The following is a 71,303-nucleotide window of genomic DNA, read 5'->3' on the forward strand; positions in this document are numbered from 1 at the left end:
TAGATTCTGTGTCTCCCTCTCTCACTACCTCCCCCCACCAAAAAATAAAAATAAAAACATTAAAAACAAAAAAAGAAATTGGTCTTTGTATTGAGCCCAAATCAGCCCGTCCTCAAAGCAAGTGGCTTATCCAATTCGGCAAACCACCTCACCCATCCCAGGCCTCAGTTTCCCTGGTCTGATTACAGTTCAGTCCCACAATCAAGGGAGTGGGTTGAGAGAAAAACACAGAAGGGACTGGTGGGATAATTTGCATGCCCTCTGCACCCTTCCCTCGTTCTTGGCCTAGCTTGTCTTTCCTCCTCAGACTCCTCAGTATTCTAGAGAGTCGGCCAGTAGAGATCCTTTATAAGAGTCGTGGGCTGGGGCGCCTGGGTGGCTCAGTCGGTTAAGCATTCAACTCTTGATTTCAGCTCAGGCCATGATCTCATGGTTTCACGAGTTGGAGCCCCACACTGAGCTCTGGGCTGACAGCGTGGAACCTGCCTGGGATTCTCTGTCTCCCTCTCTCTCTCTGCCTCCCCCATTCACTCTCTGTCTCTCTCAAAATAAACTTTAAACTTTTTTTTTTTTTAACGTTTATTTATTTTTGGGACAGAGAGAGACAGAGCATGAACGGGGGAGGGGCAGAGAGAGAGGGAGACACAGAATCAGAAACAGGCTCCAGGCTCTGAGCCATCAGCCCAGAGCCCGACGCGGGGCTCGAACCCACGGACCGCGAGATCGTGACCTGGCTGAAGTCGGACGCTTAACCGACTGCACCACCCAGGCGCCCCTCTCAAAATAAACTTAAAAAAAAAAGATTAGTGGGCTCTGAAGAGGGGTTAACCCTTGGCAAGCTACAGGGGTAGTCTTCTTGTACTGTTTGCAACAGAGCTGGCATAATGCAGGGGAGGGAGGTAACCAAACAGGGTCGGGAGTCAGACTGCATGTCACTTCCTGTGTGACCTTGGCCCAAGTAACTTGGGCCTCGCTTACCCAACTGAAAATTAGAGTAAATAATGAACGCAAAGGATTGTTGCTATCCGTGACAAATAATCAATGCTCGGTATGTATCAGCTATTTCCGAGTGCTAGGTACTTGACACGGTGCTAAGTGTCATTTTTACTACCCTGTCATTTAAACCTTTACACGCCTTGTGACTGGATACATCACACACCCCCACTTTTGGAGGTGAAGAAACTGAAAGTCAAGGGGCCACGCAGACAAAAAAAGGCAGTGCCAGGGTTTTTGAACCGAAGGCCAACTCCAGAATCTGGGCTCAGGGTGGTTCTGCCCCGCACAGGGCACTTGGGAAATCTGTGGGAACATTGTTGATTGTTGCCACGATTGGAGGCTCCACTGGCTTTTAGTGCGTGGAAGAGAGGGGTGCCTAGCATCTTGCAACATTCAAGTCAGTTTTATACGTGGAAGAAATGTCCGCATCCCAAGTGATTCCTGAATGTTTTCCAAATATTCATATAGGTGAAAACAAACGTTCCAGAATTAACTATGTATACAACAATCACATGAAGGATTTTTTGCAGATTTTTACAATTCTTAACGTTTATTTACCTTTGAGAGACAGAATGTGAGCAGGCAAGGGGCAGAGAGAGAGAGGGAGACGCAGAATCCAAAGCAGGCTCCAGGCTCCGAGGTGTGAGCACAGAGCCAGATGCGGGGCTCGAACTCAGGAACCGCGAGATCATGACCTGAGCCCAAGTCGGACGCTTAACCAATCAAGTCACCCAGGTGCACTGATACCTGAGCCATCATCGCACTGGCCTAAATCCGTGTGGATTTGTAACTTGCTTTCACAAAGTTTCTGCAGGACTGAGCATCTCACTTAGTCCTTTGCGCCTTCCAGCTTATCTGAACTTGAGCATGAATCTATCGAAACACGGTATCTTATTGCAAGTTGTTTTTCTTTAACTCTCCTTCAGATTTACAATTACCACAGAACGTGTTGGTTACCTGTGAATAGTAGATATGAATCTATGTATCTATGAATACTATCCATGATGGTAAAGAGGATATTACAAAATCTTTCTTGTAAAAACAGAGGTGCGAGCTCTAATAGGGTTGGGAACCCCGCTGCATTGTGAATACACTTTCTAAAGATGGGTAGGATTTAATTAACCAAGTTTCCATTCAAATCAGGGATCATGCAAGATTGTGCCTTTGTTCATCTCTAGGCCACACCTCTGTTCTAAAACAAAACTGTGTCCCTTCATTCAACAAATAGGCACTGCCAGAAAAAAAGCAGGTAGCAACTACCTCTAAGAGCAGTGTTATTATTATTCTCTTTTTATTTTAAAGACTATTTATATATTTAAAAGTATTTTGAGAGGGAAACTTGTTTGAGGCTTTCACAGCTGGGGAAATATGGTATGCAAACCCCAGAGCTCCAATTCTGCCCCATGATTTCAAGAGAGGCAGGGTCGATAGGAGTGGCATATATGAAAATAAAGAAGCCACCATTCTGACCTCAGAGGCTCTCCCTATCCAGGGGGAAGCCAGCCAGGCTTGCAAAACATCTCCCAAATGTGTGAAAAAGGCTATACTAAAGGTGCAAAGCATACAGGGAATTCTGGGTGGGGAAGTCACCAGCCTCGCCTAGAATTCCAGAAAGAGAATATCTCATCTGGCTTTTGAAAAGTGAATAGATCACCAGGTAGAGAAGAAGAAAGAAGCCATTCTAAGCCCCCAAGTCCTGCTCGGAGGATGTGATTCTCTCTTGGCTCTACCAGTCTCCATTCTTTCTGGGAAGCCACATCTTACAACACTCCTTGCTACTTCCAGTCATTTCCTTTAAATGGGGAGATCGATGTTTACTTACGTTAGCCCTCTTCCTCCATCGTGTCCCTGCAGATGGTTTTGTCATGGATAGACTGCCATGCTCAACAAATTTACCCTTAATATAAGCATAATGCCCAAACCCACTCTGTTAAATCCAAAGTTGACATCACACTTAATGGTGGAATATTAAATGCTTTGTCCTAAGATCAGAAACAAAGCAAGGATGTCTTCTGTCAATGTCATTCTACTCAACATTTTACTGGAGTCCTAATCAAAGCAATAAGGAAAGAAATAGAAGTAAAAGGCATACAGACTGGAAAGGAAGAAATAAACCATCTTTCCTCACAGATAACATGATTGCTTCTGGAAAAAATAATAAAGAACTCCACAAAACCATTACTAGAATTAATAAGTGAATTTAGCAAGTCACACAATACATGGTTAATATTTTAGTTCAATCACATTCCTACAAAGTAGGAGTGACTAACTGGAAAATGAAATTTAAAAACAGTTCTGTTTTGGAGTACCTGGGTGGCTCAGTCGGTTAATCGTCCGACTTCAGCTCAGGTCATGATCTCGTAGTTCGTGGGTTTGAACCCCGCATCGGACTCTGTGCTGACAGCTCAGAGTCTGGAGTCTGCTTCGGATTCGGTGTCTTCTTCTCTCTCTACCTCTCCCCCTGCTCGTGCTCTGTCTCTCAAAAATAAATAAATGTTAAAAAAAAAAAAAAAACCAGTTCTGTTTACAGAATTTAAAAATGTAATAAGGAAAATCTAACAAAAGATGGAAACGTTCTTCATTCTAAAATTATAAAACACTGCTGACAGAAACTTAAAAAGACTTAAATAAATATCACACTTTGGGATTGGTGCTCAATGTTGTTAAGAGGTCAACTTTACCCAACGTAATCCGTAGTGTCATTAAAATCCCAATTATAATTCAAGCTACATTTATGGTAGAAAATGAGTTTGTTCTTAAAAATTTACATGAAAAAGCAAAAGATCTAGAAGGGTCAAAACAAAGTTGGGGGACTCATACATCCTACCTGATTTTAAGACTAACCATAAAGCTATAGTAATCAGACTTAATCAGATACAAACTTAATCAAACTTCACTGTTCCAATTATCTATCACTGTGTCACAAAGCATCCCGAGACAGTGGCTTAAGACAGTAACAATCATTTACTTTGGTCATGAACCTGGGGATTGACTGGGCTCTGAGTAAAGATGGAGTCAGTTGATGGCCGGGGCTGGATCATATTCAAGCCTTTGTCACTCACGTGCTTGGGATGCAGACCAGGACCGCTCAACAGTGGGGGCTCATCTTCCTATGGGTCTTTCTACTCATGGGCCTCACGGGGGCGGGACTTCCTGAGGAGTAACTGAAGATTCCTACAGTGAGGGGTGACAGCGGCATGGATTTAACAATCTAGACTCGGAAGTTACCCTGAGTTACTTTCTCCGCTTTCTATCTGTTGGAAGCCAGTCCCCAAAGCCAGCCCATATCCACAGGAAGAGGAATTAGATTCCATACCCTCGTGGCAAGGAATGTCAAAAAAAAGTTGCAAGAAAAAAAAAAATGCAGACATGTTTTAAAGCCACCACATGGGGGCGCCTGGGTGGCTCAGTCGGTTGAGCCTCTGACTTCGGCTCAGGTCATGATCTCTCAGTCTGAGAGTTCGAGCCCCGCGTCGGGCTGTGTGCTGACAGCTCAGAGCCCGGAGCCTGTTTCAGATTCTGTGTCTCCCTCTCTCTGACCCTCCCCCGTTCATGCTCTGTCTCTCTCTGTCTCAAAAATAAATAAACGTTAAAAAAAATTAAAATAAATAAATAAATAAATAAATAAATAAATAAATAAAGCCACCGCATGAACCAAACAAGTGAAGAACCTGAAATAAAACTCACTTTGGGCCTAAAGAAAAGCATGGTAGAAACAAGAAAGCTTCTGATTAAATGGGAAATGCCACCTAAGACTCAGAGCTTTCCTGAGACTTCTATGGGATTAATCAGCAATGGCAAGTGGGTAAAGACAAGAAAGCAGACTGGGGGTGGGGGGGACTTTTCCCCACCTCATACAAAGTGCCGACCTTACTCACCTAGGGGAGAGTCCCCAAAATTTCACGTGCCTTCTCTCTTTCACATCCAATCCTTTTATTTATTTATTAAGTTTATTTGTTTATTTTTAGAGAGGTGGGTAGGGGCAGAGAAAGGCGGGGGGAGACAGAGAGAATCCCAAGCAGGCTCCACACAGTCAGTGCAGAGCCCAACGCGTAGCTCGAACCCACAAACCATGAGATCATGACCTGAGCCGAAATCAAGAGTCAGAGGCTTCACTGACTGAGCCACCCAGGCAACCCATTTCCGGGCTTTTTAAACATGCTGTTCCCACTGATTGGTATGCCCTTCCTCCTTCCTCGATCTCCTAGTCCTTCTTAGGTTTAGTGTAGCACTTGCCCCTCCGGGAAGCCCTCGTTAACCCCCAAGCCTGGGTCAAGGCCCCTTCTGTGGGGTCCCATAATTCCCTGTACTTCGCCCTTTCTCAAGGCCCATTAGTGTCTTGCTGCCTGTTTGGTTATTGATCCCTTTACTGCAGTTGAAGCTCCCTGAGGGCACAAGGCACGATTTTGTACACCTTTGTATTCACAGCACCCCTGATAAGGTAGACTGCCGACTTTCAGGGAGGGTGTGGCAGATTTCTGAGCTACAACAGGACTCGAAGCCACACAAGGAGGCGGCTGCGGGATCTCTCGCTTTATCCCAAGGTACGGTTCATCACCTCCCTGCACAGGCAAACTAGAAGTGGGCAGAGCAGATCTAGCAGCACGATTAGCCAGTCCCTTGGTGTGAACAGCCAACACTACGATCTGCTCAACCGTGGCCTCCCCTCCAGCCTCCCCAAATCAGCCAACTCCCCTTCGCAGCTCCTCTCCGAGAGCAGATCGACCTGCTTCCCACTAAAACCACAGACGCGATAATAGGAGGGAAAAAAAAAGGGTCGAGGTGGCGAGGGGGGGGCCCAATTGGTGGCAAGGACACGAGCATAGATTAATGATGCAGACCTCGCCCTGGCCGCCCCAGCCTGGGCTGGGGAAAGTTCATAGTTGATACCCATTAAAGGGCTTAATGAAATAATTATAATTCGCACCCCAGAGCATCAAAGAAATCAATACGGGGGAACTCTGGAGCACTCTGGGGGTGGCACCTCCCTGGCTTCGCAGTTCAGCGCAGCAGGCAGAGCTGGTGGAAGTAAATGCAGTCCACATGGAAGCTGCATTAAAAGAGGGCAGTAATAGATTAAAAGCTGCCGGGATCCTGGCGACAGTCGTCGATATCCTTTATTCCCTACCTCGCTCCAATTCTGCCCCCTCCAGGCACTATTAGCCCAAATCAATGGGCTGTCAATTGACATCACCAGCTCCAGCATTAATGCGAGCTCACAAAAGCAGCCCGGCCCTATATTATCACTTCTCTCGCTTCCAAATTACCACATAATGCAGGCCACCGGCAGCCTGTGACATGTTAACACTACACACGATTTGTGCGGATTGGACTAAACGTTTCACGGCTAAAGATTTCATCAGAGACTTGATGACAGAAATAAACTGCTGCCCACGGGGGAAATCACTGGCAAGAATAGAATTAGGCATTGTTTGGGAATCCGCAGGGATGATGGGCTGGTAAAGGGATTCGAACCCACGACCTGTGAGATCATGACCTGAGCTGAAGTTCGGAGGCTTAACCGATGAACCATCCGGGCACCCCTAAATATATTTTAAACATCTTCTGGATACCAGTCCTTTATTAGATATATGGTTTGCAAATACGGTCTCCAATTCTGTGGGCTTTTTTCACTTCCTTGATGGTATCCTTTATGGAAGTTAATTTTCAGGAAGTCTTTTTGTGGCTTGCGCTTTTGGGGTCGTGTCTAAGAAAACCTTGCCTAACCCAAGTCAAGATTTGGAGCTCTGGGGCTGGCTGCATCCTCTGAATGCCCTGATCTGTGGCCCAGCTCCTTAGAATAGGCCCTATTCCCTCCAAGTTGTGCTGTCTGTCCTCTCGTGGCAAAGACTAGTTGTGCCTCCTCTGCTCACCCAGCCCACCCATACTGCCCCAACTGCAGGGCAACCTAAAGACATCAGGGGGTCCATTAGGCCAAAGGTTCCGACAGTCCTGTTGCCGCCAACTCTCATTTGGCTAGACCTATTCCAGGCTTGACTGATCATTTCCTCCTCTCACCAGCTCTAATCCTGGCTCCCAAATTCTGCAAGGAGCCGATCTGTCAGGGGCCTGAGCTCAGCCAGCCAGCCACTCACCACTCCAAGACCTATGACGGTGACCACACCCTCAGAAAGCTCAAAGGGAGTATATTCTACCACCAACCCGTTGGGTGCCTGTTCTACTCCTTTTTCTTTCACTTGTGCCAAACACTAGAAATATAGGAGTGTGTGAATACTCTTGCATTCTTGGGTTTGAGTCTGGGGGTAGGTGGGAATTCAAGCCTTTCATACAAATAGGATTCTCAGAAGTTCAAAATAACACAGGGCCTTAAACTGGGGACAGTGTATCCACTAAGACTATTCTAACCACAGAGATTTAACCCTTTTTCTCCTCTATGGCTTTTTTTTTTTTTTTTGAGAGAAAGTGGGGGAAGGGCAGGGAAGCAGAGAATCCCAAGCAGGTTCTGCCAGCACTGAGCCTGATGCAGGGCCCGATCTCAAAAACTTGAGATCCTGACCTGAGCAGAAATCAAAGAGTCAAACACTTTCCCGATGGAGCCACCCAGGCGCCCCTCCCTCCCAAGTTTCAAAGTTCTAGATCTAACCACCACCTCCAAACCCCAAGCACTTGGAGACCTCTACTCAAAGCTATAACCCCAACCAGGAAATGCTTTACCTAGAACACAAATGTGAATACACGGGGCTTTCTTCCTCAGCACTTGCTATGCTTCAGGTTAGGCAAAACCTGTACTTTCCTCACCTACCCTTTGCGGTTGCTTTCTAAATAGCTACTGCCATCTAGTGGGAAAAGAGGCCCTTACACCCATATGCAGACCCCACCCCGCCAATGGAAATTCTGAACTTATTTTTCCTATTTATGTTCCACCATCACTCCACGCTACCTTACCAGAATCCAAAAGGCTGTTTTTCCTATGAAAGTAGAGGACCTGAAAAATTATATGTACTCCATAAATATTGTTTGAGCAAAGGACTGTTTGCAAGTATTACCATGCTATTTTGTACTACGTTTTAAGTATATAAATATTAATGCTGTTGAAAGTAAACGTCTTGCTGTGGCTTTACAGATAAAAACTACGCCCTCGGTAGTTTAACAATTACTGTTGACTAAAAACTTAAGCTATGGCCAAACACATTTAGCTGAAAGCAACACTAACTCTTAAAAAGGTGGAGATGGGAGGAACAGTGCATTTTTTGCTCCCTCTCCCCAGTCCAGTGGGATCCTGTGCAAAATTTAGGAACCAGCCATCAAGCACCATGATGTTACCGCTTATAACCACAACCCCAAATCACCGTTAGTAAAATTGCCTTTGCCACTCTCTATAGATTTACGAGTGCACAGCTGACCATCCACCCATCCTTCTCCTCGAAGGTTGTTTAAAAAAAGTAGGAAAAGTGGAAGCTACCTGTTAACTCTAAACTGAATGTAAGTGGTAAACACTACTGTTCCTTCCTTAGGGCCACCTTCTCTCCATCTTCTAAGCATTCTTCTTACCAGAGTTTTCCTGCAAGCATGCCATTTTATACTTTACTTCGGAGTTACCAATTTATCTTCAGTCACTCTCTCCTGCTATCCTAGACACATAAGGCTGAAACACATTTTTACCAGGTTTTCTATCTATACCCACAAACCAGGTTTCTCGCACAGCAGGAACCTAATTAATCACAAAAACAAAAGTTGATTTGAATCACTGTGCTTCTCAAATGCCCAGACTGCTGACTGCCGCTTGCGAAAGACGAATCTCCAACTGAATACCCAAAGCATTGGGGGGGAAAAAAAAAGGCTGACCATGAACTCAAATAAATGCTCAGATGAGGGCGCCTGGGTGCTCAGTCGGTTGATTGTCTGACTTCAGCTCAGGTCACGATCTCACAGTCTGTGGGTTCAGGCCCTGTGTCAGGCTCTGTGCTGACAGTTCAGAGCTTGGAGCCTGGAGTCTGCTTCAGATTCTGTCACCCTCTCTCTGCCCCTAAACCGCTCATGCTCGGTCTCTGTCAAAAATAAAAAGAATTTTTTCAAAAAATGTTCAGATGAATATTGGGACCAAGTTACTAAGTACACAATTGCATGTGTTTTGAGGACCAAGATTATGAAACTCCTTTAAGAAAATATTCTTTCCAGTATGAATCCCAGATGCTCTCTGTTGAAAGGAGCCAGAGTTTCAGAATTCACCATGGTAATGAAGGAGCAAAAAATACAGGTTTGGGAATAAAGCCGATCATTACTTGAATATTCCGATCTCCTCTCCTACCGTGCAATTTGAAATCAATGCAACTCCATCTGTGTCAACTGTAAACACCACCTTATGCAGATTAATTTTAATTCTAGCAGAGTTAACTTCCACCTTCTCTACAAAGCCCCGTTATTTGCCCTAGCACAGGTATGGCTTCTCCCATTTGCATAAAGGGATTGCCACCACTTTTCAATCTGTTCCACTGATTATACTACTGTTCCTTTTTGAGATCTCAAATCAGAGTTTTGTTCCAGTTCATAAAGAATGCAGTGACAAAAAGGGATGAAAACAAGTCAGATTAAGAAAACAAATTATATAAATACTCCACCCTGGGCCTTTCCCAAGGATCATGCATTGCTTTCAAATTTTGGATAAGCTAAGGGAAAATAAATATAAATCACATATGGTACCCCAAGTATCCTGTAGACTCCAAGCACTACATGGGCATGGCCATGGCCATAAATCACTATGTAGTAAAGTCCATATAGTAATAACCTCATTTAGAGAAAAACTGATGACTTCTAAACATCTTCACTATACTCACTGAACTAAACAAAGATCATTCTGCAACTACCACTGAAATCCTAATATTAACTGTTGTAACAGGGGTCACCCAGGAACCAACAATTCTATAAAAGCAGGAAAAGATTCCAAGCAGATCTTAAAGTTGGACTGTTCCACTGGGAGCATTAAGACCTCGCCAACACACAGCAGGTTTCTCCTAAACTGACCACCAGATGGCAGGTATGTCACCAGGCGCTGTGGTAACAATCCCTTAACCGGTTTCCTTACTTGAGGGTTCTCAGGACAGAGCTATACACTGCACACAAGGACATTTTGGGACTGAAATTTCGTGGCAGCACTTTTTGTGTAGCCCAACACCTCGGCTAACATTCCTCAAGAACCAAGGCCACGAATGTACAGCTTTGCTCCAAAACCAGGATCAAAGGCAATCTAGTTAAGTGGATTTAAGTGGAAATGTAGCAATGTTTGTTCAACAAAGTCCCTGAAGGTTAATCGGTGTTTAGATATTAAAGTCACAATTAGATGCTCATGGTTTGATTCTATGGGTAAATAAACCCTACCTTCCTCAAACTCCATTGCCACCCCCTTCAAGTTCCCACCCAGCCAAGTTGAGAAAAAGGAACAGAACTGTTATCAAACGTGCTGGCGCAGGGCTTTACAGTTCCACACGTGGGTCAGTTTCACATGCTTAATGCTACTTCCATGGACTGGCTATTTCACTGTTCAAACTGACCATCCAAGCACAAAAACCCCTTCTGATATTTTTAATACTTCTTTCCCATCAACAGTTCTCACAACACTGAAAAATCTGCAAATTCAAAGTTCACTTTACTATTAATCTCAAACCCCAAATACAACATTAACATGAATTCATTAACCCGAGGCCTCTTTTGAAAGATATAACTACCCAAATACTATTTTGTGTGATTTGCAGTTAGCCAAATAAATATCCATCCAGTTCCAAACCAAAAATGCCTGCTGCCCTTGTATAGACTCAAGACAATCATATGGTGCCAATTTTAAATACAGTTTTATTTAAGACATTGCATTTTCCACTTAACAATACAGTGCTTATAAAGTGCAATGTTGTATTTCCTTTCCTTGTGCACATATTCCATATTCAAGTATCAAGAATGCCCAGTTTATTAACTATAGCAGCTCAACTTCACTGCCATGGAATTTGCTACAAATTTGGGTCCTTCAAATGTTTTGTGTGGAACAATGCTAGACCTATTCTCAGGTTGGCTTAATCAACCTCTTCAATGGTGGGCCCAGAGGAGGCACCACCAGAGGGGGGAGCTCCACCACCAGGGAAGCCTCCAGGCATTCCTCCAGGCATGCCTCCTGCACTCTGGTACAGCTTCGTAATGATGGGATTGCAGACCTTCTCCAGCTCTTTCTGCTGATGTTCGAATTCTTCTTTCTCTGCAGTCTGAAGAAAAAAAAGAATTCTTTACTGCAGGTTCCTCAAAGAAGGAAACTTCCTACACCAAGTCAACCTGATGTTCCTAAAATGCGAAGACCTACCACCACATAGGAGTCTTAATTACGAACGAACTCTTGGGTCACTCAGACATCCAAGGAAGGAATCTAAGTTGCCAACATCTGAAGTTCTGGTGGAAACCGCGAATGTATGGACCATTCATCATTGTGACCGATTTGTATCGTAAAATCCCATCTAATCTTGCTGAAACCCCATACCCTCCCCCTCTCCGCTCTCAATTTATTAGAAATTACAAACCTGGTTCTTATCCAGCCAGTTGATGATCTCATTACACTTGTCTAGAATCTTCTGTTTGTCCTCATCGTTGATTTTACCCTGAAGCTTTTCATCTTCAACAGTTGCTTTCATGTTGAACGCATAAGATTCAAGGGAATTCTTGGAGGACACCTTGTCTCGCTGCTTCTCATCTTCAGCTTTGTACTTCTCAGCTTCCTGGACCATGCGCTCAATGTCTTCCTTGCTCAAGCGACCTGTGGAAGTTAACTGGTCTTTTAGACAGGACTTTTGACATTGAACCTTCAGATATCCTGCCAACCTTAACCGTTAATGCTCCAAAGCCCCTTAGAAGCGAGCCCTTGGGTTCAAATGCCCTTAGATTTTAGAAGATCTATGGTCCCTATGACCCCAGACCAGATCTTTTAAGACAAAGGAAAAAGTGCCAAAGTTGTGCCTACCTTTGTCGTTTGTGATGGTGATCTTATTCTCTTTTCCTGTGCTCTTATCCACAGCAGAGACATTGAGAATGCCATTAGCATCAATATCAAAGGTGACCTCAATCTGAGGAACGCCACGGGGGGCAGGAGGTATGCCTGTGAGTTCAAACTTGCCCAGTAGGTTGTTATCCTTGGTCATGGCACGCTCACCTTCATAAACCTTGGTAGGAAATGAGAATTACTAAGGAGTTGCAAGCATCACAGCATACCAGTTTACAGACGTTCAGGTCAACCAGGAAAGACCTCGCTCAGACATCCAAGGAAGGAATTGGCCAACACAAGACTTCTGGTGGAAACTACGAATGGTTTTGGAATCGATCATCATAGCAGGACAAGTCTTCCCAAAATCTCATAGGACCTGAAGCATAACTGAATCAGTACCAATACAGTAAAACATACCTGAATGAGTACACCAGGCTGGTTGTCAGAGTAGGTAGTGAAGGTTTGGGTCTGTTTGGTAGGAATGGTAGTATTGCGCTTAATGAGAACAGTCATGACTCCACCAGCAGTTTCAATGCCGAGAGAAAGGGGAGTGACATCCAACAGCAACAAATCTTGAACGTTTTCAGATTTGTCTCCAGAAAGGATGGCTGCCTGCACGGCTAAAACAAAAACATTTAGTTAAAAAAAAATAAAATAAAAACAACCTCGTTACCTAACAAACGTCTATCGCTCAGACATCCAAGGAAGTTAGACCATCATCAGCTTAAGCTTTTGGTGGAAACTACGAATGTTTAAGAACCACTCATCATAGCGAGTCAGCGTGGGGCTTTCAAGACCACCTGTTAGAACCATTTAATTCGAATAGTGGGATTATTACCTGCACCGTAAGCGACAGCCTCATCAGGGTTGATGCTCTTATTCAGCTCCTTCCCATTGAAAAAGTCTTGTAGAAGTTTCTGAATCTTGGGGATACGCGTAGAGCCACCCACCAAGACAATATCGTGGATCTGAGACTTGTCTAGCTTGGCATCCCGAAGGGCTTTCTCTACAGGGTCCAGCGTGCCACGGAACAGGTCAGCGTTTAATTCTTCAAACCGGGCACGAGTAATAGAGGTATAGAAGTCGATTCCTTCATATAGAGAATCAATCTCAATACTGGCCTGGGTGCTGGAAGAAAGCGTACGCTTGGCGCGCTCGCAAGCGGTACGGAGGCGACGGACCGCCCTCTTGTTCTCGCTGATGTCCTTCTTGTGTTTGCGCTTGAACTCCGCAATAAAATGGTTTACCATTCGGTTGTCAAAGTCTTCTCCACCTAAGTGGGTGTCTCCAGCAGTAGATTTGACCTCAAAGATCCCGTCTTCAATAGTGAGGATTGACACATCAAAAGTGCCACCTCCCAAGTCAAAGATCAGCACATTCCTCTCGGCTCCAACCTGCAATTAGAATACAGGTGATTACTCATCCAAATCTCCAATGGTTCAAGTCAGTCGTTAAATGAATCCCAGCTCCACAAAGGATACATACCTTTTTGTCTAAGCCGTAAGCGATAGCAGCAGCTGTTGGCTCATTGATGATTCTAAGTACATTAAGACCAGCAATAGTTCCAGCATCTTTGGTAGCCTGACGCTGAGAATCGTTAAAATAGGCAGGTACTGTGACTACAGCATTAGTAACAGTCTAGAAGTATAGAAAAAACAAAACCGTTGTTAGAGATCGGTTCATAAATCTGGCAATATTCCCATCTCCGTCTACTTCTGCATGTACTGAAGATAGCAATCACATGCCTTCTAAAGATAAGGTAGTCAGATTACTAATGTGTATCCTTCAATCAAAACCCCATGCATGAATTCATCAGGGAGTCTAGTTCATAATGCTGCAACTTCCAGCCCAGCCACGTGGCCTCTAGGATTAGCAGGCTACTCACCTTCCCAAGGTAAGCCTCTGCAATTTCCTTCATCTTTGTCAAAACCATAGAAGATACCTCCTCTGGATAGAAACTTTTGGTCTCTCCCTTGTATTCTACTTGGACCTTGGGCCTGCCAGCATCATTCACCACCATGAAGGGCCAATGCTTCATATCAGATTGGACAACAGCGTCGTCGAATCTACGTCCAATCAGGCGTTTGGCATCTACAGAAGATTATCAGGTCAAGTGTTAGATTGCATCTACCAAGTAAGAACCCTAGTACACCATTACTGAAATGTGAAGATCAGAGACCTAGCAACCAAACTCCAGATTAGTCAAATGGACTCAAGTTCTCTCTGGCAGAATTGCTCAGATTTCCTAATCGGATACCCTATTTTTAGCATTTAAGAGTACAAAATTACCAGGTAAATTTTTAAAAAGGCTTTTCCTATTTTCAAAACTTTCATGGCTACCTTACATTGATAAACTTTGAACTTTCTCATTCAGCCTACACCACTTAAAACTCAAGGCATGTTGGTCAAAATTAACAGCTTACCAAAAACTGTGTTGGTGGGGTTCATTGCAACTTGATTCTTTGCAGCATCACCGATCAATCGTTCGGTGTCAGTAAAGGCGACATAACTTGGGGTGGTTCGGTTTCCCTGATCATTGGCAATTATTTCCACTTTCCCGTGCTGGAAAACACCCACACAGGAGTAGGTGGTGCCAAGATCAATGCCAACTGCAGGTCCCTTAGACATAGTTGCTGGAAGAAAAAAAGCCCAGGGTTTGGAAAAAAACAAAAAAACACCAGCACTTGGAAACGCTTCCTGCTCCTCAAGCTATCAGGTATGGACACTTTGGTAAGAAGATTACACTCAGCACCTCCCCCCAGAAACACTGCCCTTGTCGGAGGAAACCACGCGGGAGGGCCAGAGCGAAAAATGCTGCATTCGGGGTGTTACCGTGCCAACCGCGGGCGAGTCCGGCCCTGAATCAAGCACCTGCCCGGAGGGTCTGCGACAGGAGCACGTGGCCCCGACTCAGCGCAACCTTCTCCAACCCCACCCCCCACCCCGTGCTCCGGAGCCAACACAATACGGCCTGCGTGGCGTGCTCAGAAGCCCCCTCCCCCCACGTTGGGCCCGTGCCAAAAGCGGCTTCCTCTTTCTGAGAGCCTAGGGAAGGGTCCGCTCCAGGGGGCCGGCTGGACTTCCCGTGCCCCGCAAACGGATGCGGCCCACGCCCAGCCCTCCCCGCGGGCACCGCCCTGACCCCGCGGCGACCATCACGGCCTGCAGCCCACGTCCCGCTTGCCCCCAAGGCCGGGTTCGCCGCCTCCCCGTAAGGAGCGCGCCCCAGGCGAGCAGGGGCCTGGGGGGCCCCCCACCTACAAGAAAATGATCAGAAGCCTCTGGGCCTCTGCAATCCCCACCAGCCCGGTGCTGGGTTGCACGTTTCTTAGAAACTCCCAAAAGCTCAGAAGACAGGCCTTACCTTCAGTATGGGCCCGGCCCCGCTTGCCAAAGAAACAGCTACCTGGGGAGCTAACGCCGCGTTGAATGAGGCCGGTTTCCGCCCGCCACCCTGTCTCTTATACCCTGCCTCAGAACCTTCCAGAAGGGGCCCACCCCTGCCGGCTGCCCATCATGACTTCCTCGACCAATGGGCACGCGACCATCTCTGTGCGCCCCAATGACTAAGCCGGCTCTACCCTCGGGCCTCGCCCACTCCCGCCCCCATCCCACCCCACCTCGCGATGACGCACTCACCGCAGCGTTCTGGAACTTTCATTCTCGCCCCCGCTCTCCGAACGGCCCCGGGGAAAGGGAGGGTGGAGCCGTGAGAGCCCGCGCGCGGGAGTCCTCAGTCACCCCAGGCGCGGGGGGCCGGGCCGGGCGAGATGGGGGGGGGGGGGGGGAATACATCCGCTTCTGCGCATGCGCTCCCCGTCAGCGCGGTCGGGAGCGGACGGAAGGAGATGGAGGAAGAGGGGCGGGCAATTTTGGAACCAGCCAATGACAGCAGCACTAGCCGCAATCTGGATCGACGTGCAACCGGGGTTAGAAGAGCGCAGGGCCTGAAGGGAGGGGTCCGGACCCGGCAGCCCGGGAGCGAAGACGGAAGTGGAGCGAGGACAAAATGGCCGCGAAGGTTGTTGCTCCCCTCCCCCCCCTCCGTCCTCGTTCTGTTTTCCCCACCCCCCACTTCGGCGTTGTAGAGGCTCATTTAGGCCCTCCCGGATTCCACGTTCCTATGTTTCGTATCTAGGGTGCCTTTGGGCTAAGTCGGCCTTCTAGGAACCGGGAGGAATGTTCCCACCCCTGAGCGCTACTAGGGTGTCTTGCCCAGGGACACACAGATCTGTGGCTGGAGGGAGCCGCCTGGCCCCACTTGGGTGTAGGAAGTGACAGGTTAGCCAGGCCAAGCCTCCAGAACCCTCAGTCACCGTGGCTCCTGGAGGCCGGCAGCCCTCGAGGCCGAGGTTGGAGGGGCTCCGGCTTTTCAGAGCCTTTAAGGCCGGATGCTGTGCCTGGACCCTCGACAAAATAAGTGGCCAAAGCCGCTTCCCTGACCCCAGACAGCTCCGCCACTCCCCACCTCCCTCCAAGAACAGGTTTGGCGTCTCGGCTCTGCCTCTGCATTTGCCCAAGTCCCGCACCTCGCAGTTATTTGTGAAAAAGAAAAGCTTAGCCAGATTTTTCCGTGGAGGAGAATCAGGCATTAGGAACCTGGGTTCCGGTAGCCCCGTGTCCTTGATTTAGACTCTCGGAGCTGCTTTTATTTTCAGTAACATGATGTAATGTCTTTCCTGCCTTGACTTATAAAAAACTAAGCGACAGATCGTTCAGAGGCATCTTGAAAACATTACTAATCGAGTCCACGAAACAGTACTACTTAGAATTAAATTGTGGTGCGTGGTGGCAGGTATTTAGGCCTTGTCATTCTAAGAGCCTTTCTCAGTACCTGGAAATGTTTTCCAGTGTGTTCTTTCAAACAGGCAGGGCAGCTGATACTCTTATTTGATAGATAAAGGGGCAGATAGATGAAAAGATTTTTTTTAACACTATCTGACACAGTGGTGTGGCCGGAATTAGAAAGACCTTCCAGACAGTGCCTCCAGAAAGGGTGTCACAAGAGTGAGGACACCTTGTCCTTGTCAAAGCCAGTAAAGCCTACAGACGGATTCAAACATACGAAGGAGACATTTTCTTTTCACATTTGCTTTTTCCGGGGCAATGTTGGCTTGAGTACGTGGAGGTATATACTTAATTTCTATCCACCTCCCAAAATATTAACTTTATATGGTGTTTTCGCAGCATATAAAGTGCTTTCATTTGTTATATCGTTCAGTCATCAAAACAGTTTTCTGAGATATACATCCGGTGTGAGGAGAAAAATGAGGTTCAGAGATGTTACTTGTGGAAGGATTAACAGCTAGCTGAGCTCAAATGGAACTTAGCTCTTTTGATTCCAGAATCTTTGGTCTGTGTTTGTTTTTTTATTTTTTTAATGTTTATTTATTATTCAGAGACGGAGCGTGAGTGGGGAGGGGCAGAGAGAGAGAGAGGGAGACAGAATCTGAAACAGGCTCCAGGCTCTGAGCTGTCAGCACAGAGCCTGATGAGGGGCTCGAACTCACAAACCACAAGATGGTGAGCTGAGCCGAAGTCGGAGGCTTAATGGACTGAGCCACCCAGGTGCCCCTGGTCTGTTTTTTAGTTACACTACAGTGTAATTTTCTTTCTAGAAACACCTATAACTTCAACTCCAGAAAGTGGAAGATGTGTGCTGTGGGAGGCTCCTTTCAATTTTCTTTGGTATCTACAGTCTTCTCCCACTCAACCTATCAAGGACAGTCTCTGAACTATGCCCTACATATCACAGTTTTTAACTAGCCTCTGAACTACCCACATTTTAACTACTGAACCATTGGAAAATGGAACAAGGGCCAAACCACCTAACAGCAGTGATTAAAGTAGAGTAGATAACCAGTTTCCAGTCATTCAAAAGTACATTGTAGGACTTGAACTATGCTCTTATTACATAGAATGATTCAGAGTTTGTGGATTTAAAGGTCAGTAAGATGACTGTCCTGTCTCCACCTCTTTAAATGCACAAGGTCTCAAACACATTCAGGATGGAAAATTAAAGTTTGGGGGCATAGGAACTGCAGTGAAGAAGTCTGAGGGCTTGGGTTTCTGACTGGGGAATGGAGTCCTTAACATATCTGAGCCTGTCACATGTTCTAAGTGCTCTGTGTATATCACCTCCTCTAATTCTGTGAACTTTGTTTCAGATTCATTTGAATCTCTTGTATTTACTTCTTTTGAGATTTATTTGAACCCCCAAGTGTGGAGTTCTTTTGGCACTTGACCTTGGCATAAAATATTTGCTTAAGAAATACTATTTATTTTGGTAAAGTCTTTTAGAGCAGGAACTCTGCCATAATTTGGTATGTCCAGTACTGCTTAGCATCTTGCCTTGTGAGAAAATAGTACTTGGTATATTTGGGACTGAAATCAATAAATAATAGATCCTATGTAGGCTGAGTTCTTCCATTCCTCTTTTGTCAGCAAGCTAATGAACAAATTTCCAGTGCAGGTTATACGAGCTTCACCTTCTACAGTATCACCTTTACTTATTTATTTTTTAATTGCTGATACAGATGCATCTGTAATAAATATTTGGTTTTTGTGATCAAATACAGTCTCAATTACAAGGCAACTTAGAAGTTAAAATATGAACAGTTTAACACCAGAAATGAAGCAAAATTCTCCATCTTTTTGCATGAGCCATTCGGAAAATATTTTTACACAGTGTAACAGCAAGGGCATCAACTTCATTATTTTCCAAATTTCAGTTTGGTTTATATGTTTTATTGAAATGGTTATTCTCTAAACATTCACACCATTCCATCGTTATCTTCTTCCACAAACATTTTTTCCTTCTACCTTTTAGTTATTTTACCATTTTGTTTGTTTCCCATAAAGGATCAAATGTATTTGACTTGCAGTGTTAATGGAATATGGCTTGAAACCTGTAGTGTCTCAAAACTGTATCTTAAGCCCAGAATTTGCCATGTCTGAACCCAAAAGCCAGACTCCAAGAGAAGTGCACTATCATTGCTAAGACTTGAACATCTTATCTCAGAATTTTCAATTCCTTAGAATTTCTCAGATTTTAGGTAGTTATCTGTGATTTTTTTTTTTTTTGTAGATTTCCACTATGAATAGATTTCCAAAATAATCTGGATATCCAACTGGTATTTGTCTTTTAATAACTAACAGGCTTAAATAATCTAAATCTCCATATCATGCAAAGGGGACTGATTCCTGCTTTCAAAGGCATTGGCAGGAAACCTTAGGTTCAAAGGTAGAAATAATGATAAGAACAAATTGCTTGTGATGGTACAGCCACAGCCTCCGTAGTGTACTTGTTTGGCTCAGGTACTGTAGGAATAAGAATTCTCAGAATCACATAGCAGAAGTGATATGTTATCACACTACCAGAAGAATAAAAAAGTAGAGTAAGGAAGGGAGTTAATATCTTACAATGAGGCAGTGTTAGTATAAGAAGCATTCCAAATATGCCAGCCTTCTTAAATTAATAGACATTCTTTACATTACTTCCTCAATGTCTCCTATTTCCCACCTTTTTTTAAAGAGGAAGATAAAACTCAGATTACAATTTTCACCCAGGGATCAACCCCAGTTTCTTAAAGAACCTTAGAAGGAAATGCATTTGCAATATCTGAGGGCTCTATTGTGAGAAACACAGACGTGAAAAAACAGAGAAATGGGGCAAAATCTCAGATCCACCATTTCTCTTTAAGCATCTGATTCCCATTTTAGAAACCATGCTGTCATCTCCAAATTCCGCATGATTTTTTTCTTCCCTGCAACCTGCTGCCCTTTTAATAATAAATATTTTGCAATACCAACGGTGATCTGGTGACATCTGCACTGGGGTCCTTGCAGGGTGGTTTCAGGTCTCCCATTCTTGCCACATGATCAGACTAACAGAATAGTTGGTCCGTTTTGATTAACAGAACAGTCAAAAGGATTAAAAAGGCAAGTTCTTGTACTGGAGGCTGCTGCTTCCTTTTTATTTTTCACACACCTTTTTTTTTCCCCCATGAATCAACTCTTCTGATGGTTATCCTGGTGAATCATTTCTGTTGTTTCCAGGAGGGTAACAGTTCAAATGTTAGCAGTCACTAATCCAGCCCTGTCCTGCCACCCACTAGTTATCCTCACCAGCTCTTCCTTAAATATAATTCCCTTTCCTTCCAGCCCACACCTGGACTTCCTCAGAGGCTAGGCTGGGAAATTACCGAAATTCTGTGTCACCCTCTCAGGAGAGAATGGTAATGATGTACTTGCAATGCCATTAGGAAACGGTAATCCTTGATCTTTTTGATAATTTAAGGTTTAGAATTATCAAAAGTCCCAGGTTCACGTCCTTGTCCTAAAATGAAAAGAAATGGAGGAAGCTCCAAGTTTGGTATAATAGTAAACTTCTTTATACCGCTCCTTGACATGTTACGGAATACGAAGAGAAAACCGATCTAAGCTCCCTTTCTAGTCATAGTCAATCTTGAAATTCTGATTTCATATGTTCTCAGAAGAGAATGCAAGGATATGTCACATGATCTTTCAGCATCTCTGAACGAGCTCTTTTTCTCTAGAAGACTTCTGAGAACATTGTCAAATGACACATAGTGAATGTTTTCTTGCTCCAGAGATATCCAGCAGGAAAGTCCTTAGAGACGTCAGATTTGAGGGAAAGTCCACAATTGTTCCAGTATAGATTTCTGATATCTGTCAGTGACCCTCTGAACATGATTAAGGTGGAAAGTTTTCTGCAGTCCCTGGTCACACGTTTTGGATTCCTCTCTTAGTTCTCTTACTGTTCACTAGAAGTAGGGAGATTAGTAGTGGATAGAGTGGGAAAACTGGCACCGCCCACTAGTTCGGCGCCTTGTGAAATTAACATCCAAACCTTATGGTAAATGAAGTCAGGTCAGAAGAAATGTTACTTCCTTCTTTGAAATTTCTCAGAAGTGATATGCCCAGTACCTGGTGCAGCTAGGTGTAATATAAGGCTGTGGGTTCCCCTTGACTCTGAATAATCACAATAATCCAGTAGATTTGCAGAAATGCATAGAAAATTTATGAACACCACCTCATTTCCCCTTGACTATGGTGAATCAAAGTATTGATACAAAACATTTCCGGTGAGAAGTTTTAAGTGTGTTCAGTTCCCCTTTCCCCAACTTTTTCCACCACAGGTCCTGGCCAACAAACACACAGAGTTGGACCCCCGCTTTTCCCCACTCTGGTCTCAAGGCACCACGAGATGCCTTTTTGGAGATGAGCAGTTTACATCCTTTTTCTTGTTCGGTGTCCTAGAAAGAAAGCACTCATTTCGATCCATTCCACGCAATGCTCACCGCTACTTAAATGACCGGTCATCTGGTTCCAGGGGGTTGTGTGGCTGGTGACTGAGCTTCAATGACTAGAAGAGTCCTAAGATCCTGACTCCTAGGAAAGCACGGGAGTCAAGTCCACTCTAATTCAGACGGTTTGCAAGGCTCTGCTCTGGCTGGGGATCATGCCGGGTGTGGTTCTGCTTTGGTCAGGGTAGCATGGTGGACTTTCTTTGGTTCAGAACCTCTCCCCGCTGGCCCCACCAGGCTGTATGCATGGGTGGCCAGCCCCGGCTGGGGTGCTGCTTCCGTCGACAGCGTCCGCTGGCTGCGTGAGGCACTATTTGCTGTGGAGCGAGTGGAGGAAGAACCAGAGCGTGAGCTTCGAGAGCCTGAGGAAGAGGAGCTAGGTTTCACCAGGCGGGCTTTCGGGGCTTCCGCATCTTCTCTGAGGAGGAAAAAAACCAGCAAAGGTAAACTTTAACACCGGCAAGACTATGATACACCTTCCACTACGGTTGCTTCCTTCTGAGGCTTCCCAATAAATTCCTCAAGCCGTAAACTTCACATTATATCACTGGAAGGCAGCCATTTAGGGGAAGAGGGACTTCCCCAGTGGCTGAGACTTAGCGGTTGACTTAGGCAAATGGATGTTTTGTTAGCCCTGAAGTCAACTCTATTACTCTGGGAGAGTACACGCTTACCATTGAGATTGATCTGGGGCTTGTCTACGCAAACCCTTTCACGGACCATCGGTTATGCCCGTTCCTTATTGTAGGCCCTTCGTAAGTGGACACGAATCAGAAGTAATGTAAAGTTGATCTTTTAATTACCAGTTGAGGATAGGCAGTTTCACGATAAAGGCAAGGGAAACCAGACTTTCTGTCCCTAGGCTGGAACTCCTTGCCTACCAGAATAACCCTTTTAACAGATTCACAGTTAAGAGCAAATGGGACATTTATGTTCGCTGGTCACTACGGAGCTGGAAAGGAAGCCTAGGACAAGGGATTTCGGAGGGAGGTTTACCGAATTTCATTAGGTCTCTCTTCTTCCTCATATCTCTCTTTGTCTTTCCTTCGGATTAGCAGCCATACCAGGAGGAATGTCAGCAGGGCTCCAGCCACCATGCCTGTCACCGCTCCTGCAATCATGCCGATGCTTTGTACATCTATTTTCTCAGAAACAAAAGCAGAAGTAAAACCAAACATAAGCTAGGGAACGCATGAACTTAAAAACATAAGCCCCATATAGGGGGTAGAGTTTACTTAAATAAACAAACAAACAAAAAAAAAAACCCGTAAGTCCTGGACAGGATGGGTATTTCCAGATCTATCTTTCAGAGTTTTCCATTTACCCTTGATGTATGACTGTCCTTCTTGGTATTGAAAGGTGGCAGAATATGCCACCCCAAAATATGCCTCTTTGCCATTAGGACTGTTTTAACCTAATTTTTTTTCTTAATGTTTATTTTTGAGAGAGTACAAGTGGGGGAGGGGCAGAGGCAGAGGGAGACACAGAATCCGAAGCAGGCTCCAGGCTCAGCACAGAGCCTGTCGCGGGGCTCAGACTCACCAACCACAAGACCATGACCTGAGCCAAAGTCAGACACTTAACCGACTGAGCCACCCAGGTGCCCCTAAGCTGATTTTTTTAAAGTAGGCTCCACACCCAGCGTGGTGCTTGAACTCACAACCCTGAGATCAAGAGTCAAGTCCTATGCTCTACTAACTGAGCCAGCCAGATGCCCCCTTAATCTGATTATTTTTGAGAAACAGCAGACACAGGAGAAGTTCTAAAAACAAAGCACAAGTTCCCCTTTTATAAGGGAAATTTACATTTATAAAGGAAATCTGGGGTGCCTGGGTGGCTCAGTCGGTTAAGCATCCAAGTTCGGCTCAGATCATGATCTCACGGTCCGTGAGTTCGAGCCCCGCGTCGGGCTCTGTGCTGACAGCTCAGAGCCTGGAGCCTGTTTCAGATTCTGTGTCTCCCTCTCTCTCTGACCCTCCCCTGTTCATGTGCTGTCTCTCTCTGTCTCAAAAATAAATAATAAAAAAATGTTAAAAAAAAAAAAAAAGGAAATCTCCCTCCGGTCCCCTCCTGGACCTAACACATTTCTTTAGGGAGCTGACAGATTCACACGTTTGTAAATACAGTTAGCTACACCAGTTGAATGTTCACTGCAACTACCGAATTTATTTTCACGGTCACCACGTCCTCCCGGAAAGAAAGATTTTGGCCTTGACCTTACTCTTACTTGCGATGAAAGGTGCTGTACGCCAAACCACGACGCGACCACAGGAATAAACCGTTTGGATACTTACGCTGTACAGTCACTCGCACCACACAGCTTTCCTTCCCGGCCTCGTTGCCTGCTGTGCACTGGTAGAGCCCAGAGGAGGACATGGTGAGATTCTGCAGCAGAACGCGTCCAGGGTTATTGTAGTCTACATAAGCAGAAGGAACGACTGTAATCCCCTGAGTGACAGGGCCTCTGTATTGTTTGCTTCAGTGCATCATTGACCTAAGATTCTCTAACACAATTTGGTGAGGAGGAGATAGTAGATTTCTTGGAAGACGGAAAAGGCAAACATTCTTTTAACGTGTGCGTCCGCCAAGAGTTACAAAAGACTGAACGTGTAAGGGACACCAAACACGATCATTTAGATACAATGGCTACGCAGTATATTTCTTCCTCATTTCTTCTGCCACTTTTAGGTGCCATTTGAGGAGGGAAAGGATGGATTTTTCTCTTTTCCTGTCCCGGTTGACGGATGAAAAGTAGGAGCTCAGGGAGATTTGGCCGTGCACTCAAGGTCACGTGGTGAGTTGCTGACAAACGGGATTTAGGATTCATGGCTAGAGTACCATTCTGTGGTCTCAGCAGACTGATGGGAAGGTGACTTACCAATCCTGGACCTGGGAGGGAGATGCTCATCCTCTCCCTCCTTCTCCCGAACTCGCTGCCAGTCATACACGATGGGCTTTGTGCCAGAGGCTGACTCACACTGCAGAGTCAGGTCACTTCCTTCCGTCAGCTCTCCTTCCAACTCACACTTGGGCTTTGATGGTCTCACTGGCAAAAAGAAAGAAGCTTCAAAGATGGCCACACACCAGACTCCATGGAAGAACTATGTCCTGTTGAGTTGTTTCTCTAGCTGGCCATCGTCTGGTCAACTTTTGGGTGGGGATTCAGTAGCCTTTTGCTACCTAACTATGCTTTACACCACCCCCAGAAATACACGCCCCCTCCATCCCCTGTGTGTGCGTGTGTGCACGCGTGTGCGCACGCACACACACAAACACACACACACAAAATTCTGGCTGCTTCCAGTGGTGCTGTTGTAATTTCCAGAGGCTCCCTCAGAAACCTCCTCATCACTTCTCAAAGAGGACACTGTTCTTTAATTAGAAATTTTAGGGGTGGTGTCTGGGTGGCTCAGTCAGTTGAGCGTCTGGCTTCAGCTCAGGTCATGATCTCACGGTTTTTGACTTCGAGCTCCGCGTCGGGCTCTGTGCTGACAGCTCAGAGCCTGGAGCCTGTTTTGGATTCTGTGTTTCCCTCTCTCTCTGTTCCTCCCCCGCTCATGGTCTGTCTGTCTCTCTCAAATAAACATTAAAAAAAATTTTTAATAAAAAAAAATAAGAAATTTTAGGAAAGTTGAGTGTGATTTTACTAATACTGAAACCGGGACAGAAGTCTGTTAACTCGGAAGCAATTAAATGGAACTCAGCAGCTCTCGCTGTCAGAAACCAGAAAGGGAGTTGAATCGTACCTGCGAGATTTAAGTTAAATACAAGAACACCACTTAAACGTCAAAGGAGATTTAAATTTTGTAATGCACTACCAGGGAAAATTGTGATTCTTCTTTCTCCTTTTATTACGTCTAAAATATAGAACATAAACTATAGAACATACACACTTCTTTCCGGAAACTGGACTAGCTGATCTCTGCATGTATGATGCAGGGTATTGAAAACTTTCATATCCCCACGATGCATTTGGCTATTCCTCACAGAGACCTTATTACTAAGATACAGGCGTGTACCTTGGTGCTGTCTTACCTAAGACTTTTAAGGTGACGTGGCTCCACACATAGCGCCCTGAATTCTTCACCTTGCAGGTGTACCGGCCCTCATCACTGGGCTTCAGAGGCTCAATCTGTAGGGAAGCATCTCCTGCCAGGAAATTGGAAGCAAAGGCCACTCGGCCCTTCTGTTCCTCAGTCAAGTTACTGTAGACATGATGACTGGAGTAAGTGATCACCTGTGGGACAGACCAAGGCAGGGTCAAGCAATGTGGCCCTCAGCCTTCCTCTCTTGCTGATGTCAAGATGAGGGATGAGAACGCTCCTAATGGAACAATGCAGCCAAGACTGGGGCTGATTCTAAGGGTCCAAAAGACCTCTGTTCTAAATGAAGTTAAAAGCACAATATGTTTCTCTAGGCCTTTCTCCTCCTTCCCAAAATAGCAACACTTCATATTTGTGCACGTTTTAATTACAGAGTAGCAACTGTTTCACTAAATTCTCAGAACCATTTCATTTCATTTTTTTTTTTAAGGTTTCTTTCTTTCTGAGACAGAGGGAGGGAGACAGAGCAGGAGTGGGGGAGGGGCAGCGAGAGAGGGAGACCCAGAATCGGAAGCAGGCTCCAGGCTCCGAGCCGTCAGCCCAGAGCCTGACTCGGGGCTGGAACTCACGAACTGTGAGATATGACCTGAGCCGAAGCTGGCCGCTCAAGCGACTGAGCCACCCAGGTGCCCCAGAACCATTTCATTCCATAGGTAAGGAATTTTAAACTTGAGTTACTTGTGTAATCATGACCACACAGCTAAGGCAAGGAAGGAAGCTGACGCACAATAAATGTATCGAGAACTGGCTGTGAGGAGAACTGGCAGAACGGCATGGGAAGGAGACTTTCCAACGTTTGCATTTCCTACGAACTGCATGTGAGCTGTTCAAAATACACCACACTCAGGGCAGCTGGGTGGCTCAGTCAGTTAAGGTCTGACCTCGGCTCAGGTCATGATCTCACAGTTGGTGGGTTTGAGCCCCGTGTCGGGCTCTGTGCTGACGGCTCAGAGCCTGGAGCCTGCTCCGGATTCTGCGTGTCTCTCTCTCTCTGCTCCTCTCCCACTCACACGCACACACACACACACACACACACACTCTCTCTCTCTCTCTCTCTCTCTCTGCCCCTCCCTCACTTGTGCTGTGTCTCTCTGACTCTCTCAAAAATAAACAAACATTAAAACATTTTTTTAAAAAATACACAACACTCCTTGTTCTGGGTGCTTTTACATCTAGCTTATTTCTCACATGATTTTTGCAAGTTAAGTAGCCCTCCTCCTGCCTTATCTGTGGTTTCACTTTCCGTGGTGTCAGTTACCCAAGGTCTGGAAGCAGATGATTGTCCTTCTGACATATTGTCAGAAGGTCAATAGTAGCCTAACACTGTATCACAACGCCTGTGTCGTTCTCCTTGTCCGTCTCATCACAGAGGCACTCTATCATCTCACATCATCACAAGAAGAAGGGTGACTATGGTACCATAAGATTTTGAGAGGGGGAGAGAAAAACTATGGTCATATAGCTTTAGGGTCATTTTATTATTAGTTATTTTATTAATGATTGTTAATTTCTTACTCTGCCTTACTTATCAATTAAATGTTATCACAGGTATGTATGTATAGGAAGAAACACAGTGCAGATAGGATTTGGCGTTATTCACAATTTCAGGCATCCAGTGGGGGTTTCGGAACACATCCCACGTGGGTAAGAGGCGGACAGTGTATTCATGATCTCCATTTCACAGACAAGTAGCAGAACTCGGATTTGAACATCACCGTCTAAGGCCATTCAGTTCGTTGTCCCGGTATACCACTTATCTCAGCCACTTCCTGTGGCCATCTCCACTCATTTCACAGCTCATTAACTGCTTTTCTAGAAAGTTTGGAAATGAAGGAGGAAAAGCGACACTATCAAATCAATCTGTTTTGTTCTTACAAAAGTTTAGAGTCCAGGGGGTTCCTGGTTGGCTCAGTCGGTTAAGTAAAGTGTACAACTCTTGATTTCGGCTCAGATCATGATCTCACGGTTTGTGAGTTCGAGTCCCACATTGGGCTCTCTGCTGTCAGCATGGAGCCTGCTTGGGATCCTCTGTCCCCCCCCCCCCCCGCCCCGCTCCTCTCTGTCCTACCCCTGGTCACTCTCTCTCTCAAAAATAAACGTTAAAAAAAAAAAATCAAAAGTTTAGAGGCCAGCCAAAGGGTTTGGAGGAGTTAAAGAGTAGGAGTCAATGCTTAAAATTCAAGTCTAATACTGAGGACTTCATTGTTTGGCTTTCCTTTGTGGGGGGTGTCACTGACAATTAGTAAAGGGAAGTCGGGTGGAAAAAAAATGACATCCCTTCCTTCCATAAAATACATGTGAGCCATCATGCCTTTGTTTTTCAAGGCAGGGAAACCAAAGTTTAGATCTCCCTAGCAAAAAAAAAAAAGAGTTTTTGTGAAGTTTCATCTGCCTGCATCACAGCCCATAGTTCTCGAATCCTTCCTGGGTTCTGTTCCTCCTTTGTCTCACCCCTATTAGTCACAAAAACCATACTGATCCAGTCCACCAAGACTTCAAGCTATATAACTTCAGCTTTGCCCTTCCTACCACTCATCAATCATATTCTTAAATTCATTTGATTTTAAATGCCAGCAAACATTTTTTTGGAATGACTGCTTCCCATCAGGTCTGGGGGAGGCTATTCAGATGACTAAAACCCTCTTCCTGTGTTCAAGTGATTTAAAATCTAATGGGATTAACAAGGAGAGAAGTATAAACATAGAAAAAGGATTAATTAACTTGAAATAGTATCAGAGAGAATGTCCCAGAAAAGTTGGAAGCATTCGAGTTAGGCTTTGAAAGATAAGTAGATGAAATAAGAGATAACAGAGGCAGGGCGAAGCGGGCTGCAGGGAGCATTCCAGATACACAGAAGGCACTAAAAACAGGCTTGCAGGCATAGGGGAGTCTCCCAGGCACATTTCTGGCTGCAGCTGTTCAAATTGTTTCGCTCCGCTCAAGCCCTGAACCCCGTCCTCCATCACAGGATGCTCTACAATGCATCAAATGCTTTCCTGAAAAGATTTGAAGCCATCCAAGAAAACGTCCATCCGTTCTCTCTCCATTATGTCAAAACCCTTCGGTGGCATCCATGTTACCTTCTCCATCTTTCTGAGAAACGAGTTTTCTCCTTTCTCTGCGTACTCTTTTTCATCAGCAAACATGTATTGCATTCGCATGGCAGGGTACAGGGCCGGGTGCCGGACAACAAGCAGGAATAAGACACCAGAGCCTACCCTGAGGACCTCACACTCTTGTGGGCGACACGTTGGGGAGAAGAAAGTAAGAGAAAAGTAAAGGTAGACCCTGCAACCGATACTAAACTTAAGACATTTTCAGGGTGCCTGGGTGGCTTGGTTGGTTGAGCGTCCGACTCTTTTTTTTTTTTTTTTTTTTAAATTTTTTTTTTCAAACGTTTATTTATTTTTGGGACAGAGAGAGACAGAGCACGAACGGGGGAGGGGCAGAGAGAGAGGGAGACACAGAATCGGAAACAGGCTCCAGGCTCTGAGCCATCAGCCCAGAGCCCGACGCGGGGCTCGAACTCACGGACCGCGAGATCGCGACCCGGCCGAAGTCGGACGCTTAACCGACTGCGCCACCCAGGCGCCCCGAGCGTCCGACTCTTGATTTCAGCTCAGGTCATGATCCCAGGGTCATGGGATGGAGCCCTGTGTTGGGCTCCACGCTGAGCGTGGAACGTGCTTAGGATTCTCTCTCTCTCTCTCTCTCTCTCTCTCTCTCCTCTACGCCTCCCCCACTCACACGCGCTGTCTCTCTCTCTCTCTAAAATAAAAATAAAAAATAAATAGACTTAAGACATGTTTAGTATTCAATTCTGCCCACTCGTTTCAACCAGCACTACTGTTGTGATCATTCTCATCTCTCTGTGCCAACACAGTTTGGGGCCCCAGTTTCATATTTCCAGCTGCGTGGCTGCGTCTGTATTTCTGCCCTCTGCAGCCTGTAACATTGTAAATTGGATGCCAAGTTAATACCAATGTAAAACTCACAGGGGCTCTTTTCCAGCTCAGAAGCCTTCAGTGGCTCCTGGCCACCTCTGAATGATGACCAGATTCAGTCTAGAGTCCTCACAGTGACCTCTGCTTTACCTTCCCAATCTCAGCTCCTATTGGCCACCTCCCCTACCTGCATACTATCAGGTAACATCATCTCCCTTCCATTAATACAGGTTATGTTTTCTTTGTACTCCATGCCTTTGCCTGCTGCATTTTCCCACACAGAAACTCCCTTTTCTCCATCTCTCCACATAAAGAATTCCCAATCATTCTCTTAAATCCAAAATCAATGTTAACTTCGCGTGACACATTCCCTGTTAATGACACTCAGATTAATGGTCTCTTCTCTTTGCTTTCACCCATAGCGCTTTTTTGTGTTTTGTTTTGCAGCATTTTTATGTGAGGAGAAATCGTGAAAGACTTTGGTCTCATAGGTTGCTGGATCCCCTTCCTGTAAGGCTGGGTGTCGTCCAGGAGAGCGTTGAGGGCATTCGGGTTTTATGTGTCTGTTGCCCTGAATGGTCTTTGGCTAGGCTGTTTTGCAACTCGGCAGTCCTTTCGTGAATACACAGTCCCTGAAAACAGACTCTGTACTTGGCACTGTGCTAGAGAGGATACCAATTCAGAGAAAATTGTTTTATGAACGTGTTGAGGACCAGGACGTGCCAAAATACGCCACTTTGCACGTGCCTAAGAATTCATTTCAAATGCTGAAGGCGTTTGAGTTCCTGAAGTTCCTTATCAGACCTAAAAGCAGAGCCTCTCAAAAGAATTTGTCCTAAATCCCCTCCTGAGAGCAACTCTAATCTCTTCGAGGAGACCAGAAATCTGGCACCACACCCCCCACCCGGACAGACAAGGTCACACACTAGCAGATCTCCCATCTGTTCTTCTGAGGGCCCATTTCTTTTCCTCAGAAGTCATTTGCTTTTCCCTAACTGCCCTCTCTCCTCTTCCCTTTCCCCCACTAAGTTAGGCAGACAGCCGAATTCTAGCCACCACTTGAGGTTACTCATCTGTGGGTATTCGCTGCATGCTACATAAATGGTACACAGAAGTTACAAACTTGTTTGTCAGTTTCCTGTTAATCTGTCCCTTGAAATATAAGGGTTGTACATCTGAAATATAAGGGTATGTGTCAATTGCATCTCAGTAAAAAACTTTACACTTTTTAAAGAGAGACAACAAACCAACAAAAATCTTTTGTCAGTCCAATTTATAGTGCCCCAGCTGGAGATCCTAGGAAGAGAAAGGGGAAAAGACATTCTTTTCCCTCTCCTGCGGTTTTAAAAGACAACTTAGAAAAGAAAAGGGTAAAGGGCACCTGGGTGGCTCAGTTGGTTAAGCGTCTGGCCTTTGGCTCAGGTCATGATTCGTGAGTTCGAACTCCGCGTCGGGCTGGAGCCCGCTTCCAGCTCTGTGTCTCCCTCTCTCTGCCCCTCCACCACCCCTGCTCACATTCTGTCTCTCTCTCTCTCTCCCCAAAATAAATATTAAAAACAAGGGGGAAATTATGACCCTCATATGCATAGAAATAGGCCCATGTCGAAGATTTTATTGCACTCACTAATAAATGATGGAACCAGAAAGATTTTGCAACAGGTTCAAATGAGAATTGGACTAAGATTCATAGTCTCCTTCGGACAAATTTAATTTGCATTTCTACAAACAGGAACCACAGCTATGCGATTGGTAGGAAACAGGGAAATCGCTATGGGCATTCCACGAGTTAATTTCTACTTCTGCAGAAATGAATACGTGAGGAAAATTAGACCCTAATTCATCTCCGGAAAATATGGAGTCTGAGCATGAAGCTGATGTCTGGGAGGGACCTTGTATGTGGGAGGTGGAAGCAAGTGTTCCTATTGGGGTAGGGGGGGAGCCTCGAAGGGTTAGATTCCTTGAAGACCGCTCCCCTCTGCCCTGCCCCTACTCCCCGACAGCCTCCTCTGTCAGCAGGTGGCTTCACGGTTCAACTCTGCAAATTGAATAAGGTGGTCAAAGTAGACCTTATTGGAAGGAGACAGGACAGTCAATACTTGAGATGTGGAACTAACCTTGGAGCTTTCTAGGAGAAAGAGAGTTCTAAGTGGAGGAAAAAGCCAGTGCAGAGACCCTAAGGCAGAAGAGTGCCTTGACATACTTGCGGACCAGCAGAGAGGTCAGGTAACTGGAGTAAGCCAGGGGAATTGTAAACGACGAAGTCAGGCAGTGGGACCAGATCCTGCGGGGGCGGGGCTCTGGTCCATTATAAAGATGATGATGGCTTTCATTTTGTGGAAGTGGGGGGCTATTATAGGATCTTGAGCAGAATAGCATCATGATATGATTTATTTTGAGAATAGGCTGTAGGAGGCCAAGAGTGGAAATGGGAAAACCAGTCAAGAGGCTATTCTAGTAAAGATCCAGGCAATAGATGCACAGCCTCTACGGTGGTAACAGTGGAAGAGACAAGAAGTGATCAGATTCAAAGTGTACTTTGAAGATGAAACCAACCGGATCTCCCAATAAACCAACACCCTTCTTTAAGCATTTTTTTAATGTTTATTTTATTTTTGAGACAGAGAGAGACAGAGCATGAGCGGGGGAGGGGCAGAGAGAGAGACACACACACAGAATCCGAAGCAGGCTCCAGGCTCCGAGCTGTCAGCACAGAGCCCGACGCGGGGCTCGAACTCACGAACCGTGAGATCATAACCTGAGCAGAAGTCGGATGCTTAACCGGCTTAGCCACCCAGGCATCCCGTGACCACCTTATTTAAATGTATATTTGTGGTATGAGAAAAAGAGAGGAGTCCAGGACCACGCTCAGGTGTTTGGCATGAGCCTCTGAAAAGAGAGAACAGCTACTAACCAAGAGAAGAAAGCCAGGGAGAGGAGGTTTGGGTGCACAGTGTGGGGAATTGGGAGTGTGCACAGTGAGGGGAATTGGGAGTTTGGTTTTCAGATACTTGTTAGACTCCCAGAGGAGGCATAGAGTAAGTAAGCAGTTGCATAAAAATGAGTCAGATATTCGGGGGGGGGGGTAGTCCTGGAGATATACATTTGGGAATTCTAAGCTTGTGGATAGTATTTAAGGCCGTGAGACTGGATAAGATCCTGGAGGGCACGAATCTACAGATTAAGAAAAGAAGGCATAAGGAGGCTATCCAAATGGTGGATATCTAAACACAAAGGTTAAAACTCATTAAAATACCACGGGGTGGGGGGGGCGCCTGGGTGGCTCAGTTGGTTAAGCGTCCGACTCTTGATTTTGGCTCCGGTCATGATCTTGAGGTTTGTGGGATGGAACCCCATTGTCGGGCTCTGTGCTGACAGCGCGGAGCCCGCTTGGGATTCCTTCTGTCTTCCTCTCTGCCCCTCCCTCATTCACGCTTTCTCTCTCTCAAAAATAAACATTTAAAAATAAATAAATAAATAACCAAACTTAAAATACCAACCTCAGAGTAAAATTGATAATGCCATCTCGGATCTCTTTCGCTGACTATTCAAGTCCAGCCTTTGCTCACCATTTCCGGCCTCACCCCTGGATGAGACCGCCTCTGCCTCCTACCCTCTCTTTCCTAGAGACTCAGTGAGTTGAATCCTGAAACCACCTGCTGAGGCAGGAGGCAGTAGGGGAGTAGGGGCAGGGGGAGCAGCCTCCAAGGGCTTCATTACACTCATTATCATACAAATAGAAGACCTCTCCCTACCCCACCCTGAACACCTGCCCATAGCCTCCCACAGACACCACAGGGAGGTCACTCCTGAACTTCATCTTCACGCAGGGGAATATTCTGGAAAGTACAGGAAATGCATGACTTCAATCAAATGTGCAGTGTTTACTTCCGGACAAAAGTTTTACCTTGAAGTTCTGCATTCTTTTCAACAGGGAGCTGTAAATTACGGGGGCGGCGACAGAGGGAGAGAAAGGGATTTAGCTTCAGGAATTTGGGGTTTAGATCCTAGCTCTGAAATCTGTCTTGGGCAAGGGGCTTCACCTTTTAAAGTCTAAAAGGTATGAAGCCCCGCACGGTCCATGAGTTCGAGCCCCGTGTCGGGTTCTGTGCTGACCGCTCAGAGCCTGGCGCCTGCTTCAGATTCTGTGTCTCCCTCTCTCTCTGCCCCTCCCATGCCACCCTCTGTTTCTCTCTCTCTGAATAAACCTTAAAAATAAATGAATGAGTGAATGAATGAATGAATAAATAAATAAATAAAAAGAAGGTTTGAAGCCCAAGTTTTCTGGAGAAGAATTAAGGTCTAATTTTCTTCACATATTAAAAGAAAATTACAAAAACAATTCTTAGCTCCACAAGCTTATAGTACTAATTTTAAGAGCAGATATCTGTGGAAGGACCTCGTTCCTTTGCTCACTGACCATTCAGTGACTACACTGTGACAAATTCAGCACTCGGCCCCGGAGTTAGGAAAATATGCATCAGGCCTAGAAACGAAAATCCATCAACACGACGCAATACGTTCGGCCAGGGGGTTGTGTTTTTATTTAACAAACACGTATGTGGTATTTATTTTGTGCTAGGCACTGTCCTAAATACTTTACAAGTATTAACTCCTCTCATTAAAGAGAAAACCTTGGCAGTGAAACGTTCACGAGATTAAGGAGATTAAGGAAGTGAGTCTCTGAGACAAACTGCTTAGACTTAAGGCCGTTCTTTTGTTTCACAAATACTTAGAGAAGGCCTTCAACGAAGTGGGTACATATATCCCAATCTAAAATGGGGCGGCTGCAGTCTGGTCCTACTCAAGTGGGGCTGTTTTTGTGGGCCCTCCTATATTCACTAACTCATTACTGCATTCCCATGGAGACGGGGCATCCCAGCAAGGAGTTCTTAGGGCCAGGCAGAGGTTTCTTTCCTATTCTTATCCCTTAAAATGTGACCAACCTTGTGTGCCAGGCTACAGCCAGTAATGTGGAGAAGAAAGGCAAAAGAAATACAGATAAAATTAAATTTCCCTACAACTTGCAGCTCATTGGGGCATCTTGGTGGCTCAGTTGGTTAAGCACCCGATTTTGGCTCAGGTCACGATCTCACCGTTCAGGAGTTCGAGCCCTGCGTTGGGCTCTGTGCTGAGAGCCTGGAGACTGCTTCGGATTCTGTTTCTCCCTCTCTCTCTCTCTCTCTCTCTCTCTGCCCCTCCCCCTCTTGCACCCTGTCTCTCTCTCTCTCTCTCTCTCAAAAATAAATAAACATTGGGGCACTTGGGTGGCTCACCCGGTTAAGTGGCCGACTTTGGCTCAGGTCATGATCTCACCGTTTATGAGTTCAAGCCCCACATTGGGCTCTGTGCTGACAGCTCAGAGCCTGGAGCCTACCTCAGACTCTGTCTCCTCTCTCTCTGCCCCTCCCCTGCTCACTCTATGCTTATCTCTCTCAAAAGTAAATAAATATAAAAAGATTTTTTTAATAAATAAAAAAAAAGAGAATCATATTTTTTTTTAAAAAGAAAGGATAGGTTTCTTGGGGGCTAGTGGAAGGAGTGACCATAGAAATGCCAAATCGCTGAGACAATAGCAAGAGGAGGAAATAAGTTAGTGATAGGAAAAAACCTGGAAGGCTGGGATCTTATCTCTTAAGACTGAAAGTTGGGGGCTGATGTATGGAGTAAGATGGGAATGCCTAACAGGTGCCCAATTAATGTCCCTTTCTTTCTGACTTCTTCCTATTACCTTGTAGGTGCATAATCACTACAAGGAAGTTAGTTTGTACTTCCTAGGAAGAATGAAGAGATTCTAAACCTAGAAACCGGTAAAGCGCTGGGTAATTTTTTTCTTTTCTTTTCTTTTCTTTTCTTTTCTTTTCTTTTCTTTTCTTTTCTTTTCTTTTTATTTATTTTTGAGAGAGAGAGAGAGAGAAAGCAGGAGCTCAAGCACGAGCAGGGGAGGAGCAGGGAGAGACAGAATCTCAGGTGCTGTCAGCGGGGAGCCCGAAGCGGTCTCCAACTCGTGAGATCATGAGCCGAAATTGAGAGTCAGATGCTTGACCAACTGAGCCAGCCAGGCACCCCAAGAGCTGGGTAATTTTTATGCATTTTGGGGTTTTGTGGGCTTTGGGAAGTTGGTGAACCTTTACACATAGCAGGTACATACAACCGAAGCGTAAGTTTCATGAAATAGCTTTTCCAGTCGGTGGTAAAAAAAAAAAAAAAAAAAAAAAGAAAAGTCTGCTCACTTAGAATCCACTACAGGGCCTTGATTTTGAAAACCTTAGCCCCAGGGCTGCACCAGGGCACAGTGATTGAGAGTGAGCTGGCTGGAAAGTCCACCGGTTTACATTCCAATGGGAGCCCGCCACTTAGAGCTGTGTGATGGGGGTCAGTTAATCAACCTTTCCAAACCTTTAGTTCCTCAATTGTAAAACAGGAATAAGCTACTTCATCGGGGTTTTGTGGCAATGAGAGAATAAGCGCTCACAATTACTTTCATTAGTCTGATTCCGGGTTTACGAAAGCCCCTAAGGTTTCCAAAATTGTCCAGCCCAGTACCCAAACAACATTAGTCATTCCATACATTTGTATATTAAAGCTTCCCTAGCTGAAAGCCTCCATTTGTTTTCCATCACCTGTGTGCCCTTATGGACCAAAGCTTAGCCCTCTGAATGTGGCACCTAAGGCCAGTACAGCCTGGACTCCACCTCATCTTTGGTCCCTGTCCTCACCTCTCTGAAGAGCCTAGTCCCCAAATTCGATGTCCCTTGATTCTGGAACAACACCCTCAGATGTGTCTTTGTCTCAGATCATGCAGTCTTCTTCTTTTGAAATGCTTCTCTTTTATTTTTGCCTACACAACACCTACAGGCCTCAAGATCAAGCTCAAGGGCCAGCTTCTCTGTATTCTAGCCTTTTCTGGCTCCCTGTGTAGAATCACTGACTTCCTCCAGCAAGCCTCAGCCCTTTGGGCTGACAACATAGCACTTAATACATTCAGGTAGGGCTGACTCCTGAGGACTTTTCTCTCCTTTCCCCCAAATCCTGCCCCCCCATTATTATTATTATTATTTTAGAAGATTTTATTTTTAAGTAATCTCTACACCCAACATGGGACTTGAACTCACAACCCCAAGATCAAGAGTCACATGCTCTACCGACTAAGCCAGCCAGGAGCGCCCCCCCCACCCCGTCCCATTAATTAATGGAAAGAAAAAAAGGAGCGGGGGGAGACAACCAAGGTAAGTAGTTAACATCTTTGGAAAGCGGAAATTATACAACTCCATAATAATCTGACTATAATTAAATAACCATGACCTAATATAAGCATTTTACACTCATTTATGACACAGGTTGGGGATCAGTTACAGCCTTGCAGTTTGTCTCCATTTTTTCAGACATACATTTAATCTTAGATACTTGTGTCTCTTTGTTTTGTTGTGTGATTTTTTTTTTTTTAGTTTAAAATAGTTTTATAAGGATATGTTATAACATATGACTGTTCACGCCACCAAATTTTGATCATAGAGCTTATTTTGTTTGGCAGCAGCGGGCAGGTTTTCCAAATAGTCATCATTTTTCTCTGGTCTGCACAGACGTCTTCTCATTAGCTGCCTTCTGCTTTTGTTGCATTATCTCAGAGTCCCTCGGCTTTCCCTGAGAGGTAGTCAAGCTATCCTCTTTTTGATGAGGGAGCCTAAGGCCAGCTGACACCCCGCAACCCCCTTCCCCCGCCCCAGGTGGGACCTGTGTGACATTCCTCAGGCACTCCAGGCAGCCCAAGAACAAAGGAAAGAGAAAAACCAATGGTTGACTGATAGAGATCACAGTTAGCCAGGATAGGAGTCTCCCATCACTTTACAAAAGTCTTAGTAAATTACAAGAAAAAAGCAATCTTATCAATAGCCTAATCTCCAGAAACCCATAGACTCAGTTTCCCGGAGCCCCAACATCACCCTCCCCTCCATAGTGCCGCGGGGAACAAAGGCAAGAAAAAAATGGTAAATAAAATTAAGTTTCTTTAGAACCTGCAGCCCACTGACAAATACTTGAGACAGGCAGAGTAAAACATTCCTCCAGGAACTCTCAGTCTTTATGTTAATGCCTTACTGGAGGGAAGATAACTTTAGTTCAACAATAACAAGGCCTCCGCAGTCCTCTTTAGCATATGAAAGTCGTTTTGGGAACCTCCCTTTGGCCTTTACCTCCCCCGACTCCACGGGTCCTGTCCCCTGCTTTAATAAAACCACCTTCTCCTCCCAAAGACCTCTCAGGAGTTCTTTCCTGGCCATCGGCACCAGACCACCGCCCACCACTCCAAAACCACATCATTTTCTTTTTCCCTTGCTAATTTCCTGGGGTTTCTTCATGTTTTTCTGGCGGGCAAGTTCTCGCTAATTTCCGAGGGCCATGCAGACCCCGGACCGAGCCCGGAGGAGAGCTACTGGGGAGAGAGCAGCGGCCTCCCAGCTCGCTCAGCGAGGCTGTCGGTCATGCCCACCGGCAACTCTTGAAGGCTAAGCCCCTAGGGGCGCCCTCTGCAGGGCAGACACCTCTGCTCCTCCCACAGCCCCGCCCGCCGAGGCCCTGCTTTGTTGTGGTTTTAATTCTAGGAAACCCAGAGCTGAGGCTAAGTCCTTGTTCCAGGTGTGACGGGAGAACAGCGCACATACATTCAATCCTTCTGCAAACAGACAACAAATGAAGTACATGAATTGCAGCTGCTGTGGGGCTGTTTGTCTTCTGACATTCCAGGTGGACCCGTTCCCAGCGCATTTTTGAGAGGAGGAGGACGGTTTGTTAGGACCTGATGGAACAGATGGAGCAGCTCAGCTTTCTAGCAGGGGCTCTGCTGCGCCAAGGGCCCCGCGCAGTAATCGTGCAACTGCCTTGAACGGAAATGAACGTAGGCCCCTCTCTGTGGTTTCGATGAGGGTTTTTCCTGTACGGTATCAAAGAAAAGGGGCAAAGGGAGAAAGGATGTGCCAGAGAGGTCTGGCAGGGGAATGAGAACATCCCTGTCCTAATTTCTTCGTCTGAAAAATAGAAGGGAAAGGTGTCCATTGTGTGTGCATTGTGTGGGGGGGAGGTGGTCACTCCGACTTTGGAAATTAACTATGTGCCCATCCCTAGAACCAGGAGGAAAGCTCCAGAGTTCTAGCGGCCATGCTACCCACCTGGACTGAAATTCATATATTCCCCAAACTGCCTACCCACCCCCAAGCGTTTCCGGCACCTCTGAGCATCCTAGACAAAAGGGGTGGAGCCAATTCTGCTCAGATTGAAACGCAAAGCTAAACTTGGGGTCTAGGTCATTGGCTAGCCTACCTTAGGCACCACCTCCGTTCCAGCCCCTCCCGGATTTTTTTCCCACCCTCACTCTCATTCCGGACATGGTGCCAAATTTACCCACTACATTTTTATTATGCCCATCGTGATATTCCAACTACCCATGGCTATAGTTTAAGCCCTTATTGTATAGCTTGAAATTGTTCAACTGACCTTGCTTCCATTCGAGTCTGCTTTAAATCAGTGCGGCGCTGCGCGGGCCGGAGTGATCATCTGAGATGCACATATGTCCCTTTCACTCCTAAAATCCTTCAAGAAACTCCATGACATCATAGAAAAGGATCTGAGCTCCCTAGCATGGTACACAAGACCTTTTTCACGTTCTGGTCCTGCAACCTCTGCTTGCTTACGTTTTGAGCTCCGCCTGTGCTAGCTGCTTACTTTACCGTTTCCCAGAATATTGCAGCCTTTGCGTCTGTGCTCTTGGGGGATCCTCAGGGCAGTGCCTTCTATCAACAGTCAGATCAGCTGTGACTTCTTATAGGGAGCTGCCCTTGGCCTTTCCCCCTCCTCCAACTAATTCTGGCCAGTGGCTCCTCCTTTATGTTCATCTAGAACGCTCTGCTTCTATCATGATCTATGTCAAATTGTCTCTTTACACATTTATCTCTTCAACCACCTCCTTCATGACAGAGTACGTGTATAGTGGGAATCCAGGGTTTATTCAATTTAACCTAAATTGCTTTTTGAACTTTTAGAACGTTCAACAGTGCCTGGCTTGTTCCAGCATTAATTAGGGCCCTGGCATAATTCGTTCTGTCTGGAACAATTTTCTTCCCACGTTCTCCTGATTTCCCACATAGCATGTATTATAACTTCAAATTATTTATGAAGGGAACATAGCTAGCAGTTAACAGCCCAGGTACTGACATCACAGTGCCTCATTTCAAACTGCAAAATGGGTGAACTTCTGCATTTTTCTCACTGTGTGTGTGTATGTGCACATGCTGTATGTGGTTCCTTTCTTTTTTGCAAAATAGGACTAGTAATCCTGGTTACGAGGATTAAGTTAAATGAGATCATATGTGCTAAACAGACTTGAACCTGGCAAGTAGCTAATAGTGCTCTCTGCTTAAAAAAATTTTTTTTGTTTGTTTTAAATCACTGAATGGCTGCATTGTAAGCCCCATGAAGGCAGGGACTTGGACATCTTCTTCAGTATTGTAACCCAGTGTCTACCATGGCATACGGTAGGTGCTAAATAAATGCATGTAATCTGAATGACTGAATAAATGATTGATTCTTACTTTGGAGTGTAATAGGAAAAGATAGGATTCAGTAGGCAGAGAGGGAAAGGATAGGACCTGAGGTCCCTGGGGGGCTGGGGGCGGGGGGGGGGGGGGGGGAAGCACATATTTTGGAACACCGCTGGGAGTGTCTGACCACAGGAAACTCCCCTGGGCCTAAAGTTCCTCTTAAGACTATAACTCACACCAGGGCCACACTGGGTGGCCCAGTCGGTTAAGCGCACGACTTTGGTTCAGGTCATGATCTCGCAGTGTGTGGGTTCGAGCCCCGCGTCGGGCTCTGTGCTGACAGCTTAGAGCCTGGAACCTGCTTCCGATTCTGTGTCTCCCTCTCTCTCTGTTCTTCCCCTGCTCATGCTCTGTCTCTCTCCCAGAAATAAACATTAAAAAAAAAAAATTAAAAAAAAAAAAAAAAAGAACGTCAGAGACACCACCTACCCCCCTCAGGATTCCCTCAGGAATTTGATAAAAGACCTAACTAAAATAAGTAGTCATAAAACATATGACCCACAAGGAATGACATGGCCATAGACCACCCCTCATACAGTGCAGTGGTGGCCATCGGGAATGGACAACCCAGCGCCTAGAGCTTATTGAGCCAGAAAGGGTGTGACCTGAGAGGGAACGAGGGGGGGATGGGAAGGGGAGTGGCAACCAGAACCCTATAAAACAAGGACCCTTGTCTATTGTCGCAGGCATTCACACTTTGAAATGCCCCCTCTCTGGAAAGAGAGCTTCCATACTATTCTTACTCTCTGATTTTCCACTCTAATAAACTTCTGCCTGCTGCTCATTCTGCCTCCACCTCTTCATTCTTCCAAGTGGTGAGACAACGAATCCCGGGTATTGAGAAAAAAAATCCTGCGACAGGAGTATGAATTGAAGACAGGTAGGGAACTGTCCCTGCTTCAAACGTCTCTGAAAGGCCTGCTTGAATCAACAATTAACTTCTCAGCCTTATATTCACTTGGCTACATAAGCATGCAACCTTTCTTTTTCTTTTTCTTTTTTTTTTTCAACGTTTATTTATTTTTGGGACAGAGGGAGGCAGAGCATGAACGGGGGAGGGGCAGAGAGAGAGGGAGACACAGAATCGGAAACAGGCTCCAGGCTCTGAGCCATCAGCCCAGAGCCTGACGCGGGGCTCGAACTCCCGGACCGCGAGATAGTGACCTGGCTGAAGTCGGACGCCTAACCGACTGCGCCACCCAGGCGCCCCCTTTCTTTTTCTTTAAATGAAAACTCGTGGCTAAAAAGTTAGATGAGCGGAGTTTTTTATTTTTTTAATTTTTATTAGCAGACATGGCTCTTATTTGCTTCATGCAGAACTGAGACTATCATGTCTATGATTGACTAAGACCCCGTTGCAATCAATATGCTCAGGTTAAGGTGACCTTGCTCTCCAGAGAACAGAGAGTCTCAGGACGATGTACTATGAGAACAAAATGACAAAGTGATGTAGGAGCTAAAATCCAACAGTTACCTTGGATTTTTTTTTTTTTTTTTGTAGTGAAAATCTTAGCTTTGGGGCACCTGGGTGGCTCAGTCAGTTGAGCATCAAACTCTTGATTTCAGCTCAGATTATGATCCCAGGGTCACAGAATCGAGCCCCATGTGGGACTCTGTGCTGAGTGCTCCCTCTGCCCTTCTCCCCTGCTTGCGTGCTCTCTCTCTCTAAAAATAATAATAATAATAATAATAATAATAATTTCTTTAAGAGTGCCTGGGTGGCTCAGTAGGTTAAGCGTCCGGCTTACGCTCAGGTCATGATCTCATGGCTCCTGTGTTTGAGCCCAGGGTCGGCTCAGTGCGGACAGCTCAGAGCCTGGAGCCTGCTTCGGATTCTGTGTCTCCCTCTCTCTGCCCCTCCCCCGCTGTCACGTGTTTGTGTGTGTGTGTGTGTGTGTGTGTGTGTGTGCGCGCACGCGCGCGCACTCTCTCTCTCAAAAATAAACATTAAAAACATTAAAAAAATTTATAAAAAATAATAAAAACCTTAGCTTCCCCCAGCACAAACCATGGTATGAAATCAGCGGTATAGACAGAGGAGAAGAAAGGACACCTTTCACTTTTTAGTAGGGCAAGAGGTAAAGTTCTGAAAAGGACAAAAAATCTAAAAAGTCAGCTTCCCTGGTATTCTGTGTGATGTTTTTAAATCACAAAACTTTCGACCAACAGATTTTTATTTATTTATTTATTCTAGATTTTGTGTTTTTTTTTAATTTTTTTTTCAACGTTTTTTATTTATTTTTGGGACAGAGAGAGACAGAGCATGAACGGGCGAGGGGCAGAGAGAGAGGGAGACACAGAATCGGAAACAGGCTCCAGGCTCTGAGCCATCAGCCCAGAGCCCGACGCGGGGCTCGAACCCACGGACCGTGAGATCGTGACCTGGCTGAAGTCGGACGCTTAACCGACTGCGCCACCCAGGCGCCCCTAGATTTTGTTTTTTAAGCAATCTTTACACCCAATGCGGGGCTCCATTTCACAACCCCGAGATCAAGAGTTGCACACTTCACCAATGGAGCCAGCCCAGGTGGCCCTCAACCCAAAGAATTTTTAAAAGTCAGTGGGTAAATGGAATAGGAAGAGTTACGCTAGAAAAGCCAGGTGGAGGAAAGGTACAGAGGCTGAATGCAGCCAAGTCAGACAGGATAATACAGTAGCTAACTTAGTTCTCGCTCGGTAGAGACCAGCCCAGCGGATCGTTGGGAGCAAAGCACTCACTACAAGCTCTGTTGACATTGCCCCAAAAGCACAGAAACACCAACGGACCTCCCATCATGAGCACCGAAGACCCAGGGTCAGTTCCTTCATTTTTCCAACTCCAGAACCCATATCAATTCTTCTCCTGGCCAATTATTGAAGCGTTAACATTTTCAGTCCCGTCCTGCATTGTATGTGGTTTGTCGTATTATATACAATCTCCGAGCTTGCGAGTCATGGCTTTGTGCAAAACTTAAATGTAGGCAGGTGGTAATGGTTTCCGAGGATGGGGAGGAGCAGGCTTCCTAGTATAGATTTGGGGTTCTGGCCACTTGGCTAGGGAGTCAAGCTACTGTATCTTAGCTCCCTTCTTAGGAAAGACACTAACACTGCAGATGCCCTCCTTGGGCAAATGATAGGTGGCTTCCTAGGAGTGTTTGCTTGCCCAAAGAGCACAGACTCTCTTATCTTTAAGACCCAAATACCTTTTCTTATTTATAATGTTTGTATCTGGAGTCTTTCAACTATAAGCCAGATGGAAGAAACAGAAAACTGGAGGACTGAGGGAAGGCGACTGTAGGAGGGTGGGGAGGGGAGCCGGGGGAGGCGAGGGGTCTGGCCAGTTGTACACTCACCACTTTTTGGTTCCCTTCGTTGTCGGTGAGCAGCCATTCGATATCCAGCGTGTCTTTTTCCGGAAGCCCCAGCTGATGGTGACAGGGCAAGGTGACCCTTTCCTCTGCCACTCTCTTGATCTCAGTGTGAGTCCCCAAGGTTCCAACATAGTAGGACACTGGAAAAGAAGAGCCTCTAGTGAGTAATGCAGAAACTGGGTAGCAACGTATAGGAAGCAAATATTACAAATAATAGTTATTGGATGTTCCTGCAGGCAAGGGGCAAATCAAGGTGTCCGAAGAATCCTAGACCAGAAGCACCGGAAGTCCTGGAATCGCACAGTGGTTCCTCCATTAACTGAATTCATTGTATCTTCCATGGCCCCCCAGATTACACTCTTACCTACCTTATTGGTTTTTTATGAGTGATGGGATGACTCAGGTCAACAACTGTGTGATCTGGACCTTCTCTCCCTTACTAGCAGAGGCTTCCTTAAGAACAGAGACCGAAGGAGAAAGGCAGGGGTTGGCATCCTCCCCAGAACAGGCTCTAGGTACCATTTTCACTCCTTGAGCCATCTTAGAGACAGGTGATCCCCCCCACAGACCTACAGGGGGTGCAGGATGCCTCAGAGAATAAGTGGGCTCTTATAGGCAGTTACTACTTCCTTTAGGGACACGCATTCTCTTAACCCCAACTTCTATCTTCCATTCTTTATAGTTTCACACCACATGGCTTCAAAATATAGAGGCAACCCTTCCTATCCAAAGTGAAATTCCAAGTTCCCACATTTGGATCCCATCCCTCCACCCATCCAGTATCCCTTTGGCCACCGGGATTTCGGTTCCATTTTTGACTTTCTTTACCTCTAATTTTCATCTTCTTAAAAATATATTTTAAGTGTTTATTTATTCTTAAGAGAGAGACAGAACGTGAGCGGGGAAGGGGCAGAGCGAGAGGGAGACACAGAATCCAAAGCAGGCTCCAGGCTCTGAGCTGTCAGCCCAGAGTCCGATGCGGGGCTTGAACTCATGAGCTGTGAGATTATGACCTGAGCCGAGGTTGGACGCCTAACCGACCGAGCTACCCAGGCGCCCCTAATTTTCATCTTGTTCCAGGAACCGTATTCCGTCAGCAACTCCGGGCTCCAAAGCTCACCTTCTCTCCTTCCTATTAATCTCAGACATTGTTGGCCATTAAATCCACAGAATTAAAGAACTTCCCCTGGACTCTAGGTATGATGTGTCTGGCGTTAAGGTGGGCTGTAAGGTCCTCCTTTGTCTCCTTACACAGTGACCAAGAAGCTCAGCATGAAAATGGTTTCTTTCTCTTTCTAGTCACTTACAACATCCCCGTGCCTCATTCGCCATGTAACAGAATCATACAACCTCTGAGTTGCAATAGCCCCCAGCGTCAGGGTTTCTACGAAGTCCCCTTTCCCGGGGAGAACTCACTCTGCCAGTTCAGAGAGTTTTAAGCACTAAGCATCAAGGATCATGACTAACGGAAGCATGTAAGCTACCTTTTTTATTCTGTGTTCATTTCCCAAGATAGATTAGCAGTAACTCTGTGGGAAGGAAAAGAGCCTGAAAAAAGGAAGAAGGGGGCAGGAGAGACTGTAGTTCCCTCTCCGGGGAGGCAGACTGGTTTGATGTTGCAGGGCGGGACCCCCAGAGGCATCCACCCTGGAGAAGCAGCAGGTGGATTCCCAAGCTCGGAGGCAAAGAAAGGAAACCACAGAAACCCGTTGGGCCTAAGAAGGGGCCTTCAGAACCAACGGGATAAGCCCCTTCCGGAGTCTTACTGACACTCCCAGTAAGGTTTCTGTTCTTTCTGTTTAGAACGTAAACCTCGTCGAGGGTGGCCGCGGTTTTGTGAGCCCTTTGTGTGCCTTGGCTGAACACTGAGCGCTCAACCCCATGAAGAAAGCGTTGTTATCCGCATCTAGGGATGAAACAGGAAGAGGAGCTCAGCACTTTGCTCAAGGTCTCGCCGCTAAAGGTGCCAGATCGGGGGCTCAACCCCAGATCTGTCCTGCTGCAAAGCTCACGCCCTGACGGCCATTCTGTGCCGCTTCCCCCGTGTCGTATACAGCTTCCCGGACACCTGGTTCTCCCATTAGCCTCTAGGCTCCTTGAGGTTAGGTACCATCCACCGCTACGTTCTCAATGCACTCGGCTCAGGGTCTCTCACATCGCAGGTGCTCACTAAATAGTTGTTGGACTGACTCAAATTTAACCTGTGTACTCCTTTCACCCTGAGCGAACTGAGGCCCAGGGATAAAGGAGTCGCCCTGAGGTCCTACAAATCACTTAAAGGCAGAAATAGCCCATACAAAACCCATCCTCCCTCGGTCCCGGGAAAGCACACTTCCTATAGAGCAGCAGGGAGATTAGCCCAAGAAGGAGTTCCGCCTTCTACCCCTGCTCACTTTCCCCTGGACACAACAGTGATCAAATGAAACCAGCATCCCACACCCCTGGCAAAGCGAGAGAACCCAGCACCGATCTGGTGCATACAGTAGGCACTATACGTTAAATACAGGCCAAGAAACAACCAGGCAAGTTGCCGATTGGAGCCACTAGAGGGACTCAAAGGCTCAGATTTGGTTGCTGTCCCCAAAGGAAAGGAACAAAGCGGAGGGTGGTGTATTTTACCAGAGTGCCAAGTTCTATTTATACCATATCCAGAATTAAATACAGCAGGGCAGGGAGGGGGCCAGCCAGCGGATACAAATGACTCCACCAAGGCAGGGAATCTCAGACTTCAGGGGTTTGCTGGGATCCCTGCAAATTTCTCAGATTGCTCCTTCTGTGCTCCCCCCACCCCTCCCCTGTGGCCGATGGCCTGAACACACAGGTGCCTGGGCTCTATTTATAATTCTCAGGCTTGGCGGTGTGTAAGGGGACGGCCAAGCATGTGTCTGTCCACTGCCTGGTGGGTGAGTGGGAAAAGCCAGCCGTGGGCTCCCGGGCATCGAAGGATTCATCTTCATCGAGAAAGACCGTAGGAGGGGCGCCTGGGTGGCTCAGTCGGTTAAGCGTCCGACTTCAGCTCTGGTCATGATCTCGAGGTTCGTGAGCTCGAGCCCCGCATCAGGCTCTGTGCTGACAGCTCAGAGCCTGGAGCCTGTTTCGGATTCTGTGTCTCCCTCTCTCTCTCTCTCTCTCTGTTCCTCCCCTGCTCACACTTTGTGTGTGTGTGTGTGTGTGTCTCTCAAAAATAAACATTAAGAAAAAATTATGTCTTAAAAAAAAAAAGAAAGGCCTTAAGAGATCATCAAAACTTAACTTAGGAGGAAACCACAACCCAGAGAATTGAAATGTTAAGTCACAGAGTTAGCGGCAGAACTGGTAGTAGGAAGATACAGCTGATCTGGAACAAAGCAGGGTTAGGGACACCGGTGCCCCTCGCAGTCCAAAATCCACGTATAACTTTTGCCTCCCCCAAAACTTAACTGCTAGCCGCCTACCGTTGACGGAAATCTTTACCGACAACACAATCATTCAACACATAGTCTACATGTTATACGTATTATACGCTATATTCTTGCAATAAAGTCTGGTGGGGAAAAGGAAAATACTAAGAAAATCACAGAGAAAACACTTGCACGCTACTGTACTGTCAGAAATCCACATATAAGTGGATCCACACGATTCAAACCAGTGTTGTTCAAGGGTCAACGGAAGTCTCCACTGGGTGTCTGGGACACTCGTGGTAGTTGGTGGCGGGGAGGTGCTGGAAGGTAGCAGGGGTGCAAATCCTCTCTGTGTGCCCGTGCAAGAGGCAGTCATGGAAGCCTTGGGCTCTCCCTGAGGGAAGGCTTCGGCGTGCAACTCAGGCACTTAACACAGGACCTTTGGGAGCCTGAGCTTGGGAGAATTAGCCTCTCTGAACCTCAGTGTTCTCATCTGCAAAATGGGAATTAACCAAGACACTGGAGGTAAGGCACCCAGCTGTGTGATGGCACATGGGAGTCTCCCCCCGCCGCCAAAACGTCAGTTCCCTTCCCCTGCTTTCCTCTACTAGAAGGAGGATTTTTGTTTTCTCTTTGTTTTTAATGTTTATTTATTTTTGAGAGAGAGGGCACAAGCGGGAGAGGGGTAGAGAGACAGAGAGGGAGACAGAGAATCCAAAGCAGGCTCCAGGCTCTGAACTGTTAGCACAGAGCCCGACGTGGGGCTCGAACTCACAAACCATGAGATCACGACCTGAGCTGAAGTTGGATACTTCACCGACTGAGCCACCCAGGCGCCCCCTAAAGATTCTCTTGAACCTCCTTTAAAGAGATGGGGCAGGGGGCGCCTGGGTGGCGCAGTCGGTTAAGCGTCCGACTTCAGCCAGGTCACGATCTCGCGGTCCGTGAGTTCGAGCCCCGCGTCAGGATCTGGGCTGATGGCTCGGAGCCTGGAGCCTGTTTCCGATTCTGTGTCTCCCTCTCTCTCTGCCCCTCCCCCGTTCATGCTCTGTCTCTCTCTGTCCCAAAAATAAATAAACGTTGAAAAAAAAAATTTAATAAAGAGATGGGGCAGGGGTAACGTTGGTTTTTCAGCATAAATACTTTTATATAACTGAGGGACATAAGGTATCTGTTTCGAAGGTGAATCCGCTGAGGAGATAATAGTACATTTTAAAAAGGAGGTTTCTATAACCAGTTGACTGTTCCATTCACACAAAAACAGACAGAATCTGAGCCTTTAACCACTTTTATGCTCAGAGAGCCAGCATCGTTTCTGCTGTCAGGTAGACAGATGTCTTGGACGATCCATTCAAACAGGTTCACGCAGTCCAACCACACGAAGCCTCTATTCCTCACATGCTTGTGTCCCATCACATATGGAGGACATATTTCTGGATCAAACCAATGACATACAGACAATCCTGTCAGCTTGGGCAGACGCGGCAAGAGCAAGAACTTGGCGAACTTTCTCGAAGGGCTCCTCTAGAGCTGCTGGTACCCATCTTGCTCTCGCGGATTTAAGGAGGCAAAAGACCAGGAGAGCTTTTCACAGCAACCAGGATGCTGCATTTAAAATATCTACTTCTCTCTTATTTCCCTAACGGAGAATTCTTCAGCTTCTCAAGGACTCCCTGATGCCCACGGGGTGCAAGGTGCCCTAGGACCTCATGGTTAAGTCTGCACGCTCACTCCCCGCCAAGGATGGACCCTCCAGCACCTGTCGTCGACACAGGCACCCAATGCTCCCTGGCGCCTCCACCTAGGAGAGGCCACAGTGATTGGTGCACAGGTCAACGATAGATAGGTGCTTTTTTTTGTAAGACTTGAGCTATTTACCAGGCTGTGTAGACACGCAATTTGCAAGTAGCAAAGTTAGAGAGCGGCAGTTAGAGTCACTACCTGATGTCGGGTACAGGAGCTGTGACCTCACCCCGTTCCATGTACAGTGGGGCCCCCACCAATGGGCTTCTGGGGTGGGTAACGCCTCCTTCCACTAGGGATCGTATTTTTCTCAATGGGCCTGTTCGCTTACCTGAATGGGAAGATAATTTTCTTGTGTTTCCCTTCACATGTTCCAGAAAGCCTCATGAGAATCAAAATCATCAAATGTCCGTCAGGAAAATAAAAAGGACTTGGGATATTTTTAAATCAACCTCTCTTGTGTTATAGATCCAGAAACTGAGGCTCTGAGAGAAGTGACTCACCCAAAGGCCTCCTGATTTCTAGACTAATGACATACATACAATTCTGTGTGTGTGTGTGTGTGTGTGTGTGTGCACGTGTGTGTTTGCAGGCATGCGCCTTCCTGGCTGTTTCTGGAACACTATGTACAATTCAAGAGACCGCATGATATAATAGAAAGAGCATAAACTTTGGAGTCAGATCAACAGGGACTTAAACAGTACCCATACGTCCAATTAATTTCCTGACCACTCTAGGTCATTTTTCCTCCCTGCAAAACGAGAAGAAAAACATCAACCCGGAAAGACTGTTGTAGGATTATATATGATGTATGTAAAGTGCCTAGCACAGATACACGGTACACAGTAACCAGTCACACATGGTAATTATTATTATTCATAATTCTACAACTGTACTTCAAAAGGCAAGAAAAACCAGAAGAACATGCCGAGGAGATAAAGCAGGATGGTGAGGAGTTTGGAAGTCATTTTGCTGGATAACTGTTAGTATTTGGCCGTATTTGCTTTGTCTCTCTCTCTATATATGTATATTTTTTGCTGCACTGGTTGAAAGTAAGTCGCAGACAGCAGAACATTTAACCTCTAAATGTTTCAGCAAGCACCTCTGAAAACTAAGGGCATTCTCGGGGCGTCTAGGTGGCTCAGTTGGTTAAGCGTCCGGCTCTTGATTTCGGCTCAGGTCGTGATCTCATGGTTTGTGAGTTCAAGCCCCGAGTCAGGTGCTGCACTGCCATCATGGAGCCTGCTTGGGATTCTCTCTCTCTCTCTACCCCTCCCCAGCTTGCGCACACACTCACTCTCAAAATAAATAAACATGAAAAAAAAAAAAAACCAACGAAGGGCATTCTTCTACACACCCATAATATCACACCTAAGAAAGTTAATAATAGTATATGGAAGCTCATTTATTTTTTTTTAAGGTTTTTTATTTTTAAGTAATCTCTTCTACACCCAACATGGGGCTCAAACTTACAACCCCGCGATGAAGTCACATGCTCTACTGATTGCGCCAGCCAGGCGCCCCTGGAAGATTGTTTCCGACATGAGTGGGTGAAGGAGGCTCTGGTGATAAGTGGGATTGAGATAGTTCTGGAAAGACAGACATGCTTCTCCTGCGCAGCCCGGAGGTGGTGTAGGGGCAACTTGAACAGAAGGTAGCACGGTCTTCTCCTGTCCCCTCCTTCAAGCTCCCTCACTGACAACTAGAGAAGTCTCTCTTCTATATATTTTGCCTTCCCAACCTACTCCCAGTTCCACCCCAGAATCTCTCGGGCCAGTTCCCTTTATGAGGTCTTCGGAAAAGGAAAACCACATTCACTGTGACCTATTAAGCAACTGATATGCTCTCATGTCTTCTCAAACACAAACATATATTCGATATTTAGAGAAAGCCTACAGCCAACTCAGCGAGGCTTGTGGGTCATCAGTGGAATTTCAGGCATCTGAAAGGGCGGGTGACTTCTTACTTGTGTCCCTTCCGAGGCGACTGTTTGTTCTTGAAGTCCCTAAAATTCGTGGTGTGTGTGTGCAAGGACCCAGGTGGCAGCCTGAGAGGTGGGCTCGGGTCAGGGGGCCAGATATTGAACTTCCTCCCCCTCTCCCGTCTGTGGGTTGGTTTGGGGGATGAAAAGAGAGAAAGGGAGAAGGAAGAGGAAGGAAGAGGGAACAGGAAGATGGAGTGGGGGCGGGGTGAGTGAAGAAGGAGCCTAAGAGCCTGAGCTAGTGGGGGAAGGTCAGAGGGAGAGGGGAACGGAGAGCCTCACACTACAGAAGGCAATTGAAGACATCTTCAGACTAAACACAGATGGATTAAAAGTGATCACCTCCCTTGGCGCGCCTGGGTGGCTCAGTCGGTTGAGCGTCCGACTCTTGATTTCAGCTCGGGTCATGATCCCAGGGTTGTGGGATCCAGCCCCACACTGGGCTCCACACTGAGTGTAAAGCCTGCTTAAGATTTTCTCTCTCTCCCTCTGCCCCTCTCCCCTGCTCATGTGCTTTCTCTCTCTCTAAAATAAAATAAAATAAAATAATATATAATTATCTTGGGGCACCTGGGTGGCTCAGTTGGTTAAGCGTCTGGCTCTTGGTTTTGGCTCAGGTCATGATCTCATGGCCGTGAGCCTGCTTGAGATTCTCTCTCTCTCTCTCTCTCTCTCTCTCGTGCGCGTGTGCTCGGCACCTGCTCCCCTGTTCCGCTCTCTCTCTCTCAAATAGTAAATTTTAAAAAAGATATATAATTATCTTGCTAGCTGGGATCCTGAGCCAAAAGTGAGATGACATTTAATAGAGACAAATGGTAGAAGTTACAGCTAGACGCAAGCCCAGAGCAGGAAGGCCAGGGGACCTGGGCAGCTACAAGATTTATAGTGACCACCAGTGTGATATGGCTGCGGAGAAAACTGACAAGAGTCTGGGCTGCATTAACAGAGGTCTGAGGTCCCAAATATGGGGTGGCACACTTCCATCGTATTCGATGCTAGCCAGAGGAGGGGGTCTGAAAAACATATCCGATGAATAAGGGTTGACACAATTATAGGGGAAAGCTTAGGAAGATGGGAGGCTAAGGGGCCGCACAGTACCTACCTTCCAACATTTAAAAGGCTGCAAAACAAGTATTGTTACTTGTAGGGTGTTCTTCTAGAAGGTAGGATTGGGTCCAGATGGCATAATAGCTCGGACCATAAAATGATAGACTGGGAGATCTCCAACACCTCTTTCCAGTTCTCAAATGATATGGTTTTCTTACAAAAGACTTATTCCATTTCAGCTTCCTATGTTGACAGACTTTCTAACAGTCCTGTCTGACAGGAGAATGAGCTGTATCATTTGTTTGTTTGTTTGTTTGTTTACTTATGTGTGTTTATTTATTTTTGAGAGACAGAGAGAGCAAGTGGGGGAGGGGCAGAGAGAGAGAGAGAGGGAGACACAGAGAGAGAGAATTCCAAGCAGGCTCTGCACTGTCAGCACAGAGCCAGATGCAGGGCTCAAACTCACTAACCGTGAGATTGTGACCTGAGCCAAAACCAAGAGTCAGACGATTCACCAACTGAGCCCCCCAGGCACCCCCCTTATTTCGTGGATTTTCCATTACCGGCATCATTCAAGTTGGGGATGCGTCAGGGGCTATAAGAGGGATCCTTATACATGGATGTTGAATCAACATCAAAGTCCTTTCTAACTATAATATTGTATGAAGTATTAATTGATATATTAATATCCAAGGCATTGTCCTAGCTGAATGGGATGCAAAGTATAAGATAAAATGTATTCTATTGTCAGTATAGTGTGTTTTGTCACCATCAATCATCTCTTATGCAATTTACAGAAATGATCTAGTTTGGTTTCATTGTTATCATTGCTTTTAAAGGTTGTTGAGGTGCTTTTTGAAAGAATTCAAGGGAACTGACCTGAGCAGTTACATTTCTTTCCTATCTGTAGACGTTTAAATCCACAAGGGGGCAGAATTTACTTAGAGAGGCTTAGCCATGCCTCCTCTTTAATGCAGTTCTTATATTAGTAAGAAGGATGATAATTGACAAAGAATTATAGATGACCTTGGATTTAAGCTTGATAAGCACTTTGTTGCCACTTGTGATTATATACTAAATTTCAAACGATGCACATTTAGTTTTCAAGGGCAACAGGAATCAGAAAATATGGTCAGGCGTTTGAGAGGAACCTTATCAAGGAAAGAGAAGCGTATACTATTTTAGTAGCTTAAGTTCACGATTTTAACTTTTTCCAACTGAAATGGATGTTTACCTTGAGATCAAAAACCTTATTTTACTTGTAGAATTTATTATGAAGCAAATCGATTACTCAGGCGCTGTGAAGTATTGTTTTAGCAGAGAGTCAATAAGAAAAGACAAAGGGAAGGAACAAAAATCCATCACAGATGGCTTAGAAGGACTGAGGAATCAGCAAAAGAAATCTCAAGGTCTTTTCAGTCTTGAAGTATAGTCTTTGTTCTAGGCCGGCATCGTACTGAATTACAAAATCCCGGAATGTCCTGGTTATACGTAATCTACAATCTCAAGTTTGGGAAGGGCTCCAGAAGGCCATTGTCTTGCCTTCCGGACAATTTCATATTTAAAACCAGTCTGCTGAAACGTATCAAATAGTTCATGTTCTCTTATTATCATTGAGAATCTGAAATCGTAGCAAAAGTGTTCCAAGATATTGATATCTGTTAGGATCAAATTTTTTAGTATTGTACAATCAGGAGATGCTTAGGGATATTGACTCCTATGTCATAGGATAATCAGGGATACTGACTTCTATGGAATGTCCTTAAACAAAAACCTTATGCTCAATGCTTCAGATTCTGGGTGCCCCCAAAAGAAACATTGACAAAATGGTGGGTAACCCGAGGGGAGTAACTAGAGGTGCACCTTTGTTGGACGAACATGAGTGGCATTCCTGCTACCCTACTAGATGCTGCTGGAAACAAAGATCAATGTCATTGTCTTTTGTCTATAAAGAGATCACAATAATAAAGAAACAAAACAGGTATTCAACAAACCCAGTTCAGGACGGTGTGTGATCAATATCAACGTGACGGTCAGGAAGTGGTAAGGGAATTAAGAAGAGGGAGATCACCAAGGTGATCAGGGATGGCTTCATAGAAGAGGAAGTATTTCACCTGGGCCTTGAAGGATTATTAGTGAATGTGCTGCCGAAGGGAGCACTGGACCCTGAAGAACAGATTGGAATTTTAGCAGTGATAACTGAGGGGATGGCATTCCAAAGACTGAAAATGGCAGCCTAACTGCTTAGGAAACCAGTTGCAAAGCCGACCCCAGTGCTTGACAGATTGGAACATCACCATGGACCCTTGGTCTTGACAAGTTCCCACGGAATGGGCAGTAATACCACATAAACGGCATGTGAGCTGTGTCACAGTCCTACAGACTGGGGGTTGACTTTGTTGACTGTGCAAGAGTTTTATCCTGATACCTCTAGTAACAATTGTCAGAGAAAGGATACTGACCTGGTCCAGCAGGGGATCAATCACCCTGCTGCTCAGAAATACACTTGTTATCCCTCGGAATTCTGTTCTTGGAAACATGCTAGTACATTTTCCATACACGTATTCGTTTTTATACATGTAGGAAAACCCGTGCAGAGAACCCTACAAGCATGTCTGTGTCCGTACACAGATCAGACAAGAATGTGAGCCTTTTGATTCTGAGACTCTGAGAACTAGATCCCTCACTAACCTATTTCATCGACATGTCTATTTATAGCCTCTGTCTCATTTCAAATGCTAAGTCTCTTTCTAAATCTAAATCTTTTATTACCTTCGGCAGAGATTTGAACAGAGGGAGGAAATTAAAAACACAGTCTTACACTTGAGAATGCGATAGTCCGTTGTTAGGGATTCATGGCAATAGAAAATTGAGATTACGCTGATAAAAATCCACTGATAAATTAAAGCAGCAATTCAGCCATTATCTATCCCATCTACCTTCCTATAAAAACTAATAACAAAGAGAAGATGATCTTCAGAGAGAAGATCTCTTTCTCCCTCAGTCACCTTCTCTAGGGATAGAGAGGAGAGTCATGAAACTTTGAAAATGAATAAAGAAAAAACGTCCACCAAAATGGAGTTGGGAAGTTCTGAAGGGACGTGCTTATGCAGGTACCACTCCTCAAAACTTACTTTACATACCCCAGCAGGAAGAAGGAAGGTTTTCTTTTTGCCCGGCAACAACTCAGCTAACGAGAACCACTGCAACTCAGCCAATGAGAAGTCACCATAACCCCAAATTCTTGCTCTGGTCCAATGGACTTTCATTTAAAACAGCCCCTCTCAACTTCCTTCTTTCCTCTAGAAAAGAATATTCTTCTCCTTTGTTGTCTGGACTTGCCTATGGTTCACCATGCTTTGCATGTCCCAAATTGCAATTCCTCTGCTATTCCTTGATTAACTCATCTTGCTGATAAACTCACTGGTTATTTTCTTTTCAAGGTTCACAAAACAAACAAAAAGAATCAAGCAAGCTGTATTTTCTACTCACAGGCAAATCATTTCCTACATGAGACAAAATGATAGATAATACACATTCGCCATCCAGTATATTTTAAAACCCCTCTATGGAAACATTTCTTAACAATAGCTAGCAATTTTTGAATGCTTATTATGGGCAAGGCATTGTGCTACTTGATTTCTATTCATTTCCATTTTATTTTTTTTTAAAAATTTTTTTTCAACGTTTTTTATTTATTTTTGGGACAGAGAGAGACAGAGCATGAACGGGGGAGGGGCAGAGAGAGAGGGAGACACAGAATCGGAAACAGGCTCCAGGCTCTGAGCCATCAGCCCAGAGCCCGACGCGGGGCTCGAACTCACGGACCGCGAGATCGTGACCTGGCTGAAGTCGGACGCGTAACCAACTGCGCCACCCAGGCGCCCCTTCATTTCCATTTTAAAAAAATTTGTAATGTTTATTCATTTTTGAGAGAGAGAGACAGAGACAGAGACAGAGCATGAGCGGGGGAGGGACCAGAGAGAAAGGGAGACACAGAATCCTAAGCAGGCTCCAGGCTCTGAGCTGTCAGCACAGAGCGCGACACGGGGCTTGAACCCACGGACTGTGAGATCGTGACCTGAGCCGAAGTCAGACGCTTAACTGACTGAGCCACCCAGGCACCCCTATTCATTTCCATTTTTAATCTTCTCAACAATCCTGTAAGGTAAGCACTAACTATTATTACCCACACTCTACAGACAAAGACACTGAAATGCAGAGAGATGAATTTGTCCAAGATCACAAAGTTAGTAAGGACTGGTGCCACAGTTCAAACCCAGCCATTTTAACTCTAACATCCATACCCTTAATGGTATATTATACTGCCTCCCAGGATATATATGTAACAAAAATTTTATTGATCGAGTGTCACGCTAGCATTCTTACGAGTTCCCTCAAAGTTTTTCTTCATCTTTTCTACTCTTGGCCACATACAGAATTGCTTCTCAATATCTCTCTACTTATGCTCCCATTTTTTGCATATATAAAAATTCACACTCTTCTTTACTGTTATTTGGAATAGATTAAATACTGTGATTACACAATGGCAGTTTAGAGGACACTTTTAAGAACCTAGATATGAATATAATGCTGATCAAAAGAAGACAGACACAAAACAGTACGTACCACGTCATTCTATTTACGTAATGTACAAAAACAGAAAGAATTAGTCTATACTGTCAGAATTCCAAAGAGTGGTTACTCAGAGGAAGAGATGATGAGTAGAAGGGAACGTAGGGAGGCTTCTAAGGTGCTATGTTCTATTTCTTTTCTTTTTTTTTTTTTTTTAGTTTATTTATTTATTTTGAGAGAGAGAGAGAGCGAGAGAGAGAGAGCATGCGTGCATAACTGGGGGAGGGACAGAGAGAGAGAATCCCAAACAGGCTCTGGGCCATTAGTGTGGAGCCCTATCTGGGGCTCAAACTCACAAACAGTGAGATCATGACTTGAGCCAAAATCAAGAGTTGGACCCTTAACCAACTGAGCCTCCCAGGTGCCCCTGTTCTATTTCTTGATTTGGGTGCCTGTTGGGGCATGTTCATTTTGTGAAATTTGTTAAGCTGTACACTTACGGGTTGTGCATTTTATGTATTACACTTTTCACTAATCATCTATTGCTGCATAACAAACTCTTCTAAACTCTGCAGCTCAAAACAACCAACATATCTTATCTCGGAGTGTCTGGGAGGCAGGAATCTGGGCATAGCTCAGCCGGGCAGCTCTGGACTCTCATGAGGTGGAATCAAACCGCTGGATGGGGCTGTGGTCTGATCTGAAGGCTCACCTGAGGCACAGAGAATCCACCTGTCAGCTTACAATGTGGTTGGTGGCAGGTCTCAGCCACCACGTGGGCCTCTCCACAGGGCTATATCACCACATGGCAGCTGGCTTCCCTCGGCGTGAGGGATCCAAGAGGGAGCACAAAACAGTGCCTAAGATGGAAACTCAGAGGAGACATCTGTTGCCATATTCTATTTGTTATAAGCAATCAAATCATTCTAGCCCACATTCAAGGAGAGGGGACCAGCAGGAGGCAGGAATCATTAGGGACAATCTTAGAGGCTGTCTACTACCCAACTTAATAAAAGCTTTAAAAATTATACAGTAACTTCCTCTACCTCTCCACTCACAATGATAATCATTGTCTTATAGACTTAAAAAGTGCTTTAACCACTCATTAATGTTTTGGTAATCACAACTTCCCTTAAGAGTAGGTGATGACATGAATTTTTCATTCTGTTTTATGGAAATGCAATAATAAGTTTGATATTACCACTTTTATATTTGCATAGCACTGTTCAGATTTCACAGTTCTTCCCCACATGTATTTTCAGTTTTGCTATGCAGAATAAGTGGGAATTATAGTTTAGTGTTAGTTTATCTGAAAGTACTATGAAAATTACAAAAACGTTTTATAATATTAATAATAACTAGCATCTATTGAGCGCTTACTATATACCAGTTACTGTATGCTAAGGAATATTTACATATGTATACATATGGTGTGTGTGTGTGTGTGTGTGTGTGTGTATACTTAATCATTCACTTAATCATTTAACCCTATGAGGCAGGGTTTTGCCTCATTTTACAGAACAAAACTGGAGACTCAGAAAGGCTACTAATTTGCTAAGACTCCAGAGCTAATAATATCTAGAGCCAAAATTCCAACCTAAAGATTCTGATGTCAGACTTCCTATGCTCTCCAAAGAAGGTAAACTATAATCTTCATATCACTCTGATAATACATTTTCCTGGAATTATGTCATGGGAATTTTTTTTTTTTTTTTTTTTTTTAGATAGAGAGAGTGAGTGAGCAAGGGGCAGAGAGAGGGAGAGAGAGAGAGAATTCCAGGAGGGGCAGGGAGAGAGAGAGAGACAGAGAGAGAGTGAGAGAGAGAAGTGGAGCTCACCCCAAGCAGGGCTCGTGCTCATCCCACGTGGGACTCGAACTCATGAACCATGAGATTATGACCTGAGCCAAAGTCAGATGCTTAACTGACTGGGCCACGTAGGTGCCCCATCATGGGAAAATTTTTATAAAAGCTGTGCCATCCTGATCTTGGTGTGTGTTTGGGGGCGGGGGGGGGCAGAACTGTCTTCAGAGATTATGGCAGGTAGAATGCGAAAGACAGTAATTCCCCGTATGGTGTTTGTATCCAACATTAAAGACTATTTTAATCTTTCTCCGAGAGGCTGATGCTACCGAGCTGTGATCATTCAGGTAAAGTGCTTGGAATACATTCTTACTAACATATTCGTAAAAAGTTGACCATATTCATCATACTATTCACTTAACACCAACTCTTTTTAAAGGGCTTAAAAATAATTAGTGTATTAGATAAGCTCTTAAGGACTGCAGTGAGCTTTCATATTCTTCTTACACCAAGTGTATGAGCAGAATTGTAATCAGGTATCGCTCACGCTTCACAGGAAACATGGAGTTTCTCTTCTCCCAGAGACAGATAATGGCAATCAAAAATCTGGACGTTGATCTGTATGCTACTTAATGATGGTATGCAGATAAATCAGCTACAGCAGACGGCAGCTTCTCACATTAAGGTGGCAAGAATAGATCCAGAATTGCGATCTGGCTCCCTGCACTCAGGATATATCCCCGAAGAACATGTCAGTTCTCTGCAAGGGAGGATTCGTAATGCCAAGTAATTTCCCCTAACTTTGCTCTCTTCCTGTTACTCACCCACACCCAGATGACTCACAGGGCTGCTTCTTGCTCATTTATTCATTCATTCCCTCATGTATTTATTCAAATGGCCTAATGATGAGTCTTGGCTTTGCAACGCCCAAGAATTGTCTTCCAGATGATCTTCGCCATCAGCAGTGCAAACAGGTTCCGGTTGACCTCCCTTTCCCCCTGCCCCCTGACCAGGTGTAGTTCACGCTTACGGGAGAGGACTGGTGAAGAACAAGACATCACCCAAGTGCTTTATAACTTAAGATGGGTGCCTTCCAAATCCAGGTCATTATTAGGACCATGTAAAAAAGCTTTTAAAAAACTTATTGGGATAATATAATATAAGCATATGGTAAACAAACAGAAGAAAATGCCATATGGTGAAAAGTCAGCCTCTTGCCCACACCCGGGTCTCAGTTTCCCTCCTACAGGTAACACTTGTTAGTTCCTGTGCATTCTGTGTCTCACGCTTGATTCACGGTTCGGCTGGGTATAGAATGTTAGGCTGGATAGGATTCTCACTCAAATTTCAGAAGGCATGGCTCCATGGACTTCCAGCTTTCCAGGGTTACTGTTGAGAAATCTGATGCCAAATTTAATTCCCATCTTTTGTAAGTGACCTCTTTTTTCTGGAAGTTTTTAGGGTCTTATCTTCATTCCCAGAATGAAGATGGGTGCCCAGATGGGTTTTTGTTTGCAAGGCTCTTGTTCTGTTCATTTCAGTCTGAAAGCCTATTTTATTTAAATGTCAGGAAATGTTATTATACTATTTAAAAATAATTCCTTCCAGAGCGCTGGGTAGCTCAGTCAGCTGGGCATCCGACTCTTGATTTCAACTCAGGTCATGATCTCATGGTTCGTGGGCCCGAGCCCTGCATTGGGCTCCATGCTGACAACCTACGGAGACTGCTTGGGATTCTGTCTCTCTCCCGCTCTCTCTGCCCCCTCCCCCTCCCCCCGCATGTGCCCGTGCTCTCTCTTTCAAAGATAGATAAATAAATAAACAAATAAATAAAGAATAATTCCTTTCATTTTATTTTCTTCCCGTTTGTATATATATATGTGTTATATTGATCCTGGATTGATCCTCTATTTTTCATGTTTTTCTCATGGTTTTTGATTGAGTTTTTCCAAGAATTTTTTTCAAAGGCTCTCTCAGACGTTATAAATACGGTAGTTGTTAAAATCAGGGATTCAATATATTTAGTATACACGCCTTTCTAGGTGTATGACCTTTGACACTTCCCTTACCTCTCTGTGCCTCAGCTGTCTCATGTATAAAATGGAGGGGAAATAATGGTACCCAACTCATAGGCATTAAATGAGGAGTAAAGGAATGCTATGCTGGTAAAGTTAGCTTTCATACAAGCCTGGTACACAGTAAATTTTCAATAAAAACTGCTATTATTATTATTAATCTGTTCCTTTTGCAAAACATCGTACAATATCTTCCCTTATGTCTCCGAGGATATTAATCACAGGGTTCCCTGCAAAATCTCTGTTTCTATTTGTTTTCCTCTTACTTTTCGCAAATGGCTTTGTACGGTGGGTTTCTCTGTAGCTTTTTTTTTTTCACGGTGGCCTTCCCAAATGTCAGCGTCTGTAGGCTTCTTCTCGGAAGCTGTTCTCTTTCTCCGGAGGAGAATTCTTAAATCACCCATCTGTCAGTGGGAGGTGGGCAGTGGCCCATGATCTCCGAGCTGGGTGAGTAAAGGGGTTGGGGAGTCCAATTTGAAATGCAAATCAAACAGCCTCAGAGAGAAGGCCTCTCAAACTCCCTTCTCCTGTGGGATGGGGGAGGAGCTGGGCCGTTCCATGGACCGTCCAGCAGGAGAACCTGAGATCTTTTTTAAACAGATTTTCATCTGACTCCCCAGCTTTAAGACCATGTCTCTGCTCCGCGTTTTGCTGTATCTGTGGCGCCCCCAGTTCCTGAGACTTTTCGCGAACTGGCTCCCCATCCATAAGCAATGGGGGCTCAGCTTTACTAGATTTAGAATACTCTGTCTTTAACCTGGTCGATACCGCATTCGGGGGAAAAATATTCATTTTTTGAGATGGGGCACAAGAAAAAGATCACTCTTGAGGTTCCACCTTGAAAAGAAAAAGCCAGTGTTTGCACACAGCCGCAAGACAGCCCCGTTTTTGTGCAGCTCACCCGCACACAGTGGGCGTGCATACACACGCACAGACACGGTTCACCGCGTCCGTTTTGACGTTAAGAACCGGGGCTTGTTCAAGTTACAGGTGCCCCCACGTTCCGCAAGGAGGCGGTTGAATTGCACGTGCACCGCGAGAAAGTGAAAATAAGGAAACAAATATGGCAAGCCCCCTGTCGGGTGTAGATATTACTTAAAAATCAAATTAAGGGGCGCCTGGGTGGCGCAGTCGGTTAAGCGTCCGACTTCAGCCAGGTCACGATCTCGCGGTCTGTGAGTTCGAGCCCCTCGTCGGGCTCTGGGCTGATGGCTCAGAGCCTGGAGCCTGTTTCTGATTCTGTGTCTCCCTCTCTCTCTGCCCCTCCCCCGTTCATGCTCTGTCTCTCTCTGTCCCAAAAATAAATAAACGTTGGAAAAAAAAATTAAAAAGAAAAAATCAAATTAAAAAAAAAAAAGCAGCCTTAAAAAAAAAAAGAAACAAATACAGCAAATATACGTGCTTGGCATTCAGAACTCGGCCCAAAGCTAACACTTAGGAATTGTCATTAAAGGGGTTTTCACTCCTTACAAAAAGGCCCTCGTTGCATATTTTAAAATTTCAAGATCCCAGAGAATTTGGCAAGTTGATTGTCTCTCCTGCATCTGCTTCGCTTCACCCAAACATTTGTCAGCCTTTCTTTCTCCTTTGTTTCCTCCCTCATTCTCTTGTCCTTGTGGATTTATATCCATTTTACTCCTTCACTTTCATCTCAATGGGATTCGGGGAGCAGAGAAACACAACGGTGTTCCATCGACCACATGACCTCAAACATCAGTAAGTGATTTGGGTGGGGGCAGGTATCGTCTTCGATACTGCCCTGATTTTAACTTTTTTTTTTTTTTTAATTATAGTTTTTGGGAGAGAGAGAGAGGGAGAGACAGAGCGTGAGTGGGGGAGGGGCAGAGAGAGAGGGCGACACAGGGTCGGAAGCAGGCTCCAGGCTCTGAGCTGTCAGCACAGAGCCTGATGGGGGGCTCGGACTCATGAGCCGTGAGATCATGATCTGAGTTGAAGTCGGACGCTTAACCGACCGAGCCACCCAGGCGCCTCTATTGTCTTCAATACTGTAGACACTTTCTTTTCACCATTTTTGAGAATAACTCAAGGCTTGATAGTATCTGTGGCTTTTTACCCTCCCTCTTCCTCTGTCCAACAGGCAGTCATCTCGGCAGGGCTATGTCCCTCCTCTGGGATCCTGCCATGGAACCCTGTGCCCTTTGGGGTCATTCTTTGGGAACAGAAGTGCTTATTCTTGCACTTGGGATGTGCGCATCGGGACAGGGTGGTCACGCTCCTGCCAGAAAGCATTTCTGCTGGAACAGCCTTTGCTCAGCATGATAGAAGAGGGAAAGGAAGCTGCTGCTTCCCAGCGCATTCTGTCTCTTCTCCATAAGATCTTGCCTGAGAGAAGGGCACAGAAAAATGTGAAAGCAAGCCTCATCTGGAATGAGAAAACCGTGAGTCCTTTTGCTAATCTTGATTTAGGAAATGCACAGAGAAAAGGTGTGCGGGAATTTTGTGAATGTCTTCCTTTCCTTTCCTTTCCTTTCCTTTCCTTTTCTTCCCTTTCCTTCCCTTCCCTACCCTTTCCTTTTCCTTCCTTCCTTCCCTCCTCCCTTCCTTCCTTCCCTCCCCCCTTCCTTCCTTCCGTCCTTCCCTTCTTCCTCCCTTCCCTTCTGTTCACCAGGCATGTTGCATTTAAGCTATTTTGGTCAGACTGGGGCAAAACGCGTCAAGGTTCTCAGACCACATGAAGGAAGTACAGAAATCCTGGGGACAAAGTCACTATGCTCAGCATAAATGAAACCCTGTTCTGCCAGACAGAGTTCCTGCCTGTACCCTCCTCTCTTCTGCTGTGTCTGCAACTTGGAAAGCCTACCAGAGACTGAGGCCTTCTCAGGACACATGTTTGTTGAACTCTTTCGTTTTCTCTGTGGTCTTTAAAAGCCACTGTGGTTTCTAGTCCTGGAATCAGCTTTTCTGGGCATGATACGTTGGCCTCCAGCTGTGACCTTTCTGGGGCCACGAACTCTAACAGGACTCTAGCAGAGATCTGAAGATTCTCGTTAATGAGTTGGTGGCAAACCCCGTGAGCAGCTGCGGGGGACGGGCAGGCAGACTTCGGTGACTACCAGCTCCTGTAGCGACCGGTGAACCAACCACGTGACCAGGTACCCCTTCCCAGCCTTGCACGGGAATGCTGTGGAAGACAACGGGAGTAGGGTTAACACGGGAGTCCCGGTCCCGTCCTCACGGAGCGTCCAGTAAAGTGCTAAGTTAGATGAAAGAATCAAAGAATACCAGAAGACAGCACAAAAATTGGTACAACCTGGAAAGCCACAGGAACTCAGAGGAGATGGCAGCCTGTGGATGATGAAATCAGTGAAGGATATGAAACTTCCAGTGTGAAAGATCCGAGCATTTCACTGGGTGGGGTGGGTGACAGGGTGAAGGGATTTGGCCAAGCCAGAGAGGCAGGAATGAGTGCTGGACGTTCGAGCAGGAGTGGATTCATCACTCAAGGTTGCAGAGAGGAAGGAGTGAGTCATCTGAGGTGAGATTTACGAGAGGGAAGCTTCTAGAAAAACACTGTTTGAATTGGCCCCTCGAGAACAGCTCTAATTTGTTGTTGTTGTTATTTTTAGTTGAACAACTGTCTCTGTTTTTATGTACAATTTTCCCAGCTCACTGGTTAACCACTGTTTGGGATTAAATCAGAGGCAAGTGGAGACTTATTTTTGCCACCCCCCCCCCCAACTTTCTTAAATTCCCACGCTTTTGGTGCTGTGCTGTCCAGGTGAGTGAATGGAGATGAAAAGGGACAAGGCTCTATCTCGAAAACTCAGCAGACAGGCCTGTGGGGCAGCAGAGGACTGAAGTGCCAAGATGATTGGGCTGCGTCTCTGAAATAATCCAACAGCCACTTGTCCACGTCACCTTTTAAAATATCTGGTCAGGGGGCACCTGGGTGGTTCAGTCGGTTGGGTGTCCAGCTCTTGATTTTGGCTCAGGTCATGATCTCACGGTTCATGAGATCAAGCCTCAGGTTGGGCTCTGTGTTGACAATGCGGAGCCTGCTTGGGATTCTCTGTCTCTCTCCCTCTCTCCCTGCCCCTCCCCTATGTGTGAGTGTGCACACTATCTCTCTCTCTTTCTCTCTCTCTCTCTCAAAATAAATAAACATTCAGGGCATCTGGGCAGCTCAGTGGTTAAGCACCTGACTTCAGCTCAGGTCATGATCTCCCAGTTCGTGGGTTCGAGCCCCACATCAGACTCTGTGCTGACAGCTCAGAGCCTGGAGCCTGCTTCGGATTCTGTGACTCCCTCTCTCTCTCTGCCCCTCCCCTACTCGTGCTCTGTCTCTGTCTCCGTCTCTCTCAAAAATAAATACACTTTAAAAAAATAAAATAAAAACATTAAAAAAAAGAATATCTGGTCAGATTATGTCATTTCATGGCCATCATTCATTCATTTATTTTTTTATATGAAATTGATTGTCAAATTGCTTTCCATACAACACCCAGTGCTCATCCCAACAGATGCCCTCCTCAGTGCCCATCACCCACTTTCCCCTCTCCCCCACCCCCCCATCAACCCTCAGTTTATTCTCAGTTTTTAAGAGTCTCTTATGGTTTGCCTCCTTCCCTAACTTTTTTTTTTTCCTTCCCCTTCCCCATGGTCTTCTTTTAAGTTTCTCAGGAACCACGTAAGAGTGAAACCATGTGGTATCTGTCTTTCTCTGTATGGCTTATTTCACTTAGCATCACCCTCTCCAGTTCCATCCACGTTGCTACAAAAGGCCATATTTCATTCTTTTTCATTGCCAAGTAGTATTCCATTGTGTATATAGACCACAATTTCTTTATCCATTCGTCAGTTGATGGACATTTAGGCTCTTTCCATCATTTGGCTATTGTTGAAAGTGCTGCTATGAACATTGGGGTACCAGTGCCCCTATGCATCAGCACTCCTGTATCCCTTGGGTAAATTTCATTTAATAAACACTTCCTGAGCATCTGCTAAGTGTCAGACACTGAGATTGCTGGGGATATAGCAGTGAGAAAAATGGGTGTTCTCCTTATTTTGTACTTCTCAAACAAATATGCTCATCTGCCTGGGGGACATGGGCAGTATGACAGGGCCACAAAAGCTGTAGAATAATCACGTAATCAGTACTTTTGGGGAAGCTTGTGGTGAGTAATTGAAAACAAGGACCTGTATGTTTTTAAAAATATAGAACACAAAATTCATATGTAGTTTTAAGCTAAAGCAAGACTTTAAAGAAATGCCCTTGTGGCAGGTTATTCTGGGCTGTGTTCCCAAGTCCCCCGGGGTACACATGCATGCTCCTTCCTCTGCCTTTAGGCGTACTTGGGGGGAAAGTCTGCAAAGCATTGCCTTCCTTAACTGCCTCCGATGGCCTCACCTTGGCCTACAGGATCAAGGGGAAACTCCTCTGTGAGCATTCAACGTTCTATATCTGTAAGAGTGGTCCTGAGCCACTTTGCTGAGAACTCACTCTCCCTGCTTCCTAGACCCCCCTCCCACGGCAGGAGTGAGCACGCCCTAAACAGACAATTACTGAGCACCTATTCAGTACCCACCAGCCTCTGTAAAAGTATTAATGAGTTTATTCCTTATCTATCCAGTCATGAATTAAATATTTACCAGTTTTCTACTACTACTGAGCCAGGTTTATGAAGATAATAGTAAGGAAAACAGAGTTAGTCTCTCCCCTAATGAAGCTTATAATTGTCTAAAGAAGACTCACAAGAATAAAAGAAAAATAATGATAAGTATCTAATTATGTTTAATGTGATAAATTAATATGATTAAGTAATTAGATCAAATCTGTAAATGTGATAAATGTTATAAAGGAAAAGCATGGGAAGCTATAAACCTATACTTTCATCATGAAATATATTTGATTTCGTAATATCCTACACAGCTAAATAATTTTTGAGTATAGTAGAATTCTTCCTTTTTAAACTTTTCCTTCACCTATTCAAGCTCTTTTTGAACCGTATTGTTAGACTTTTCCACCTTTTGAGATAATGACTTCTTTTCCGTATTGGTAATTAAGACTGCTTGGACAGGGAAGGGGGTACTAAGGGCACAATCTCTTTCACATTTAAAAACCAGAGATAGGGGCACCTGGCTGGCTCAGTCGGTAGAGCATGTGACTCTTGATCTTGGGGTTGCAGGTTCGAGCCCCACGTTGGGTGTAGAGAGTACTTAAAAATAAAATCTCTAAAAAAACCCAAACAAACGGAGATAGCTCTTCTGGAGGAATGACAGCAATTCTACACAAAATCTTTCAGAAACCAGAGAAGGAAGGAACACTTCCCACCACATTTTATCAATATTACTCTGATTCCAAAACCCAGATAAAGATATATCACATACACACACACACACACACACACACACATCTCACACACAAAAACCACAGACCATGTGAACACGTATGCGATCATTTCTTAACAAAATCAGATCAAGTAACAAATACAAAAAATAATGAATCAGACCAAGTAGGTTTTATCCTCAGAATGTAAGGTTAGTTCAACATTAAAAAAAAAAAAAAATCATTGTGGGTTGCCTGGGCAGCTCAGTCAGTTAAGCATCCAACTTCAACTCGAGTCATGGTCTCCATGGTCTCACGGTTGGGTTGGTGAGATCACTTTGGATCCTCTGTCTCCCTCTCTCTGCCCCCCCCCAACACGCTCTCTCTCCCTCTCTCTCTCTCTCTCTCTCAAAAATAAACATTTTTTATTTTTAAAAAAAATTTTTTTTTCAACGTTTATTTATTTTTGGGACAGAGAGAGACAGAGCATGAACGGGGGAGGGGCAGAGAGAGAGGGAGACACAGAATCGGAAACAGGCTCCAGGCTCTGAGCCATCAGCCCAGAGCCCGACGCGGGGCTCGAACTCACGGACTGCGAGATCGTGACCTGGCTGAAGTCGGACGCTTAACCGACTGCGCCACCCAGGCGCCCCTAAACATTTTTTAAAAATCATTGTAATTACCCATATTTATAGAAAGAGAGAGAAGCAATATCATTTAAGCAGATCAAGAAAAAGAACATAATAAATTCAACACCCATTCATGAATTAAAAAAAAATTCTCAGCAAACCTGGAAGAAGAGGAACTTCTTAAAAAACAAAACTGAAATAGAACTCCCAGTAAAAAAAATTGGAAGACTAATTTAAAATGTAATCATCAGTGATCTTTTTATTTTTTAATTATTTTTTTTAACGTTTATTTATTTTTGAGACAGAGAGAGACAGAGCATGAACAGGGGAGGGGCAGAGAGACAGGGAGACACAGAATCTGAAACAGGCTCCAGGCTCTGAGCTGTCAGCACAGAGCCCGACGCGGGGCTCGAACCCACGGACCATGAGATCATGACCTGAGCCGAAGTCGGACGCTTAACCAACCAAGCCACCCAGGCGCCCCATCAGTGATCTTTTTTTTTTTTTTTTAAACGTTATTTATTTTTGAGACAGAGAGAGACAGAGCATGAACGGGGGAGGGGCAGAGAGAGAGGGAGACACAGAATCTGAAACAGGCTCCAGGCTCTGAGCAGTCAGCACAGAGCCCGACGCGGGGCTCGAACCCACGGACCGTGAGATCATGACCTGAGCCGAAGTCGGACGCTTAACCGACCAAACCACCCAGGCGTCCCATCAGTGATCTTTTTAAAAATCAAGTCATAAACTGTATAGATGTGGGAAGAACCCTGTGGAGCCCCTATGCTCATCATAAAAGTTGTACCTATTTTATAGAGTGGCTGTAAGTATAAAAAGATAGTGCTCACTGAGCTAATTTTATTGAGCACTTGCTAAGTGCTCAGTGAACACTATCTTTTTATACTTACAGCCACCCTATAGAATAGGTGCAACTTTTATTCTAATTTTACGGACAATGAAACCGAGGCTTGGAGAAATCAGGTAAATTCCTAAGGAAATATGACTCACAAATGGCACAGCCGGTACTTGAAACTAAGGACCGTGGGCTTAACCACTGTCCTCACAACGTCTAGCCACTTTGCCTTACAGAGTAGGGGACTGAATGTCAGGTCACACCGATGCAAGTTAATGGCAAGACTGGGACAGGAACCCGGGCCTTCTGACTTCCGGGGCGCTGTTTTTTTCCAGAAACTATGTGCTCCTTTCACATCGAATCCTTCCCCCCTCACTCCTCCTTTTCACCAAAACACACATTTTTCCCTCCATGGAAGCTCTAGGCCCAAAATACTAGAGAAATAAATATAATTTAGAGAACCAAGGACTGAATTTCATCTCCTACTCTGTTCGCAGTGGAAACCACTAAGCCACAGACAGGAAGCCGCCCACATTCAGAAAAGAACGGCCTGAGGCAGGATCGGGTGGGAGCCTCCCTTCCTAGGAATGGACACGGTGAGAAAGCACATGTGTTAAAAAGAAAAGGAAGTTAAGAAAGTTAGAGGCGGGGATAGAGAATACTGGATGGTATTTACCTTCTAGAAATGTGAAGCTCTGGGGCCCGAACAGGGAAACCCCAAGTGTGTAAGTGCCTCAAGAGGCCTGGGACTGGCCCTTTGGTGACAAAGATCAGTTCCCATCCCAGCGACTTACTCACATGTTACCTAGAACAGCCCGAGAGGTGCTGGGAAGTGACCCCCCCCCGGGGCAAGGAGGCTCAGGTGTTTTGACCTGCGCTCTGGAAAGCTTTGGCAGTGTTACAAAGGAAGAAAAACATCCTTGCAATCCGAGCACTGAGAGTCCAGAAGAACAACGGTGTGGGCTGGATGGTGTCTGAGCAGATCAGGAGGGAAAGAACAAGGTCAGCACACTTTCTTTTACACACGGTGGAAAGCCCCCAAGTGACATTCTCACCTTCCCTGGCAGGCACCCAATGTGACCAACGACATACCCGTGTCTTCTGCACGAGCCGGGAATGTACAGCAAGCATTCTGAATGATGAGGGTTGAGCTTCTGAAAATGGTTGGGGGGTGGAAAGTAGTTCACGAGTCAGAAAACAGTTCAAAGATCTAAAACTTGGTTGAGGGGCCCCCCCGGGTGGCTCTGACGGTTAAGCCGTTCGACTCCTGGTTTCAGTTCGGGTCATGATCTCGCGGTTTGTGGGTTCGAGCCCAGTGCTGAGCTCTGTGCTGGCAGTGTGGAGCCTGCTGGGATCCTCTCTCTCTCCTTCCTCTCTGCCCCTCCGCCCCCCTCAAAATAAATAAATAAACTTAAAAAATGTATAAAAAATAAAACTTGGTTGGAAGTTGCTTCTTCTAAACACCATCATGGTCTCTCCATGGGGGTGTGATATTCACACCCAACTAAAAAGGTGTGCTAAGACCCAAAAACTCTTTGTTTTTCTTCCCTAAATGGATTTCAAAAATAATAGACATCATTCCAAAATGGGATCTAGATGATTGTTTTTCCTTCCCTCAAACCGCATTTGGTTCGAGTTCTTTGTTCTCCTCCCTCAGATATAAAGGGTACGGAAGAAATTTCACTCGCCCTGTCAGTTCCATTAACAAATATTTCCTGGTAGCCACAGAGGTTAGGCAACAAACAGGGAAAAGAATATTTGGAGTCTTGGAGGGACTATTGCACTCCTCTTAGCTTAATTTTATGTATTTAAGATTAGGAGCAAAGCAAAACAAACAGACGATAACAACAAAATAAGCCCCAAATTTACTTCTCCAAACTCCCAAAATAGTAGGTTTAAAGACAGCATGGAGAACGGTCACCTAAGTGGGCTTGGGTCCAAAAGGAGTCCTTAAGTAAGATCCCCCTCCCCCCCCTTTTTTTTTTCCTTACGTAGATCCTTAACTTTAATAAGCCTGGTTTTATTATCCATAAATTGCCTAACAATAGTCCTGATTTCGCTGGTCTATTGTAAGGATTAATCACAGGAAAGCTGGGTTTAAAGCACACAGTATGAAATCTACCTTAGCTATTATAACAAGGAGTACAAAAGTGGAAAGAAAGGAATAATCCTAGTGAGAGGGAGGACATAGAGGCAAGAAACCTCTCAGGAAGCAGCAGAACCAACCCTAAAGACGGAAACAGGGTCTCTAGTTTCTGGACCAAAGTGCAGAAGGACAGGATTTCTATCTTCCTTCAGGCTGACTGAGCCCCACACAGACACAGGCCAGTAAGTGCGCAGCAGCCCTTATTCAGGCGTTTGGGAAAGGAATGATTGCTTTGGGGAACTGTCAAAGACAATTACTGTATGATCCCACTTAAGTGTGGAACAGGGGAAGCCGTTTGGAGGGTGGATGTGGAGAAAACGATTTCTTTAATAAGTCACCACAGTGTTTCCTATTTCTCTGCACTATGACATTGTAATTGCACCCAAAGGAATTCCAGAGTTGTTGGATGACCCGGAGAAATGCTCGGGGAAAGATGAGAAATTTCCAGGGACTTTAGTAGAGAATTGACAGGAGCTAGGGACTGGAAATTAACTGGAAAAGTAGATGGGGCCAGACCAGGAAGAGTTTGCGCGACACGCTAAGGAGATGAGAATTTCTCCTTGAAGCATGGGCAACCGGGAGCCAGAGGAATTGCAGGCAGGGGTGTCTCATGTCCACACTGACACTCTAGCATGACAGCTCTGTTCGCAGTGTGACAAATTAACTGCAAAGAAGGGGCCTGGATCACGGGGGCCAACTGCAATGAATCTGAGAGCAGCAATAAACAAACGAACTGTTTTTGATCCTGGTGATTTTGAGGTGAATTTCCTTATTCACCTCAAGAATAACAACACGTTGGGCTCCTGGCTGGCTCAGTCCAAAGAGCATGCAAAACTCGATCTCAGGGTCGTGAGTTCAAGCCCCACATTGGGCGTGGAGCCTACTTAAAAAAAGAGAGAGAAAGAGAGAGAGAGAGAGAGAGAGAGAGAGAAGCATAGCAAAATACTCAAGAAAGTTGCCAAACATGATTGCAATGTTCCTGCTGATGTTCTGAGAAAGTAAGGTTGTTCTGTGAAAATGGCAATCCTGATTTGTGGAGTGCAAACGATAGGCACGAATGGCCAAGGCTAAGGGGAGACAGGTTTTTTTTCTTAATGTGTTTTTATTTTTGAGAGAGAAGACAGAGCGTTAGCGGGGGAGGGGCAGAGAGAGAGGGAGACACAGAATCCAAAGCAGGCTCCAGGCTCTGAGCGGTCAGCACACAGCCTGATGCGGGGCTTGAACCCACGAACCTTGAGATCGTGACCTGAGCCGCAGACAGACGCTTAGTGACTGAGTCACCCAGTAGCCCCTAGATCATTACTTTTAAGCAACACTTCTGAAATCTAGGCCCAAAGTGTAACTTTCTCATAACCTACCTTAAGTGGAATCTCACGTATGGGCTGGCCAACAGCCCTCAGTTTTAGGAATGGCAAGCTGCCCACACCGACTGACAGGGTCTGCCCGCATTCCAAACTGGGCGAGAGCAAACCTCCCCTGTCCAGTTCCTGGAATCCCACAGAA

General features: G+C 45.5%; 2 protein-coding genes and 2 non-coding genes across 4 annotated transcripts; all 4 read right to left on the minus strand.

Moving 5' to 3' along the window:
• Positions 1-10,783: 10,783 nt before the first annotated feature.
• HSPA8 (heat shock protein family A (Hsp70) member 8) lies at positions 10,784-15,433 on the minus strand. Its single transcript, XM_047071011.1, has 9 exons — positions 15,336-15,433; positions 14,395-14,604; positions 13,857-14,062; positions 13,457-13,609; positions 12,810-13,365; positions 12,389-12,591; positions 11,951-12,149; positions 11,514-11,746; positions 10,784-11,204 (listed from the first exon to the last, which is right to left on the minus strand). The coding sequence occupies exons 2-9, from the start codon at positions 14,597-14,599 to the stop codon at positions 11,019-11,021; spliced, it is 1,941 nt and encodes a 646-aa protein (XP_046926967.1). The 5' UTR covers positions 14,600-14,604; positions 15,336-15,433; the 3' UTR covers positions 10,784-11,018.
• Positions 12,234-12,319, minus strand: LOC124506624 (small nucleolar RNA SNORD14). Its single transcript, XR_006960855.1, has one exon. It is a non-coding gene; the product is annotated as a small nucleolar RNA SNORD14 (small nucleolar RNA).
• LOC124506623 (small nucleolar RNA SNORD14) lies at positions 12,659-12,746 on the minus strand. Its single transcript, XR_006960854.1, has one exon. It is a non-coding gene; the product is annotated as a small nucleolar RNA SNORD14 (small nucleolar RNA).
• A 2,983-nt stretch (positions 15,434-18,416) lies between the features above and the next one.
• On the minus strand, positions 18,417-44,127 carry CLMP (CXADR like membrane protein). The gene is given in 8 exon segments (XM_047071938.1): positions 18,417-21,471; positions 21,474-21,718; positions 22,297-22,438; positions 23,595-23,717; positions 24,179-24,346; positions 25,336-25,537; positions 43,269-43,426; positions 44,115-44,127. Coding segments are annotated over 8 exon segments (1,104 nt in total). The 3' UTR covers positions 18,417-21,418.
• Positions 44,128-71,303: the final 27,176 nt, after the last annotated feature.

Source organism: Lynx rufus, unplaced genomic scaffold, assembly GCF_022079265.1.
Source record: "Lynx rufus isolate CCGP_SWC_20201006 ecotype Redwood Valley unplaced genomic scaffold, mLynRuf1.p SCAF_9, whole genome shotgun sequence".
Lineage (NCBI taxonomy): Eukaryota > Metazoa > Chordata > Mammalia > Carnivora > Felidae > Lynx > Lynx rufus.

Excerpts from the sequence above, each read along its gene's own strand:
- HSPA8 (XM_047071011.1), bottom strand. The coding sequence starts at position 14,599 with ATGTCTAAGGGACCTGCAGTTGGCATTGATCTTGGCACCACCTACTCC. Across the intron at positions 12,592-12,809 it reads GGCTGTCGCTTACGGTGCAG|CCGTGCAGGCAGCCATCCTT; the intron begins GTAATAATCCCA and ends TTTTTGTTTTAG. Across the intron at positions 11,205-11,513 it reads ACTGGCTGGATAAGAACCAG|ACTGCAGAGAAAGAAGAATT; the intron begins GTTTGTAATTTC and ends TTTTTTCTTCAG.